Raw genomic sequence first — 72,089 nt, 5'->3', positions numbered from 1 at the left:
GAAGTTCAGCTTGTCGTTGTTTTGGCTTGTTCATAAAAAGATAGTTGTGTTCAAAGTCTACAAACCTTCACTAAAACATGGACTTTCGTCAAGGCTGTTTCCTATGAAGAAAACTGCTCCACTATACGAACTTTTCGATTTACGAACCCTGTTCAAGAACCAATTAGGTTGGTAAATGGAGGTCCCACTGTACATTCCGCTGCTTGAAAGATGTTGAACCTACATTGAAAAAGTTGTGACACCCCTAACCTATGACGACTGTGTTGCGTTTGAGGGCGTCACTCTCAGCTTGGAAAGTGAGACTTCAGATGCTGTTTCAAAGCAGGGATAGTGGCAAGCTGGTGGCGACACAGGTGGCACCTGAGGGGTGCTTTCAACAAGTCACTGGTGCCTTCTCTGACCGTCACCCTTCCATCGCTTTCAAGCATGCCGATCACGTCTGCGGAGGAATCGAACAAAAAAAAAAAAACAAAGAACAGTTTATTCGGACAGGACTTGCTATTTCCGACAAAAGACATTTCTCTCACCCTGGGAATTGATGAAATATTCCGTGGTGAAGGAGTTCCAGTGCTTTTTGTTCTTCAGGCAAGGAGAGTCAAAGTCTTGGCTGATCACGTGGAGGTGCACATGGCTGAGAGAGAAGAGGGGCTTATTTTCTTTCTGACTCAACTCTCATCTTTATCTTTACTTTATTAAGTCTTCGGTCAGTGGTCAACAAAGTAAACAAACAGTTTTACATAAAAAAACAGTTGTACATTCATCATTGTTGATAAATGGCTTTCGCTTTGCATAGTAGAGCTTTAACTTGCACTTACAGATGTAGCGACCAACTTTAGTTACTGACAGTGGTTTTCTGAAGTGTTCCTGAGCCCATGTGGTGATATCCTTTAGAGATTGATGTTGGTTTCCGGCCATGCCGCTTACGTGGAGTGATTTCTCCAGATTCTCTGAACCTTTTGGTGATATTATGGAGCGTAGAGGTTGAAATCCCTACATTTCTTGCAATTGCACTTTGAGAAATGTTGTTCTTAAACTGTCTGACTATTTGCTCCCGCAGTTGAGGATAAAGGGGTGTACCTCGCCCCATCCTTTCTTGTGAAAGACTGAGCATTTTTTGGGAAGCTGTTTTTATACCCAATCATGGCACCCACCTGTTCCCAATTAGCCTGCACACCTGTGGGATGTTCCAAATAAGTGTTTGATGAGCATTCCTCAACTTTATCAGTATTTATTGCCACCTTTCCCAACTTCTTTGTCACGAGTTGCTGGCATCAGTTCCTAAAGTTAATGATTATTTGCAAAATGAAAAACATTTATCAGTTTGAACATCAAATATGTTGTCTTTGTAGCATATTCAACTGAATATAGGTTGAAAAGGATTTGCAAATCATTGTATTCTGTTTATATTTACATCTAACACAATATCCCAACTCATATGGAAACGGGGTTTGTACTTCCATTATTATTTATATCCCACATTTAGTTTGTAATTAACATTGATCATAGTTTTAACTACTGTGTTGATTCAGGTTGAAAGTGTTTCAAGTGTGAATCTTTGCCTGCCACACGAATCGATTCCTGAGGGTAACGATTCTATTCAAAAATAGATTTAAAACCATTCTCGATTTTAATTTAATTTCAATACAGGTTTATGATGAACTACATTCTTCCTTTAAATGGATAAACAGCTCTAATCAATTTCTATATTTCCTAAAAGAAAAATGGTTTTGTTGAATACAATTCTACCCAAACATCAAATAAGACAACAAGAGAAGTATCCCACACTTCTGTTTTTCTAAAGTAATGAGGTGGCGACTTGTCCAGGGTGTACCCCGCCTTCCGCCCGATTGTAGCTGAGATAGGCGCCAGCGCCCTCCGCGACCCCAAAAGGGAATAAACGGTAGAAAATGGATGGGATGGATATATACAGCAGCTATAGATACCATACCAACGTTATTTATAAAGCCCTTTAAAAACAACCACTATTGAAGAACAAAGGGCTGTACGCCACAAAGAAATAGAGGCAAAGGACAAACTAAAAAATAACATTTAAAACAGAAGTAAAATACACATTGAAAAAGCATATACAAATTATCCTAGGAACAATTTGTTAGATAAAAAACAATTAAAAAGTTAAAAACAGTTTAAAGTCTCATTCTGGGTTAAAAGCCAGTGAATAAAAAGGGGCATAAAAATAAATCATCTGCATCTGGGATGGCCGCACTTTTTTCTGCAGGCCAGCTACTTTTCAATGTACCAAGTGGAGGGCATCTACCTCATTCGGGGCGGCATGGCGTAGTGGGTAGAGCGGCCGTGCAAGAAACCTGAGGGTTGCAAGTTCGCATCCCACCTATTGACATCCAAAATCACTGCTGTTGTGTCCTTGGGCAGGACACTTCACCCTTGCCCCCAGTGCCGCTCACACTGGTGAATGAATGATGAATGAATGATTGGTGGTGGTCGGAGGGGCCGTAGGCGCAAACTGGCAGCCACGCTTCCATCAGTCTACCCCAGGGCAGCCGTGGCTACAGATGTAGCTTACCACCACCAGGTGTGAATGAATGATGGGATCCCACTTCTCTGTGAGCGCTTTGAGTATATAACAATAGAAAAGCGCGATATAAATCTAATCCATTATTATTATTATTATTATTCATATATATCATCTATATTCATTTATTTATGAAAGAGAGGTGAACAAGTGAAATGTGTTTGATGATAATACAAGCATGTTAAACATTCCTTTCTTTCATGAAGACAAGAATATAAGTTGGTATGATTGTGATGACTTGCATTGATTGGAATCAGACAGTAGTGATGATAACCTCCACTTTTTCACATGGAGGAGACAAAAAGTCCTTATTTCTTTCCAATACCACATGAAAGTGCTTGCTTTTTGTTTGTCCAGCTTTCACACTCCTTTTTATGCACTTTACAAGAAGTACATTGGCGGCAAACAGGAGCTTGCGAGCGCTAGCTTCCTGAAACCCTTGTTCTGTTAGCGCAGGCTAGAGGAGGCAGAGCTTTTATTGTGAAGACAGGAACCGTGCGGTCAGTCTTTAGGCTTTTGACGGGAGGTATGGTTGAAATAAAAAGAGTTTCTCGCCTTCCTGTCGGTCATTTTTTAAAATATTGATCTAGCAGCCTAACCTAACGTACTCTTTAGGCTTTTGACGGGAGGTACGGTTGAAATAAAAAGTGTTTCTCGCCTTCCTGTCGGTCATTTTTTAAAATATTGATCTAGCAGCCTAACCTAACGTAGTCTTTAGGCTTTTGACGGGAGGTACGGTTGAAATAAAAAGTGTTTCTCGCCTTCCTGTCGGTCATATTTTCTTAACAATCTGGCAGCAGCCAGTGTCATCCCTCAAGACCCTCGGGCGCCGTGAATGACAATCAAGTGACCAAAGTCACGTTTTGGTGAAGATTGATGATTGCTCATTTTTAGGTCGATTTTTTTTAATACCTGACACCCATGCCATTGACTGGTAGCTCGCCATGAAAGTAATGGGCACCCCTGATCTACATCAACAATATTATTTTCCTGAGTGGCTAGACAGGACGGATTATAAAAAAATATATATTTTTGAGTTTTTTCAATAATCGTTACAAATAAGAATCGGGATTATTCTGAATATCAATTTTTTTTCCCCCCACAACTCCAAACCTTACTTCATACTGGGAATGGCGTGGTAGCCACTGCGGAAGTCCAAGGACCTGGCCTGTGGGCACTGTCGCACCATCTGCTCAGCCACGCTGTGCATGTGGCGCAGCAGGCCGCAGTGCTCCTTGCGCAGGGCCTTCAGGCTGACAATGGACACCCACGGCAGGACCAGCCAATGGTAACGCGCCTTGGGGTATTTGTCTTTGATGACCACCACTTGATCGTCCTTGTACACCTACATGAACAATTCAGAGATGATGATGTCACCGTGCCATCAATGGAGTCCTCAAATTGATACATTTCAAAGCGAAAAAAGCACCTGCATGTTGGGGTCCTGCATTGAAGCTTTCAAGCCTTGGCTCCAATGGCCAACACTTTCCTGCAACACATGTACTTGTTTTATGTCTGAGGCACGTAAATAAGACCGCCAGCAAAACGGCGCATCCTGAAAAGACTGTCAGAAAGCAGCCTGAAAACTGTCTGTAAATAATTACCTATGCAACATTTTGAATGAATGAAATAAGTTTATTTGTGTCATAAAATCAACAATCGACCATTTTGTGTGAGCAGTTTAACAGTACAGATGAACATATTTAAAAATCATACACATATACACAGAAAAAGAATGACTGAAAAAGGAGTAGGCTGAAGCCAAACTTATATTTGCCTATCCGATACCATCACTGAAAATTAGATTGCCTGGAACATCGTTAAAAAATTCAATGGGATGAAAGTAATCATTACTATATTTTATATTTTCAATTATTTCACCTTTCAAGGTTTTCTTAAAGCTTAACAAAGAACTACATGTCTTCAGCTCATCACTGAGCTTGTTCCACCATTTAACTCCTAAAACTGAAATACATTTGTATTTTATATTCCTTCTTACTTTACCTATTTGTGGGTTCTTCCGAGGATGTCGTAGTCGTAATTGTTTGTACAGTCCTTTGAGACATTTGTGATTTAGGGCTATATAAATAAACATTGATTGATTGATTGATTGATTGATTTATTTATTTAAAAAAATCAATATCCCCCATAAATGATAGTTTTCTCCTCTTAATTAAAAAGAAGCTAAGAATAAAAGCTGGAAGGCTGTTGTTCTTTACTCCAAACACAATTTCTATTGTTTTTAAAAACAAAATATCTGAAAATTCGAACACATTAGAACTTATAAATAATGGATTGGTATGTTCACAGTAGCACGCTTTGTGTATTATTCTAATGACTCTTATTTTTAAGTTTAACTATCGGCTTTAGGTTTGTCTTATAAACATTCCCCTAAACTTCAACATAATATGTTAAATATGGAAAAATAAAAGAATATAACATATGCAGACATGTCTTATTCAGCATGTATCTTACTGTATACAGAATAGCAATGGATTTTGACCCCACAACCGCCATTACATGTTTTGTAGACCACAAGGAAGTCTTTTAAATGCAGAAAACAAATCGTAATATGACCCCTTTATCGGAAAAAATAGTATTATTCCCAAATAGACACCTGCTACTCTCTGCAGTTGAGGCCACTATACTTAATACAGAATTAATTAGGCATACTTGCCCTTGAACTTGCCATAGTGATTAGGTTGTAACTAATTACCAAAAATAACTGGTAAAATAAGGCACTTGTAAGTATAATTAAAGCGGCAAGCAGCGATGGACGGGACCGAGTATTTATAGCCATCTTTTGTATTTAAGAGGGAATTGCAAACTTCCTGTTGATTTTTGCTGGGGGTTGTCACTATATGAAATACAGGTCTAAGTGAGACCTACATATAGGTTTGTGTTTCATGTTTCTTTGACTTTCCTACTGGGAGTCAGAGGTAGTTTTGTCTGAGCAGGGTGCTGCCCTCTTGAGACTCTAATGTATTGCGAATGGAGAGAAGCTTTTGTATTGAATGGGGAATGGCAAACTTCCTGTTGATTTTAGCTGAGGGTTGTCAGTGTATATAATATACTGAAGATCTAAGTGAGACCTACATAGAGGTTTTGGTTTCATGTGTCTCTGACATTCCTACTCCAAGTTAGAGACAGTTTTGTCTGAGCAGGGTGCCGCCATCTTGAGACGGCAGCAGCGCACCAGCAGCAGAGCTCATAAAATCCAAACCGGAGCAGTAATCAACTTTTAATCAGGAGGGTTCAATCTCTCTCCTGTGCTTATTTGAAGCCGACACGAGAAACGCGCTCAGAGGAGATAATGTTTGAAAAAAGCTGACTGTTTTTACACAACTTTTGTTTTGAAGGGGGAATTGCAAACTTTTTGTTGATTTTTGCTGGGGGTTGTCAGTACATGAAATATAGGTCTAAGTGAGACCTACATAGAGGTTTTTGTTTCATGTGTCTACGACATTCCTACTGCGAGTTAGAGGCAGTTTTGTGTCTGTGTTTTCTTCCTAGGGGGGCGCTAGAGCGCAGTTTTGAGTTTTGGGGTTTGGTTTTTGATTAGATCGCAATTTTCGCCAGTCCTGATGTGTGTGGCCAATTGGTGAGTTTTGAAGCATGTTAAGGGGGTCAAATTACAGCTCAAAGAGGCGGCGGTATAATAATAAAGAATAAAGAATAATAATAAAATGCTAGAAATTCAATAGGGTCCTTTGTCCCAAAGGGACATCGGTCCCTAGTAATAGTTTCTTACACTTCTCACACTGGATAATTCTTCTGTCTGTTTGGCCGCCTTCACACTCGCAGCCTCTTTGTGGGTTTCTTTCTCCGCTGGAGACATCTCTCGTGGTCTTTTGCGGCTTCCGAAAAGCCCCCCGCTGTCTTCCTTGAACTGTACGGTGTAGGGGTGCAGCTCATTGACAATGTAAAGCAACTCTCCGGCCTTCATTTCCCCCTCCTTCCCGCGACCCAACACCTGGGAGCCTATGCAGGTGGGGTTGACGCCCAGCTTTGTTAAAACAATGAGAAGAAAGAAATCCGTGTGAGTTGATTTAGTGATATGCAAACAGCCATTGTCTAGGCCGTACGTTGTTGTCGTCTTACCTGCTTAACACTGACCAGGCATTTGTTGCAGTCGGCTTTCAATTCGACTGGGTGCAAAGGGACAACATTTAAAATGATTACTTCACATGTGAATTTCATTGACATCATGTACAAACCCTGTTTCCATATGAGTTGGGAAATTGTGTTAGATGGGAGACAGGTCTGGACTGCAGGCGGGCCAGGAAAGTACCCGCACTCTTTTTTTACAAAGTCACGCTGTTGTAACACGTGCTGAATGTGGCTTGGCATTGTCTTGCTGAAATAAGCAGGGGCGTCCATGAAAAAGACGGCGCGTAGATGGCAGCATATGTTGTTCAAAAATCTGTATGTACCTTTCAGCATTAATGGTGCCTTCACAGCTGTGTAAGTTACCCATGCCTTGGGCACTAATGCACCCCCATACCATCACAGATGCTGGCTTTTCAACTTTGTGTCGTTAACAATCTGGATGGTTCGCTTCCCCTTTGGTCCGGATGACACCATGTCGAATATTTCCAAAAACAATTTGAAATGTGGACTCGTCAGACCACAGAACACTTTTCCACTTTGCATCAGTCCATCTTAGATGATCTCGGGCCCAGAGAAGCCGGCGGCGCTTCCGGATGTTGTTGATAAATTGCTATCGCTTTGCATAGTAGCGCTTTAACTTGCACTCACAGATGTAGCGACAAACTATATTTAGTGACAGTGGTTTTCTGAAGTGTTCCTGAGCCCATGTGGTGATATCCTTTAGAGATTGATGTCGGTGTTTGATACAGTGCCGTCTGAGGGATCGAAGGTCACGGTCATTCAATGTTGGTTTCCGACAATGCCGCGTACGTGGAGTGAGTTCTCCAGATTCTCTGAACCTTTTGATGATATTATGGAGCGTAGATGTTGAAATCCCTAAATTTCTTGCAATTGCACTTTGAGAAACGTTGTTCTTAAACTGTTTGACTATTTGCTCACGCAGTTGTGGACAAAGGGGTGTACCTCGCCCCATCCTTTCTTGTGAAAGACTGAGCATTTTTGGGAAGCTGTTTTTATACCCAATCATGGCACCCACCTGTTCCCAATTAGCCTTCACGCCTGTGGGATGTTCCAAATAAGTGTTTGATGAGCATTCCACAACTTTATCAGTATTTATTGCCACCTTTTCCAACTTCTTTGTCACGTGTTGCTGGCATCAAATTCTAAAGTTAATTCCGCCCGATTGTAGCTGAGATAGGCGCCAGCGCCCCCCGCGACCCCGAAAGGGAATAAGCGGTAGAAAATGGATGGATGGATGGATGATTGTTTGCAAAAAAGAAAAAATGTTTATCAGTTTGAACATCAAATATGTTGTCTCTGTAGCATATTCAACTGAATATGGGTTGAAAAGGATTTGTAAGTCATTGTATTCCGTTTATATTTACATCTAACACAATTTCCCAACTCATATGGAAACAGGGTTTGTACATTAGGAACTAATACCTATAGTGGTATGCTTCACTCACTAACCGTGTAGCAAAATAAGTCAGTTCAAGTAATACATAATGTTGGATAGAGAGAAACCACAAACCCTTTATGTATTAAATGCAAAATATTGAAATTCAATGATTTTGGAATGTACTACAATTATTCTCAACACAAAAGAAATAAGAGAAAAATCTAATTTAAAACATGTGTATGCATGTACAAAAATTAAGACCTTGAGCATATCAGTATAAGGAATTCAATTATGGAATGGTTTAATAAACAATCTAATAACATGATCCACTTTAAGAGGCTCTTTGGACAAAGTGTTTGCACAAGTACCATAAAGAAGAGTTTAATCAACGTTTCAAACCTTATAGAATTTGAGATATTATTCATCTCAGTATGGGAATTATAACGGACTTAAAGGGGAACATTATCACCAGACCTATGTAAGCGTCGATATATACCTTGATGGTGCAGAAAAAAGACCATATATTTTTTTAACCGATTTTCGAACTCTAAATGGGTGAATTTTGGCGAATTAAACACCTTTCTGTTTACCGCCATTTTCAGTTTCAACACATTACAAACACCGGATCTCAGCTCTGTTATTTTCCGTTTTTTCGACTATTTTTTGGAACCTTGGAGACATCATGCCTCGTTGGTGTGTTGTCGGAGGGTGTAACAACACTAACAGGGAGGGATTCAAGTTGCACCACTGGCCCGAAGATGCGAAAGTGTCTGCCGCCAGACTCCAATTGAATGTGCCAGAGTGTCTCCACATTTTACCGGCGATGACAGAAATGACACAGAGATGTATGGATAACCTGCAGATGCATTTGCAACGATAAATTGTACGAAATCAAAAAGGTGAGTTTTGTTGATGTTGACTTATGTGCTAATCAGACATATTTGGTTGCGGTGTGACTGCCAGCTAATCGATGCTAACATGCTATTTCCCGGCGGTGCTAAAGCAGACATGACACAGAGATGTATGAAAAACCTGCAGATGCATTTGCAACAATAAATTCAACGAAATCACAAAGGTGAGTTTTGTTGATGTTGACTTATGTGCTAATCAGACATATTTGGTTGCGGTGTGACTGCCAGCTAATCGATGGTAAAATACTATGCTAATGGATGCTAACATACTATTTACCGGCGGTGCTAAAGCAGACATGACACAGAGATGTATGAAAAACCTGCAGATGCATTTGCAACAATAAAGTCAACGTGATCACAAAGCTGAGTTTTGTTGATGTTGACTGCGAGCTAATCGATGCTAACATGCTATGCTAATCGATGCTAACATGCTATTTACCGGCGGTGCTAAAGCAGACATGGCACAGAGATGTATGGATAACCTGCAGATGCATTTGCAACTATATTATGTTTCCTTCCACTCACATTTAATGCGAAAAAAACACCAATCGAAGGATTTAAGTTGCTCCAGTGTCACGAGATGCGAAAGTCCTGATCGTTTGGTCCGCACATTTTACCGGCGATGCTAACGCAGCTATTCGGCCATGCTATGGCTATGAATAGCGTCAATAGCTATTCGCTCAATAGCTTCAGTTTCTTCTTCAATACTTTCGTACTCCAACCATCCATTTCAATACATGCGTAATCTGTTAAATCGCTTAAGTCGCTGAAATCCAAGTCTGAATCCGAGCTAATGTCGCTATATCTTGCTGTGGTATTCGCCGTTGTTTGTTTACATTGGCAGCACTGTATGACGTCACAGGGAAATGGATAGTTGCATCGCAAATAGCGAAAATCAAGCACTTTAAAGCTTTTTTTAGGGATATTCGGGGACCGGTAAAATTTAGAAAAAAAATTCCAAAAATACAACAAGCCACTGGGAACTGATTTTTATTGTTTTTAACCCTTTTGAAATTGTGATATGTTCCCCTTTAACGGTTTATTAAGAGAACTGTTGTATGTCATTGATGTAAATTGTGTTACAAAATGAGAAGCGGAAGTGGTCGTGTGTGTCAGTATTTTGGAACCTTGAACCTTGAACCCCCTGGACCACATCTATCAGGCCGGAGTCACCCAGAAGGCAAAGACCATTCTGGTCAACCCTCAGCACCCTCTCTTCTCAGAGTTGACACTCCTGCCCTCAGGATGCAGGTACGCCCCTAATAACAGGAAGATACACAAGATCCTTTGTTCCCTCAGCTGTTGACTTTACAAAAGAGCTTCTTAAACAAGCTTAACTGCTACGCACGCTCACTTTAGTGGGAAGCCACGTGTGATGGTTAGTTTTTATTGTATTACGAATGTTTTTTGTACTTATTAGCTTAATACCTTCAACAGTGACGTGCTGTCAGGGGAGGCAAGTGAGACAGTGCCTCACCTGCCACGAGGTGGCTTAACCATGAGATGTTCCAAAACGAAGTAATAAAATACGATTTAATGTTTCTCTTTTAGTTTATGCTTTCTACGTGATTTTGGTGTGGTTCCTGTATATTTTGATAATTTTCATGGTCAAAATCGCGGAAATTCCATGTTTCCTGATCAAAACAATGCAGCAGATGAGAAGTGAGGCAGACACAGCCGGTGCCTCCACGGCTGCACACAGTGTGTATTGGGCGTGTGCGTGCGAGGGGGCGCATGCTTGTTGCCATGTGGAAGAGGCAGGTTTTGAGACAGCAAGTACCTCTGCCTCCAGGTAGGGGGCGATATATTGTCAACTTGCAGTTGAATGCCTCAGCAGTACTCTGACTCGCCACACTGGGAGAAGTGGGGGTGCTCAAGCTAGCAAGACACAGGTCTCTACAGCGGAAGCCAGCATTTTTTTATTTTCTTTTCTTTTAAACTGTATTTATAACAAACATTGCATTTTTATTAGAGTAAACCAGCGTTTATGGGTGTTTTTTTGTCAGATGTAAAAATATTGTTTAATTTATTGGAATAAAATTGAATGAAAGAATGTTTCTGCCAATATGGAGGATTATATACTGTATCCAAGATGAAATACTTCTCTAAACTGGACTTGAACACAAAATGAATGCGGTCATACAAAGTACGTTTTCATGGAGGATACCTATTGCTGCTTCAGATACAAATACAGAAATGTAATATACACTCACAATACTTGATTTATTTTGTTAAAAGTAAATGGGACCAAAAAGTATTTACTAACAACTTTATCAAATAGTTTTTGGACCCATTTATCATACCATAATATCATTATGATAATGTTTGTATGAAAGCAAAAAAACTCCTTTTTTTCCCCCTGTAACTCTAACGTGCAACCTAAATCAACAACATATGAATTTAAGTAAAAAAAAAAAAAAGTTGAAAAAAAAGTATGTATGACTCACCTGGTGTTTAGTCCACCGAACCTCACTGGCCTTCATGATGGTTTGTATGTTGTATGTATTTGTACCTTGTTTTTAGACTTAGATGTTTTATTGTCATTCAAATGTGAACTTTACAGTACGGATAACAACGAAATGCTGTTCCCTTAGCTCAGGGGTAGGGAACCTGTGGCTCGCGAGCCAGATGTGGCTCTTTTGATGACTGCATCCGGCTCTCGGATAAATCTGAGTTGACATTGCTTAACACGATAAGCAATGAATAATTCCACTTGTAATCACAGTGTTAAAATTAACATTCAAAATATAAATCATGCTTATGCATTTTTGAATCCGTCCATCCGTTTTCTACCGCACCTGTTCAAGAAGTTGCGTTAATGGTAAGATGTTATTTATTTATTATTGGTTAGTGTGGGGCTTGCCCTCCTGGGGGTTCTTCAGACCACCAAGCACCGACATGAGAGCCTGTTTCAGGGTTACAATATTGTTTTATTTTTCAATAAGTTTATCAGTTGCTTTCCGGCAATTGTCTTTTTCTCTTTGGTTCTCGCTCGCGCTCTGGCTACAGCCCCAACCCCATCTCTCCTCCTGGCTGCTGCTTATAACAGAGCGACGGTAAAAAGGCCCAGGTGTGCCGTCTATGCACCTGTCGCTGATTTCAAGGCCAATCCTGGCAAAACCCTGCTTCGCTGTAGGCCCGCAGGCCACACCCCCTCCACAGTCAGCTTTAGAATAACAATGTTATTACAAAGAATAAGAGACCTATTATACTTTAGAAATGTTGGTGTTACTTAAAAATGCACGTGTTTAGTTGTGTTCAGTGTTAAAAAAAAATATTATATGGCTCTTACGGGAATACATTTTAAAATGTTTGGCTTCTTGGCTCTCTCAGCCAAAAAGGTTCCCGACCCCTGCCTTAGCTCATGGTAGTGCAGGATAAAAGAGCAATAAGCTGCAGATATAAATAGATTACTGTACGGATAAATATATTGCACTTTTGCATATGCAGCCAGGTTTATGGATGTATGTTATATTATCTTTATATTCCAGCCACGTAATTCATTTTTGGGGGGAAACTGAGGGGATTAATATGATGCGTTCAAGAATCTTATGGCCTTAGGGAAGAAGCTGTTACAGAACCTGGAGGTTCTGCTACGGAACATTTTACCAAAGTCCAGCAGTGACCGTGAGTGAAGTGAAGTATATTTATATAGCGCTTTTCTCTAGTGACTCAAAACACTTTACATAGTTAAACCCAATATCTAAATTGCATTTAAAGCAGTGCGGCTGGCACTGGGAGCAGGTGGGTAAAGTGTCTTGCCCAATGACACAACGGCAGTGACTAGGATGGCAGAAGTGGGAATCGAACCTGGAACCCTCAAGTTGCTGGCACGGCCACTCCATCAACCGAGCTATGTTGTACTTAGCTTTTAATGACTACTGCTGCAAACCAAATTGATAAACTGGACAATGAATTGGAAAAGGGTCAGGATTAAATACCCTTTGCTTATTCCTACTCCTTTTCAGAGAAGTTGATGTGTCATATGTGACTGCATGCGTGTTCCGGGTTAACTTAAACCTTAGCCATGTTTGTCAACTACTACAACTAGGTTTTAGCAATGAATGACAGGATTTATTTACCTTGCTCCCTGGAGCACTTCTTGTCTTTAATGGTGGTCTCTGGCCCTCGACCCAGGACAACTGGCTGAAGATGGGGCAACATAATTGGTTTGTGCGTGTCCTCCTGACTGACAAGCCAACAAACGGACATGTTATCAATGTATGTAGCCCAAAACTATTTAGCATTGTAATGTAGCCCAAAACTATTTAGCAACGAGCAAGCACATTTGCTGCGTTGTTCCTGATTCCTGACTTGTACTTAGATCGCATGTTGATGACGTCTATGTTGGGGACTCCATAGACACGTTGTAAGGGTAGGCAGTCGAGACGCGGGGCCGCCATCTTGGAGTGGTGATCTGCTCCACTCAGTGCAATTCATTTGTCAGGAGCAATGAACTGTCAGCACATTTCATTCATCTTTCCTCACTGAATACCACTCATTTTCACTCATTTGTCATACGTGTAACTATGATAAAGGACATGAGTTTGATCATTTATATTTTGATTAACAGTAATAGAATATTGTTGAATGCTATAAGTCAGTGGTTCTGAAATGGGGGTACGCGTACCCCTGGGGGTACTTGAAGGTATGCCAAGGGGTACGTGAGATTTTTTTTAAATATTCTAAAAATAGCAATAATTCTAAAATCCTTTATAAATATATTTATTGAATAATACTTCAACAAAATATGAATGTAAGTTCATAAACTATGAAAAAAAGTGCAACAATGCAATATTCAGTGTTGACAGCTAGATTTTTTGTGGACATGTTCCATAAATATTGATGTTAAAGATTTATTTTTTTGTGAATCCCCAAAGAGGGCACTTTAAATTGATGATTACTTCTATGTGTAAAAATCTCTATTTATAATTGAATCACTTGTTTATTTTTCAACAAGTTTTTAGTTATTTTTATATCTTTTTTTCCAAATAGTTCAAGAAAGACATCTACAAATGAGCAACATTTTGCACTGTTAAACAATTGAATAAATCAGAAACTGATGACAGAGTGCTGTATTTTACTTCTTTATCTCTTTTTTTCAACCCAAAATGTACTTGAATTAAAACATGTTCACAGGGGGTACATCACTAAAAAAAGGTGAGAACCATTGGCATAAGTGACCAGACGTCCAAGATCAAAACTGGGAATATAATCCCAGAGAAGGGGAAGGATCATCTTTTTTTAAATTGAAGAAACAATATGATTAGGTTAAATATACATGCGTATATCCTACATAAGCAATGTATGAATATATTAGATATCTATATATTTTATAGCCTGTATCTCTGTTGCTGCAGTTATTCTGTCTTGACACTTTGTATTGATATTTTCTATTACATTCTTCCCTTAAATGATCATGTTTACAGTGATTGTTTATACGTATTTTTTATGTATGTTGCTTTGGATAAAAGCGTCTGCCAAATACTTCAACATAAACATATATAAACACCTGATAGTCTTTATATCAGCTAAAACCACCAATCTGTTTCACTGGATTCAGAATAAAACCAAATTCTGTCTTACCCAACAATGTTAGTATTTGAACTGTATGTTATTCAAGTATGACATTTTTAAATGTAATTAATCTCATTGACAATCAATTATATTATGGTCATACACTTGTTTGCCAGCGACTCCGATTTCAGTACATATGGGACGGCGTGGCGCAGTGGAAGAGTGGCTGTGTGCAACCCGAGGGTCCCTGGTTCAAATCCCACCTAGTACCAACATCGTCACGTCCGTTGTGTCCTGAGCAAGACACTTCACCCTTGCTCCTGATGGGTGCTGGTTGGCGCCTTGCATGGCAGCTCCCTCCATTAGTGTGTGAATGTGTGTGTGAATGGGTGAAATTGGAAGTAGTGTCAAAGCGCTTTGAGTACCTTGAAGGTAGAAAAGCGCTATACAAGTACAACCCATTTATTATATACTATTGAAGATCTTTGCTCATTCTCAACTCTGTGCTAATATTCTTTTCACAAAATACAACCAATAGTACGTTAATGTTAAATCTTACTTATGAAAAGTAATCCCCCCATTCCTATTTTCAACAGTCCGCTCATTTGAGCAGGAAAACGCTGAACACCATCTTTGTTTCCTACCTGTCGAATGTCACTTTAGCGTCTTTGTTTTCTACCTGTCAACTGTCAGTTTAGCATCTTTGTTTTCTACCTGTCAACTGTCAGTTTAGCATCTTTGTTTTCTACCTGTCAACTGTCACTTTAGCATCTTTGTTTTCTACCTGTCAACTGTCAGTTTAGCATATTTGTTTTCTACCTGTCAACTGTCAGTTTAGCATCTTTTTTTCTACCTGTCAACTGTCAGTTTAGCACCTTTGTTTTCTACCTGTCAACTGTCACTTTAGCATATTGGTTTTCTACCTGTCAACTGTCAGTTTAGCATCTTTGTTTTCTACCTGTCAACTGTCAGTTTAGCATCTTTGTTTTCTACCTGTCAACTGTCAGTTTAGCATCTTTGTTTTCTACCTGTCAACTGTCAGTTTAGCATCTTTGTTTTCTACCTGTCAACTGTCACTTTAGCATCTTTGTTTTCTACCTGTCAACTGTCTCTTTAGCATCTTTGTTTTCTACCTGTCAACTGTCACTTTAGCATCTTTGTTTTTTACCTGTCAACAGTCAGTTTAGCATCTTTGTTTTCTACCTGTCAACTGTCAGTTTAGCATATTTGTTTTCTACCTGTCAACTGTCAGTTTAGCATCTTTGTTTTCTACCTGTCAACTGTCACTTTAGCATCTTTGTTTTCTACCTGTCAACTGTCAGTTTAGCATCTTTGTTTTCTACCTGTCAACTGTCACTTTAGCATATTTGTTTTCTACCTGTCAACTCTCAGTTTAGCATCTTTGTTTTCTACCTGTCAACTCTCAGTTTAGCATCTTTGTTTTCTACCTGTCAACTGTCAGTTTAGCATCTTTGTTTTCTACCTGTCAACTGTCGGTTTAGCATCTTTGTTTTCTACCTATCAACTGTCACTTTAGGCTGCTCGCTGGCGCCTCATCACCACTTCAAGATGGCGGCCCAATTTCTTGCGTCACAGCAGCCAATGCTGCGTCTACGGCGTGGCGCATTGGGAGAGTGGCCGTGCGCAACCCGAGGGTCCCTGGTTCAAATCCCACCTAGTACCAACTTCGTCACGTCCGTTGTGTCCTGAGCAAGACACTTCACCCTTGCTCCTGATGGGTGCTGGTTGGCGCCTTGCATGGCAGCTCCCTCCATCAGTGTGTGAATGTGTGTGTGAATGGGTAAATGTGGAAGTAGTGTCAAAGCACTTTGAGTACTTTGAAGGTAGAAAAGCGCTATACAAGTACAACCCATTATTTATTTACTTATAACATGTCTATGCTGCTGACCTGTACCAAAGTCGCATGCATTTGTACTCATTTAGATTATTATTATTTTTCGATTCTTTGTAAATGTTGCAGTTTATAAATAAAGGTTTATAAAATTAAGAACATTTAAAAAAAATAAAAATAATAATAAAACAAATATTACACCTAATCAACATAGATGTGCTATTTGGACTTACACTGTATGAAAAAAATATATAAATGCAATTTTACCTTTGCAACCTTATTATACAATTGGCTAAGTTTTATATTCATAAATGTAAGTTTCTCAATACCCATGAATTGAATTACAATGAATTGATTAACGTGAACCCCGACTTAAAAACGTTGAAAAACGTATTGAGGTGTTACCATGTAGTGGTCAATAGTACGAAATATGTTCTGTACTGTGCAACGATCTACTAATAGAAGTTTCAATCAATTAATTAAAAACCCGACTTGTGTTTTGTGCCTTTAAAAAAGAATTATAACTCTAGCTTAAAACACTCTTTACCTCTAACAAACAAAAAGCTGTGAAAACAATGATTTTCTGTTCCAAATTTTAATTATTAACTGAACTTGTGTGAGCATATGGCTTTACTTTTTGTTACATATATATATTTTGCATTCTATTTTAGTTACTTCATTGAGTTTACAACCCCCTGGCACTGATTTGTACTGTTTTTGTACTTGTTTTATTATAATTTCTCTTTTGTTTGCCCCTGCTCTTCCACATGGAGAGGAGCCAAATGAGGTGGTTCGGGCATCTGGTCAGGATGCCACCCGAACACCTCTGTAGCGACGTGTTTCGGGCACGTCCAACCAGTAGGAGGCCACGGGGAAGACCCAGGACATGTTGGGAAGACTATGTCTCCCGGCTTGCCTCGGGATCCCCTGGGAAGAGCTGGACGAAATGGCTGGTGAGAGGGAAGTCTGGGCTTCTTTGCTTTGGCTGCTGCCCCCGTGAACCAACCTCGGATAAGCAGAAGAAGATGGATGGATGGATGGATGGATGGATGGATGGATGGGCTCTTTTGTTTGTAAATGTTGCAGATTATAAATAAAGGTTTATAAAAAATAGAAAAAATGTGACACACAGTTCTGAATGTCCTAAGTTACCAGAGAAATGTTAGGTAAGGAGGAAGCGGTAGAAAAAGCGATGGATGGATGGATGGAAAACTAATAAAAACCTAGGTCGCATGTTGATGACGTCCTTGTTGTTTACTCCCGAGCTGCCCTCAAATCGCATGTTGAAGACGTCAATGTCGGTCCTTAGGTCGCATGTTGATGACGTCAATGCGGAGCTATGCCCATGTCTGGGTGAACATTCTGGAATTTTGACCGGCGCTCGACCTTTTAGCCGTTTGAAAATTGTTTTTTCTGTTAAGGTTGGTGCCTGTTGTTACAATCCTACGTGTTTTGTGAATGTGTTGTGTCTCAATTTAGTCGCTGTTAAAAACCTTGGAAATGTTAGCACATGTAGCTTGGTTAGCGTGTTAGCATTAGCCGCGCAGGGCCGTGCAGACCAGACACTCTTATTATCCTAATATTATATCTACATACTATATCACTCCTAATATTATATCTACATACTATATCACTCCTAATATTATATCTACATACTATATCACTCCTAATATTATATCTACATACTACATCACTCCTAATATTATATCTACATACTATATCACTCCTAATATTATATCTACATACTATATCACTCCTAATATTATATCTACATACTACATCACTCCTAATATTATATCTACATCACTCCTAATATTGTATCTACATACTATATCACTCCTAATATTATATAAATGGGTTGTACTTGTATAGTGCTTTTCTACCTTCAAGGTACTCAAAGCGCTTTGACACTACTTCCACATTTACCCATTCACACACACATTCACACACTGATGGAGGGAGCTGCCATGCAAGGCGCCAACCAGCACCCATCAGGAGCAAGGGTGAAGTGTCTTGCTCAGGACACAACAGACGTGACGAGGTTGGTTCTAGGTGGGATTTGAACCAGTGACCCTCGGGTTGCGCACGGCCACTCTCCCACTGCGCCGCGCCGTCCCTAATATTATATCTACATACTATATCACTCCTAATATTATATCTACATACTATATCACTCCTAATATTATATCTACATACTATATCACTCCTAATATATCTACATACTATATCACTCCTAATATTATATCTACATACTACATCACTCCTAATATTATATCTACATACTATATCACTCCTAATATTATATCTACATACTATATCATTCCTAATATTATATCTACATACTATATCACTTCTAATATTATATCTACATACTACATCACTCCTAATATTATATCTACATACTACATCACTCATAATATTATATCTACATACTATATCACTCCTAATATTATATCTACATACTATATCACTCCTAATATTATATCTACATACTATATCACTCATAATATTATATCTACATACTATATCACTCCTAATATTATATCTACATACTACATCACTCCTAATATTATATCTACATACTATATCACTCCTAATATTATATCTACATACTATAACACTCCTAATATTATATCTACATACTATATCACTCCTAATATTATATTTACATACTATATCACTCCTAATATTATATCTACATACTATATCACTCCTAATATTATATCTACATACTATATCACTCCTAATATTATATCTACATACTATAGCACTCTTTATATTATATCTACATACTATATCACTCGTTTTATTATATCTACATACTATATCACTCCTAATATTATATCTACATACTATATCACTCCTAATATTATATTTACATACTATATCACTCTTAATATTATATTGACATACTATATCACTCCTAATATTATATCTACATGCTATATCACTCCTAATATTATATCTACATACTATATCACTCCTAATATTATATCTACATACTATATCACTCCTAATATTATATCTACATACTATATCACTCCTAATATTATATCTACATACTGTATCACTCCCAAGATTATACCTACATACTATATCACTCTTAATATTATATCGACATACTATATCACTCCTTATATTATATCTACATACTGTATCACTCCTAATATTATATCTACATACTGTATCACTCTTAATATTATAGCTACATACTATATCACTCCTAATATTATATCTACATACTATATCACTCTTAATATTATATCGACATACTATATTACTCCTAATATTATATCTACACACTGTATCACTCCTAATATTATATTTACATACTGTATCACTCCTAATATTATATCTACATACTATATCACTCCTAATATTATATCTACATACTATATCACTCTTAATATTGTATTGACATACTATATCACTCCTAATATTATATCTACATACTGAATCACTCCTAATATTATATTTACATACTGTATCACTCCTAATATTATATCTACATACTATATCCATCCATCCATCCATCATCTTCCGCTTATCCGAGGTCGGGTCGCGGGGGCAGCAGCCTAAGCAGGGAAGCCCAGACTTCCCTATCTCCAGCCACTTCGTCTAGCTCTTCCCGGGGGATCCCGAGGCGTTCCCAGGCCAGCCGGGAGACATAGTCTTCCCAACGTGTCCTGGGTCTTCCCCGTGGCCTCCTACCAGCTGGACGTGCCCTAAACACCTCCCTAGGGAGGCGTTCGGGTGGCATCCTGACCAGATGCCCGAACCACCTCATCTGGCTCCTCTCGATGTGAAGGAGCAGCGGCTTTACTTTGAGTTCCTCCCGGATGGCAGAGCTTCTCACCCTATCTCTAAGGGAGAGCCCCGCCACCCGGCGGAGGAAACTCATTTCGGCCGCTTGTACCCGTGATCTTATCCTTTCGGTCATGACCCAAAGCTCATGACCATAGGTGAGGATGGGAACGTAGATCGACCGGTAAATTGAAAGCTTTGCCTTCCGGCTCAGCTCCTTCTTCACCACAACGGATCGATACAACGTCCGCATTACTGAAGACGCCGCACCGATCCGCCTGTCGATCTCATGATCCACTCTTACCCCACTCGTGAACAAGACTCCTAGGTACTTGAACTCCTCCACTTAGGGGAGGGTCTCCTCCCCAACCCGGAGATGGCACTCCACCCTTTTCCAGGCGAGAACCATGGACTCGGACTTGGAGGTGCTGATTCCCATTCCGGTCGCTTCACACCGATCCAGTGAGAGCTGAAGATCCCGGTCAGATGAAGCCATCAGGACTACATCATCTGCAAAAAGCAGAGACCTAATCCCGTGGCCACCAAACCGGATCCCCTCAACGCCTTGGCTGCGCCTAGAAATTCTGTCCATAAAAGTTATGAACAGAATCGGTGACAAAGGACAGCCTTGGCGGAGTCCAACCCTCACTGGAAATGTGTCCGACTTACTGCCAGCAATGCGGACCAAGCTCTGACACTGATCGTACAGGGAGCGGACTGCCACAATAAGACAGTCCGGTACCCCATATTCTCTGAGCACTCCCCACAGGACTCCCCGAGGGACACGGTCGAATGCCTTCTCCAAGTCCACAAAGCACATGTAGACTGGTTGGGCAAACTCCCATGCACCCTCAAGAACCCTGCCGAGAGTATAGAGCTGGTCCACAGTTCCACGACCAGGACGAAAACCACACTGTTCCTCCTGAATCCGAGGTTCGACTATCCAGTGAAGCCTCCTCTCCAGTACACCTGAATAAACCTTACCGGGAAGGCTGAAGAGTGTGATCCCACGATAGTTGGAACACACCCTCCGGTCCCCCTTCTTAAAGAGAGGGACCACCACCCCGGTCTGCCAATCCAGAGGTACCGCCCCCGGTGTCCACGCGATGCTGCAGAGTCTTGTCAACCAAGACAGCCCCACAGCATCCAGAGCCTTAAGGAACTCCGGGCGGGTCTCATCCACCCCCGGGGCCTTGCCGCCGAGGAGCTTTTTAACTACCTCAGCGACCTCAGCCCCAGAAATAGGAGAGTCCACTGCAGCTTCCCCAGGCACCGCTTCCTCAAAGGAAGACGTGTTGGTGGGATTGAGGAGGTCTTCGAAGTATTCCCTCCACCGATCCACAACATCCACAGTCGAAGTCAGCAGAACACCATCCGCACCATACACGGTGTTGATAGTGCACTGCTTCCCCTTCCTGTGGCGCCGTATGGTGGTCCAGAATCGCTTCGAAGCCGTCCGGAAGTCGTTTTCCATGGCTTCCCCGAACTCTTCCCATGTCCGAGTTTTTGCCTCCGCGACCGCTAAAGCTGCACACCGCTTGGCCCGTCGGTACCCGTCCACTGCCTCCGGAGTCCTATGAGCCAAAAGAACCCGATAGGACTCCTTCTTCAGCTTGACGGCATACCTCACTGCTGGTGTCCACCAACGGGTTCTGGGATTACCGCCACGACAGGCACCAACAACCTTGCGGCCACAGCTCCAATCAGCCGCCTCGACAATAGAGGTTCGGATCATGGTCCACTCGGACTCAATGTCCCGCACCTCCCTCGTGACATGTTCAAAGTTCTCCCGGAGGTGTGAATTGAAACTCTCTCTGACAGGAGCCTCTGCCAGACGTTCCCAGCAGACCCTCACAATGCGTTTGGGCCTGCCAGGTCTGTCCGGCATCCTCCCCCACCATCGCAGCCAACTCACCACCAGGTGGTGATCGGTAGAAAGCTCGGCCCCTCTCTTCACCCGAGTGTCCAAAACATAAGGCCGCAAATCCGATGACACAACTACAAAGTCGATCATGGAACTGCGGCCTAGGGTGTCCTGGTGCCAAGTGCACATATGGACACCCTTATGTTTGAACATGGTGTTTGTTATGGACAATCCGTGACGAGCACAAAAGTCCAATAACAAAACACCACTCGGGTTTAGATCCGGGCGACCATTCTTCCCAATCACGCCTCTCCAGGTTTCACTGTCGTTGCCAACATGAGCGTTGAAGTCCCCCAGTAGGACAAGGGAATCACCTGGGGGAGCACTTTCCAGTACGCCCTCGAGTGTGCCCAAAAAGGGTGGGTATTCTGAACTGCTGTTTGGTGCGTAAGCACAAACAACAGTCAGGACCCGTCCCCCCACCCGAAGGCGAAGGGAAGCTACCCTCTCGTCCACTGGGTTGAACTCAAACGTGCAGGCTTTGAGCCAGGGGGCAATGAGAATTGCCACCCCAGCCCGTCGCCTCTCACTGCCGGCAACGCCAGAGTGGAAGAAGGTCCAGTCCCTCTCGAGAGAACTGGTTCCAGAGCCCTTGCTGTGCGTCGAGGTGAGTCCGACTATATCCAGCCGGAACTTCTCCACCTCGCGGACTAGCTCAGGCTCCTTCCCCCCCACTGAGGTGACGTTCCACGTCCCAAGAGCTAGCTTCTGTAGCCGAGGATCGGACCGCCAAGTGCCCTGCCTTCGGCTGCCGCCCAGCTCACAATGCACCCGACCTCTATGGCCCCTCCTATGAGTGGTGAGCCCATTGGAGGGATGACCCACGTTGCCTCTTCGGGCTGTGCCCAGCCGGGCCCCATGGGGACAGGCCCGGCCACCAGGCGCTCGCCATCGTGCCCCAACTCCGGGCCTGGCTCCAGAGCGGGGCCCCGGTGACCCGCGTTCGGGCGAGGGAAATCTGAGTTCATTTTGTTGTAATTCCATAGAAGTCTTTGAGCTGCTCTTTGTCTGATCACTCACCTAGGACCTGTTTGTCTTGGGAGACCCTACCAGGGGGCATGAAAGCCCCCAGATAATATAGCTCCTAGGATCATTGGGACACGCAAACTCCTCTACCACGGTAAGGTAGCAGCTCAGAGAACTCTACATACTATATCACTCCTAATATTATATCTACATACTATATCACTCTTAATATTATATCGACATACTATATCACTCCTAATTTTATATCTACATACTGTATCACTCCTAATATTATATCTACATACTGTATCACTCCTAATATATCTACATACTATATCACTCTTAATATTATATCGACATACTATATCACTCCTAATATATCTACATACTGTATCATTCCTAATATTATATCTACATACTATATCACTCTTAATATTATATCGACATACTATATCACTCCTAATATATCTACATACTATATCACTCGTAATATTATATCCACTTACTATATCACTCCTAATATTATATCTACATACTATATCACTCCTAATATTGTATTGACATACTATATAACTCCTAATATTATATCGTCATACTATATCACTCCTAATATTATATCTACATTCTATTCAATATGAGTGGGAAAAATCATTTTTGGCTTTTGTCTGAAGTGTACATGCGTTTATGGGCTTCTTTGGGATTCTCCAGATGAATGGGAATTAAAGGAGTAACTGTGCGAGTATAAGAATTTCATTGCACATGAAATCCTACATTGTTTATTTTGGACATATACTTAAATAAGCCCGTTTTTTTGATGTGATAAATGTAAATGTGCAATCATGTCAATTATTTTAGAGGTGCCAAAAGTGTTTGGCAAGTTGTTGCATGTAATTGTGTGGGTTTCAGTTTCATTTCCGTATAAACACAATCCTTTTCATTTTTATTTTTTTTTTTAATTAATCCATCCATCCATCCATTATCTACCGCTTATTCCCTTTTTGGGATCACGGGGGGCGCTGGCGCCTATCTCAGCTACAATCGGGCAGAAGGCGGCGTACACCCTGGACAAGTCGCCATCTCATCGCAGGGCCAACACGGATAGACAGACAACATCCACACTCACACACTAGGGACCATTTAGTGTTGCCAATCAACCTGTCCCCAGGTGCATGTCTTTGGAGGTGGGAGGAAGCCTGAGTACCCGGAGAGAACCCACGCATTCACGAAGAGAACATGCAAACTCCACACAGAAAGATCCCGAGCCTGGGATTGAACCCAGGACTGCAGGACCTTCGTATTGTGAGGCAGACGCACTAACTCCTCTGCCACCGTGAATATTTTTATTAATTGTTTTCCAAAAATAACACCAGCCAAAACATATAATAAACACGGGAAAACAAAACACAAAAGATAAAGCAAATAAAAGAAAACAATCCACCCTCACTCACACACACATTCACACATCCATTGAGAGAAGCTTACGTGAACTAGAGAAAATCCGAAATGAAAAGAATAACAACAAAAAAATAGCTACTAATTCATACATCAACCCAGTGTTTTTCAACCTTTTTTGAGCCAAGGCACATTTTCTGCGTCTTAAAAATGCGGAGGCACACCACCAGCAGAAATCATTAAAAAAACGAAACTCAGTTGACAGTAAAAAGTTGTTGTCGCAATTGTTGGATATGACTTTAATGCATAACAAGCATGCATGACTATAGCTCTTGTCTCAAAGTAGTTGTACTGTCACCACCTGTAACATCACACCCTGACTTATTTGGACTTGTCTGCTCTTTTCCTGTGTGTAGTCTTACTTCTTGTCTTGCGGTCCTATTTTGGTGGCTTTCTCTCTTTTTTTGGTATTTTCCTGTAGCAGTTTCATGTCTTCCTTTGAGCGATATGTCCCACATCTGCTTTGTTTTAGCAATCAAGAATATTTAAGTTGTTTTTATCCTTTTTCGTGGGGAAATTGTCGATTGTCATGTCATGTTCGGATGTACATTGTGCACGCCGTCTTTGCTCCACAGTAAGTGTTTGCTGTCGTCCAGCATTCTGTTTTCGTTTACTTTGTAGCCAGTTCAGTTTTAGTTTGGTTTTTGCATAGCCTTCCCTAAGCTTCAATGCCTTTTCTTAGGGGCACTCACCTTTGGTTTATTTTTGGTTTAAGCATTATATACCTTTTTACCTTCACGCTGCCACCCGCATTATATACCTTTTTACCTTCACGCTGCCACCCGCTGTTTCCGACATCTACAAAGCAATTAGCTACCTGCTGCCACCTACTGATGTGGAAGAGTATTAGAGGGTTATTTTTCCGAGCTGTAGACAGCACCGACACTCAACAACACATCATTTGCAGACTATAATTACTGGTTTGCAAAAAATATTTTTAACCCAAATAGGTGGAATTAGATCATCTCCCATGGCACACCAGACTTTATCTCATGGCACAATGGTTGAAAAACACTGCATAACCATCTGACCAAACCAGCCTATTAACTTTTGCAGTCAAGATATTTCATCACAGGAGTCCTACCGTTTTTTTTGAGTGGATTGTCCGCTGTATCGCAATTTGTCCATATGTATAACTGAAACAAGTTCATGCAACCAATTTTGAAAGGATGGAGGAGTTGGTGGTCATCACAATCTTTGATAAGAAATAAATCCTGATTTTAATCACTGTCACATTGAAATATAATGTTTCCTCTACCTCTGCTTCTTCTAAGGTTATCATCTCAAAGTAAACATGGTGAAGGAAACGGGTTTCTATGATATATTGGGTGTGAAAGCCAACGCCACTCCGGATGAACTCAAAAGGGCTTATCGCAAACTTGCTCTCAAATATCATCCTGACAAAAATCCTACAGAAGGAGAGAAGGTAAGACGTTGACTGCTGTTTTGTTGCTATATATTCTGTGTGGTAGGGCTGGGCGATATGGCTGAAAACTTTATCTCAATATATTTTATCGGTCGATTTCCGTAGTTGATATTTCTATAACCAGAGGTGGGTAGAGTTGCCAGAAATTGTACTCAAGTAAGAGTACTGTTACTTTAGAGATTTATTACTCAAGTAAAAGTAAGGAGTAGTCATCTAAATATTTACTTGAGTAAAAGTAAAAAGTATGTTGTGAAAAAACTACTCAAGTACTAAGTAACTGATGAGTAACCTGGTTGTTTAATGATTACGACAACAAACAATGCACAAAAACATAAAAAGAGCAATGAGCAAATTCATAGCCAGGAATATCTCTTAAGCAACTAAAACAATAATATATATTAAATAATAATACATCAAAATAAAAAAATTAAGGCAAATTGAGCCACAATAACTTAACAGCACCATAGGCTCAGTAGGCATTCATCGATTGATTGATTGATTGATTGAAACTTGTATTAGTAGATTGCACAGTACAGTCCATATTCCGTACAATTGATTAAGGTTTTCAACATTAATCAATTACTTAATAAATGTATATAATTTATAGTTATTTATTTTGCCGTTTTTGTTGACATGCTAAAGGGGTTTTAATGAATCCACATGTATGTTTAACACATAGATTCCTATCTTTCATGAGGACAAGAATATAAGTTGGTGTATTACCTGATTCTGATGACTTGTATTGATTGGAATCAGACAGTATAGTGCTGATAATGTCCACATTTTCAAATGGAGGAGAAAAAAAGTTCCTCTTTTCTGTCTAATACCACATGAAAGTTGTTGGTTTTTGGCATCTTAACTGTCCAGCTTCCATATTCGTTTTTATACACTTTACAAGAAATACATTGGTGGCAAACTCCGTAGCTTGCTCGCTTGTTTGTGCTGGCTTTCGGAGACTCTTATTTTGTTAGCGCAGGCGCGATGGAGCAGCACTTTTATTGTGAAGATAGGAACCGTGCGATCAGTCTTTAGGCTTTTGACGGGAAGTACGGTTGAAATAAAAAGTGTCTTTTTTCCTTTACACTTTTGATTGATTAATTGAAACTTTTATTAGTAGATTGCACAGTACAGTACATACTCCGCACAATTTATCCCAAAAGTTACTCAAGTAGATGAAACGGAGTAAATGTAGCGCGTTACTACCCACCTCTGTCTATAACTCATCTAAAATGAGGACCAAAAGAAAAAAAACAACAACGTATTTTTCGGATTATAAATCGCAATTTTTTTCATAGTTCGGCCGAAAGTGCGATTTATACTCCGGAGCGATTTATGTGTGAAATTATTAACACGTTACCGTAAAATATAAAACAATATTATTTATCTAATTCGCGGAAGAGACAAAGAAAATGTCAGCAATCGTCGCACACACGTCAACCAATAAGAATTCGGCGGGGGAGGGTCATGGCAGAAGTGCATTGTGGGTCATGGGATGCTAACTGCTATATCCTATATGCTACTGCCTTAGCTATTAAAGTAGATTGTTTCATCGTTGGCGGTAACTTATAAAAAGTGAGAAGGGCTGAACAAAAATGGCGTTGAAAAGGAAATCATGTACTGCAGATTACAAGCTGGACGTAGTGAAATATGCAGCAGGAAAGGACAAGAAGAAGCGGCGCATACCTTTGGAGTTGGCATAGTTGTTTAGAAGCGACATCGAGGAAGAAGATTTCATGGGATTTATGGATTAGGAGTGACAGATAGTTTGGTAAAGGTATAGCATGTTCTATATGTTATAGTTATTTGAATGACTCTTACCATAATATGTTAGGTTAACATAGCAGGCACCTTCTCAGTTGGTTATTTATGCCTCATATAACGTACACTTATTCAGCCTGTTGTTCACTATTCTTCATTTATTTTAAATTGCCTTTCAAATGTCTATTTTTGCTGTTGGGTTTTATCAAATAAATTTCCCCCAAAAATGCAACTTATACTCCAGTGTGACGTATGTGTTTTTCCTTCTTTAGTATGCATTTTCGGCGGGTTCGCACCCGGAGCAATTTAAAATCCGAAAAATACGGTATACATTTTTATTTGTAAAATGTAATCCTCCTCTGATTATAATCCCCTCAACCATTAAGGCAGAATGTCAACACCATCCGTCCATCCATTTCTACCGCTTGTTCCTTTTGGGATGACAGGGGGTGCTGGAGCCTACCTCGGCTGCATTTGGGCGGAAGGCGGCGTACACCCTGGATAAGTCGCCACCTCATCACAGGACCAACAGAGATAGACAACACTCACATTCACACACTGGGAACAATTTAGTGTTGCCAATTAATGTCAACACAATCATGAAAAACTCTCAAACTATGTCAACAAAATAAAAAAAAATCCCATTGAACACTTGGCAATACCCTCTTAAAATGAAGGTGCAAAAAAAAGGAATACGTATGAGATGCATAATAAGGTGTAAAAATTTAAACTTGTCTGCAGGTTTGGTTCCAGGAAGTTTTAGTTGTGCTCTAAAGCAGTGGTTTTCAACCTTTTTTTAGTGATGTACACCATGTAAACATTTTTTTTAATTCAAGTACACCTTAATCAGAGCAAAGCATTTTTGGTTGAAAAAAAGAAATAAAGAAGTAAAATACAGCACTATGTCATCAGTTTCTGATTTATTAAATTGTATAACAGTGCAAAATATTGCTCATTTGCAGAGGAGGGTAGTAACGCGCTTTATTTACTCCGTTACATCTACTTGAGTAACTTTTGGGATACATTTTACTTCTAAGAGTAGTTTTAATGCAACTTACTTTTACTTGACTATATTTATAGAGAAGGAAGTAGTTTTTTCACAACATACTTTTTACTTTTACTCAAGTAAATATTTGGGTGACTACTCCTTTTACTTGAGTAATACATCTCTAAAGTAACAGTACTCTTACTTGAGTACCATTTCTGGCTCCTCAACCTACCTCTGCTCATTTGTAGTGGTCTTTCTTGAACTATTTGGAAAAGAAGATATGAAAATAACTAAAAACTTGTTGAAAAATAAACAAGTGATTCAATTCTAAATAAAGATTTTGACACATAGAAGTAATCATCAACTTAAAGTGCACTCTTTGGGGATTGTAATAGAAATCCATCTGGATTCATCAACTCCATTCTAAACATTTCTTCACAAAAAAAGAAATCTTTAACATCAATATTTATGGAAATGTCCACAAAAAATCAAGCTGTCAACACTGAATATTGCATTGTTGCATTTCTTTTCACAGTTTATGAACTTAAATTCATACTTTGTTGAAGTATTATTCAATAAATGTATTTATAAAGGATTTTTGATTGTTGCTATTTTTAGAATATTTTAAAAAAAAATCACGTACCCCTTGGCATACATTCAAGTACCCCCAGGGGTACGCGTACCCCCATTTGAGAACCACTGCTCTAAAGGGTAAGTTGGTGTGGTATTAGCGGTTTGGGTGGGGACGAGCGCCTTGCATCATTTACTGGATCCACTCTGACCACAGTCAGTATTTGAAAAATCCAAAAAAGTGACATACTCTCAGGTGACGTTTACCGTCTTATCGACAATTTCTTTGCTCTCTGCAGCACTCATTTGTAGATTCTCTTCTCACGTCATGTAAAGAATCAACCGCGAGACGACAAGATGGCGTAACCAACGTGACACTGCTAGCTGATCGGCCTATGGCGTGCCTTTTTGTTCATTCGATTGCTTTGCGACTTCCGGTTTCTTACGACAAAGAAAGGGGAAAAAAATACCATATTTCCCGGACTATAAGTCGCATCGGAGTATAAGTCGCACCTGCCAAAAATGCATACTAAAGAAGGAAAAAAACATTTATAAATCGCATTTTTGGGGGAAAGTAATTAGATAAATCCAACAGCAAGAATAGGCATTTGAAAGGCAATTTAAAATATATAAAGAATAGTGAACAACAGGCTGAATAAGTGAAGGTTATATGAGGCATAAATAACCAACTGAGAAGGTGCCTGCTATGTTAACCTAACATATTATGGTAAGAGTCATTCAAATAACTATAACATATAGAACATGCTTTACCTTTACCAAACAATCTGTCACTATTAATCCATAAATCCCATGAAATCTTATGTCTAGTCCAGGGGTGTCCAAACCTTTTCCACAGACGGCCGCACACGGAAAAATTTGAGCATGCGGGAGCCATTTTGATATTTTTCATTTTCAAACCATAACAAAATATATGGATTTTTTTTTTTTTAATCCTTAGTCCTCCTGGGGAGCATAGAGGGTCTCAGTCACTAAAATGTTAAAAATAAGTCAAATTATTATTTTTTATTTAATGCTTACAGTAAATCTCTATATCAACTTGAGGTTGATATAAAGTAAAACAAATAAGGTTTTATGCCTTTTCTGTCAAAGACAACTTTGTTTTTAATAATAAAACTGAAATATGCAGTATTTAGATGGATAGATGGTACTTTATTGATTCCTTCAGGAGAATTCCTTTATTTAGCAATTAAAGCCCTCAAAGATCAATAATGCAAAACACCATTGATTTTAATTACTTAATATTTTTGAGTAATCACAGTGAAAAGTAAAATAAAATCCTACTAAATATATTTGAGATCCGAAAGGTTCCCCTCTCATAAAGTGATGCATTTTTATTAGTTTTTTTGTACTTTTAACACTTAAATTTCAAGATCAACTTCAGATATATCTGTCGATTTTAAGTTTGAACTATTATTTTGTTTGTTTTAGGCTCTTTTGTCAAAACGTTGTTTTTATATGGCTACCACACAACATATGCAATATTTTTTCCACATAAAACATTTTAAAGTGATACATTTTAAGTAATAATTCATAATAACATAGATTTGTTGTCCTTTTTTTTTTTGGGAGCAATTATTTTTTATTTAATGCTTACAGTAAATCTGTATATCAACTTGAAGTTGATATAAAGTAAAACAAATAACATTTTATGCCTTTTCTGTCCAAGACAACTTTGTTTTTTATAGTAAAACTGAAATATGCAGTATTTAGATGGATAGTACTTTATTGATTCCTTCAGGAGAGTTCCTTTTATTTAGTAATTAAAGCCCTCAAAGATCAATAATGCAAAACACCATTGATTTTAATTATTTAATATTTTTGAGTAATCAGTGAAAAGTAAAAAAAAATCCTACTAAATATATTTGAGATCTGAAAGGTTCCCCACTCATAAAGTGATGCATTTTTATTAGTTTTTTTTTGTACTTTTAACACTTAAATTTCAAGATCAGCTTCCGATATATCTGTCGATTTTAAGTTTGAACTATTATTTTGTTTGTTTTATGCTCTTTTTTTCAAAATGTTGTTTTTATATGGCAACCACACAACATATGCAATATTTTTTCCACATAAAACATTTTAAAGTGATAATTTTAAAGTAATAATTCATAATTACATAGATTTTTTTGTCCTTTTTTTTTTTAGCAATGGGAAAAAAAAGAAAATAAAGACAAAAGGGAAAAAAACTGCCTACATGGCACCTTTGTGTCAACATTGCCACTTTTTCTCATTAGATTTCACAACATTCCACTTTTTTTTAATTTTTATTTTTCATTTTTTGCAATACTATCAATTTTGCAATTTTTGCAGAATGTGTGGCGGGCCGGTAAACGATTAGCTGCGGGCCGCAAATGGCTACTGGGCCGCTCTTTGGACATCCCTGGTATAGTCTCTTACGTGAATGAGCTACATAATATTTGATATTTTAAGGTAATGTGTTAATAATTTCACACATAAGTCGCTCCTGAGTATAAGTCGCAAAAAACTGCGACTTATAGTCCGAAAAATACGGTAAAAGGACACATTTTTAGTTAACACTAATTACGTGTCAATGGCGATACAGGTCGGTGCTGTTTTATCAGCCAGTCCTGTTGTGTGCTTCTATATTTACTGCATGTCTCTTTGCGTTTGTGTCTGACATACCCTTTGCAGTTCAAGCAAATCTCACAGGCGTACGAAGTCTTGTCAGATGCGAAGAAAAGAGACATTTATGACCGTGGAGGAGAAAAGGCCATAAAAGAAGGATGTGGTGGCGGTGGAGGAGGAGGAAGCTTTGCATCACCAATGGACATCTTTGACTTGTTTTTTGGAGGCGGGAGTCGGATGCACCGAGAAAGAAAAGGTACTGACAAATACCATGTACATATTGTAAGAATTAAGAAATCTATAAATCCGTTGTTGATTTCTTCCTCCCGCTGCAGGGAAGAACATCGTGCACCAGATTTCAGTGACGCTTGATGATCTTTACAATGGCGCCACCAGGAAATTGTCTGTTCAGAAGAATACCATTTGTGAGAGATGTGAAGGTACATTCTAGCCTATGATTAGCACATGCGTTGAGTGTCTCTAATAATAATAATTAAGTTTATTTTTTGTGCACTTTATATTTTTAAAAAATCTCAAAGTGCAACAATGGGTGCATACCGTATTTCCTTGAATTGCCGCCAGGTATATAGTATGCGCCTGCCTAGAATTACTGCCGAGGCAAACTCATTTTGCAAAATATTATTTTTATTAGCGCATGTCTAGAATTTCCGCCGGGTCAAACTCGTTTCGCTAAATAATTAGCATATGCCTAGAATTTCTGCCAGGTCAAACTCGTCACGTCACGAGTGACACTTCCCCTGTCATCATTTTCCAAATGGAGGAGGCTGATTTCAATCATTTGAAATTGCATAAAGGGAAGAAGATTAAGAGCTATTCAGTAGGATTTAAGGTCCAAGCTGTTGAATATGCTAAAAAGAACAGTAAGCAGCTATATTTTATTAATATACCTTAGCTGCGTGTGTCAAATATGAGTCATTAAATGACTCCCGCCTTCTGGTGATAGAGGGCGCTAGTGATCCTTCTTGCGACTACTGTGCTGCAGAAGAAGTGACAACAAGCAGCAAGAGTGAGCAGCGTGTGTTTATTTTTTCCTGTTGCTTGCACTTTTAACATGGAGGATTACATATCTAAAATAAAACAGTTTTCTAAACTGGACTTTCAATCGAAGCAGGAGGTAATAAAGGAAGATCTCCATCGAGACAGAGAGACTTTTAAAACTGAAGAAAGATAAGGAAGACTTCTATAAACAAGTTATCGATGCTTTTGATCAGAAGGAGCTGCGCATGGACTTTATTTATAAGTAAAGGTAAGACCATAATAACGTTTTTTTTTATTAAATGTGCTTTTCATGATGGTATCCTTACATCACACTCAAATGTATAAGCGCAGGCCTAAATGTACCGCATGCCTTTGGTAAGCGCCGGAGTGAGAAGAGGTCTTAAAATAATTAGCGCATGCTTGCCTTTACAGCATGTCTTGGGTAAACGCCGGAGTGACACAAGGTTTTAAATGAATTAGCGCCCCGGCGGCAATTCAAGGAAATACGGTACTTTTAAAAACAAGTACAAAAACAGGAAGGTGAGCCATAAAAATATTAAAAACAACTTAAAAGTGATTAGGAGGGGAAAGTGATGTTAAAAATAGTTTTTTTTTTAATGATTCCACGGTCTGTGGGGTTTTGTTGTGGTTTGGGAGAATGTTCCAGGCTTGGGTGCAGATGGGCAGAGGGCACGGTCCCCCCTTTGTGCAAAGCTAGGTTCTGGGTGTGAGACAGTTTGATTTGCTGGGCCAGGGGTGTCTAAAAGTTATTTCAGGTGGGATGGGGCGTTGCCATGGATGCAATGGTGGGTAAGGAGAGAGATTTCATTATTGGATTCCGTCTTGTATGGGGAGCCAGTGAAGACCAACCCAAGGATTGCCTGATAGGATGGTATAGCCCAGGGTATCCAAAGTGCGGCCCCGGTGCCGTTTGTGGCCGCAGCACAATTGTTAGCGTTCTAACGTTAGCATCATGGCTTTTTTTGATAATTTTGCAGGTATACGCCTCACCTTCAAATATTTTTGTACTTGATGAATGATACCTTTTTAGTATGCCAGCTTTTTTTTAGTTAATAGTTGACATGATTGAACATTTTGATGCAAGCTAATGTTAGCAGGCTAGCATAAAAAAAATTCAGGTACACACCTCAAAGTAATATATTTCGGTGATTGACGCATGTCACAATTAGTATTTATGCATGCTGACATTAACATGCTAGATTGTTTATTTATAGCTAATTTAGTGGATATAAATCTCAGTGTCATATTTTGGTACTTCACAAATTTTAACTATAAACATTCTATTGTTAGCATCATACTGTTACTCTGCTAGCTTTTTTAACTCAATTTGTGCATATTTTTTTGTAATTTGGTGCTAACTGTTAGCATTTCAGTTTTGGCTGTTCAGCATTCATACAAAAATTCTACTGAAATTGCATTTTGTAGTTAAAAAAAAAAAAATCTGTGTCTTGTACTGGTTTTGAAGGCAAAAACTATCAAAGTGGCCCCCTCATACTTTGATTTTATCAGTTTGTGGCCCCTCAGAGGAAACAGGGGTGGCAGTTAAACCAACCTCTCAGAAAAAGACAAAGCAAATGTGAAAATGTATTCTATATGACCTAATAAAATACAGTAATAATAATAATTTGGACTTTATGAGAAAGTGGAAAGGAAACCCAAGCTCCCTTCGAAATATTCCCAGCACGCATGAGATGGCCTGAAATTTAGGACCTGAGGTCCCAGGTTTAGCTAAAGAGTAGCACAAGAACAATAGTATGACAGGGGCTTCAAAGAGGAATGGGCCAAACTGCCCAGAGATTGGTGTGCCAAGCATGTGGCATCATATTCAAAAAACTTGAGGCCATAGTTTCTGCCAAAGGTGCATCAACAAAGTATTCAGCAAAGAAAAGGGTCTGACTACCTGTGATTTTTTTTATTTTTTTTTTTTTGAATGAATTTGCAAAAAAATCTACATTTCTGTTTGTTTTTTTTTTTTCTGACAAAATGTGGTGCTGAGTGTACATTAATGAGAAATAAAATGTCCTTTTTTTATATATTAGCAAATGGCTGCAAGGAAACAAAGAGTGAACAATGTCAAGGGGTTTGAATACTTTCCGTACTCGCCGTGAATAGAGTATGTAGGTCAGGGGTGTCAAAAGTGCGGCCCGCAGGTAATTTTTTAACGGCCCCACGGCACATTTTAAAAATACGATTGAAAAATGTTTAAAGCGTAAAAAGTGATATATAGGAGCAAACGGGTGAAATGTAACAAGAAAATGTTGTAATGTTTACTCTAATAACACAAAGCTGCCGTGCGGACTGTTTCTTTCTTTAAAAAAATAATAATGAATCAAAATCAATGTCATTATGAATTATTGACCTATTCAGGGCTCCAATTACGTCACGTTAAATTTTCCACTTTGAGATATTTTTTGGGGAAAGTGTTGCATATTTTGTGTTTGCCATATAAAAAACTGAGCCGTTTTTTTAAAGAAAGGCCTAAAATGAACAAACAAAAAACATAAACAACAATAAAACTTATAATTGACGGATAGATCTGAAGTTGATTTTGAGATTAGTGTTAAAAGTAAACAGTAAAAAAAATGTATGATTTATTTTCTAACACTTAAATGAGTAGGACCCTTTTGGACCCCCAACAATTTTGGTGTGATTTGTTTTGTAATTTCATTGCTCAAAAAATAATAATTAATTAAAATCAATGGTGTTAGGAGTTATTGACCTTTTTTAATGCTCCAATTATATAATCTCAAATATTCCACTTAAAAAAAATTATTTGGTGAAAATATTGCATATTTTGTTATTTTATCTTTTAAAAAAAACGTTTTTTTTGTGACAAATAGAGCATACAACTTAAATCTTTAAAATCATTATATTGACAGATAGACCTAATGTTGATCTAGAGATTTAAGTTGTATGCTCTTTCCAGCCTTGGCAGTCAGCAGGCCGGTTCTGGACACAAACACTGATACGAGACGACTCGTTTTGCACAGATAGAAAAGTACAACTTCAGCACAATTGATAATAACTATAACAGCGGCCTTTAAGCATAAGAGTTGTGTAATAACTTACACATAATTATTATAACATCAAGACACTTCACCCTTGCTCCTGATGGATCATGGTTAGGGCTTGCCTGGCAGCTCCTGCCATCAGTGTGTGAAAGGGTGAATGTGGAAATAGTGTCAAAGAGTTTTGAGTACCTTGAAGGTAGAAATGCGCTAGACAAGTATAACCCATTTAAAGCAGCTAGTATTTTCCCATGCGGTGTGTCTTCTTGTGACCTCCTTGCTTTTATCTTATGTATGCTAGTAAACTTTGTTTTGTCCTAAGGACTCCTGTTTGTCGGCTCACAGAGCAGTTTTGGGCAGTTCTTTATCTGTATTTGAAGAATTAGCCGCGCTCCTTTCGGGGCGAGAGGGGCTGTTTTTGCTCTGCATTAGCTGACTCTTTGTTTGGGTTTAGACTTCGCTTGCTGATGCTACTGTCGCATTGTAAGGTACTGGTCTCCAGAAACTTTAGTAAAACGTGGTATTGTAGCATTTGGTCTCTGGGGTCCTTTTTACTCAATGTCATCCAAAAGTATTTGTGTTTTCTTCCCTGAGAGGAAGACTGGTCGTGCGTAACAGCTTATTTCCTGGTCTGTTGTCAGGTCGCGGCAGTCGTAAAGGGGCAGCCCAGATGTGCATGACGTGCCACGGGACGGGCATGCAGGTGCGCGTGCACCAACTCTTGCCAGGTATGGTCCAGCAGGTGTCCACGGTGTGTCACAGCTGCCAGGGCCAAGGCCAGCGAATCAGCCAGAAGGACCGTTGCAAAGCCTGCACGGGTCGGAAGATCTTGCGGCAGAAGAAGATCCTGGAGGTGCACATTGACAAGGGTGAGAAGCCCGTGCTTGGCCAGGAAGAGATGGACACCAACTAAAGCCTCCATGGGATGTGCACAGGAATGAAAGATGGGCAGAAGATACTGTTCAATGGGGAGGGAGACCAGGAGCCAGGACTTGAGCCAGGTGACATCATCATTGTCCTGGACCAGCAGGAACATCCACAATTCACCAGGTAATGGTTTCTCTTCTCACTGAGGGATTTTCTTTTCAATGCTCCGGTGTATTTGTCCTCACTGACAACTGCTGCCCGACATGGAGTAGAATACAATAAAATGCTTTTTTATTGTTGCTATGTTACTCCGATTTACTTTTTACACCAGGGATGCCCATTACGTGGATGGCGAGCTAGCGGTCGATGGCGGAGGGTGTGTCGGTCGACAGCGCAGAGTTTTGTTGGCGGAGGGTATTGTCGTCCGACAACGGAGGGGGTTGTCGGTCGATGGCAATGGGTGGTGTCAGTTGACGGCGGAGGGTGTTGTCAGTCGACGGCGAAGGGTGTGGTCGGTCGATGGCGGAGGGTTTGTCGGCAGAGGGTGTTGTCGGTCGATGGCGGAGGGTTTGCGGCGGAGGGTGTTGTCAGTCGACGGCGGATGGTTTGTCGGCAGAGGGTATTGTCGTCCGACAACGGAGGGGGTTGTCGGTCGATGGCAATGGGTGGTGTCAGTTGACGGCGGAGGGTGTTGTCAGTCGACGGCGAAGGGTGTGGTCGGTCGATGGCGGAGGGTTTGTCGGCAGAGGGTGTTGTCGGTCGATGGCGGAGGGTTTGCGGCGGAGGGTGTTGTCAGTCGACGGCGGATGGTTTGTCGGCAGAGGGTGTTGTCGGTCGACGGCGGAGGGTGTTGTCGGTCGACGGCGGAGGGTGTTGTCGGTCGACGGCGGAGGGTGGTGTCGGTGGACGGCGGAGGGTGTTGTCGGTCGACGGCGGAGGGTGTTGTCGGTCGACGGCGGAGGGTGTTGTCGGTCGACGGCGGAGGGTGTTGTCGGTCGACGGCGGAGGGTGTGTCGGTCGACGGCGGAGGGTGTTGTCGGTCGACGGCGGAGGGTGTTGTCGATCGACGGCGGAGGGTGTTGTCGGTCGACGACGGAGGGTGTTGTCGGTCGACGACGGAGGGTGTTGTCGGTCGACGACGGAGGGTGTTGTCGGTCGACGACGGAGGGTGTTGTCGGTCGACGACGGAGGGTGTTGTCGGTCGACGACGGAGGGTGTTGTCGGTCGACGACGGAGGGTGTTGTCGGTCGACGACGGAGGGTGTTGTCGGTCGACGACGGAGGGTGGTGTCGGTCGACGACGGAGGGTGGTGTCGGTCGACGACGGAGGGTGTGTCGGTCGACGGCGGAGGGAGGTGTCGGTCGACGGCGGAGGGAGGTGTCGGTCGACGGCGGAGGGAGGTGTCGGTCGACGGCGGAGGGTTTGACGGCGGAGGGTGTTGTCGGTCGATGACGGCGCAGGGTTTGTCGGTCGACGGCGGAGGGCGTTGTTGGCGGAAGGCGGTGTCGGTCGAGGGCAGAGGGCGGTGTCGGTCAACGGGGGAGGGTTTGTCGGCGGAGGGTGTGGTCGGTCGACGGCGGAGGGAGGTGTCGGTCGACGGCGGAGGGAGGTGTCGGTCGACGGCGGAGGGAGGTGTCGGTCGACGGCGGAGGGTTTGACGGCGGAGGGTGTTGTCGGTCGATGACGGCGCAGGGTTTGTCGGTCGACGGCGGAGGGCGTTGTTGGCGGAAGGCGGTGTCGGTCGAGGGCAGAGGGCGGTGTCGGTCAACGGGGGAGGGTTTGTCGGCGGAGGGTGTGGTCGGTCGATGGCGGAGGTTTTGTCGGCAGAGGGTGTTGTCGGTCGACGGTGGAGGGTTTGTCGGCGGAGGGTGTTGTCGGTCGACGGCGGAGGGTGTTGTCGGTCGACGACGGAGGGTGGTGTCGGTCGACGACGGAGGGTGGTGTCGGTCGACGGCGGAGGGTGGTGTCGGTCGACGGCGGAGGGTGTTGTCGGTCGACGGCGGAGGGTGTTGTCGGTCGACGGCGGAGGGTGTTGTCGGTCGACGGCGGAGGGTGTTGTCGGTCGACGGCGGAGGGTGTGTCGGTCGACGGCGGAGGGTGTGTCGGTCGACGGCGGAGGGTGTTGTCGGTCGACGACGGAGGGTGTTGTCGGTCGACGACGGAGGGTGTTGTCGGTCGACGACGGAGGGTGTTGTCGGTCGACGACGGAGGGTGTTGTCGGTCGACGACGGAGGGTGTTGTCGGTCGACGACGGAGGGTGTTGTCGGTCGACGACGGAGGGTGTGCCGGTCGACGACGGAGGGTGTGCCGGTCGACGGCGTAGGGTGTGTCGGTCGACGGCGGAGGGTGTGTCGGTCGGCGGCGGAGGGTGTTGTCGGTCGACGGCGGAGGGTGTGGTCGGTCGACGGCGGAGGGTGTGGTCGGTCGACGGCGGAGGGTGTGGTCGGTCGACGGCGGAGGGTGTGGTCGGTCGACGGCGGAGGGTGTCGTCGGTCGACGGCGGAGGGTTTGTCGGTCGACGGCGGAGGGCGTTGTTGGCGGAAGGCGGTGTCGGTCGAGGGCAGAGGGCGGTGTCGGTCAACGGGGGAGGGTTTGTCGGCGGAGGGTGTGGTCAGTCGACGGCGGAGGGTTTGTCGGCGGAGGGTGTTGTCGGTCGACGGCGGAGAGTTTGTCGGCGGAGGGTGTTGTCGGTCGACGGCGGAGGGTGTTGTCGGTCGACGGCGGAGGGTGGTGTCGGTCGACGGCGGAGGGTGTTGTCGGTCGACGGCATAGGGTGTGTCGGTCGACGACGGAGGGTGTTGTCGGTCGACGGCGGAGGGTGTGTCGGTCGACGACGGAGGGTGTTGTCGGTCGACGACGGAGGGTGGTGTCGGTCGACGGCGGAGGGTGTGTCGGTCGACGGCGGAGGGTGTGTCGGTCGACGGCGGAGGGTGTGTCGGTCGACGGCGGAGGGTGTGTCGGTCGGCGGCGGAGGGTGTGGTCGGTCGACGGCGGAGGGTGTGGTCGGTCGACGGCGGAGGGTGTGGTCGGTCGGCGGCGGAGGGTGTGGTCGGTCGGCGGCGGAGGGTGTCGTCGGTCGACGGCGGAGGGTGTCGTCGGTCGATTGCCAGCCAGGCTTTAAAAAAAAAATTAAAATGATGGATCATCAATCTTCACCAAGACGTCACTTGATTGACATTCACAACACCCGAGGGTTTTGTGAGATGACACCGGCTGCTGCCACATTATTATTAGGAAAAAACGACCAACAGGAAGGCGAGAAACACTTTTTATTTCAACAACCCCTCGCGCCGTACCTGCCGTCAAAACTCTTTCGACCGACCACACAATTCCTGTCTTCACAATAAAAGCATTCTGCATGCGGTAACAAAATAAGAGTCTGAAAGCTAGCGTGCACAAGCTAGCAAGCTACGGAGTTTGCCGCCAATGTATTTCTTGTACAGTGCATAAAAAGCGGTATGGAAGCTGGACAAACTTTCATGTGGTATTGGACAGAAAGGAGGACTTTTTGTCTCCTCCATGTGAAAATGTGGAGGTTATCATCACTACTGTCTGATTCCAATCAATGCAAGTCATCACAATCATACCAACTTATATTTTTGTCTTCATGAAAGAAAGGAATGTTAAACATGCTTGTATTATCATCAAACACATTTTTGTTCACCTCTCTTTCATAAATAAATAAATGATAAATGGGTTGTACTTGTATAGCGCTTTTCTACCTTCAAAGTACTTTCACACTACTTCCACATTTTACCCATTCACACACACATTCATACACTGATGGAGGGAGCTGCCATGCAAGGCGCCAACTAGCATCCATCAGGAGCAAGGGTGAAGTGTCTTGCTCAGGACACAACGGACGTGACGAAGTTGGTACTAGGTGGGATTTGAACCAGGGACCCTCGGGTTGCGCACGGCCATTCTCCCACTGCGCCACGCCGTGAAAATGAATATAAGTGATATATATGAATGAGGTAAAAGCCCTCCACTTGCTACATTGAGAAGTAGCTGGCCTGCAGAAAAAAGTGTGGCCACCCCTGACTTACAGCAATAAAAGTGCAAGAAAGTCGACAGATTGCAGGTCATTGCAAAAGCTCGACCAAACCAATAATTGCAACCAATATTTGGCATTTTGAGGTATCAGCTTTTCTTTTTTTTCTTTTTACAGCTACAACAAAAGTACATCGGCAGATTCAATATATACACATGATACTAGTATTTAGTACTTCAAAATAAGAATGAAGTAGTAGTAATAACCACTGCTCAAGTACCAGTGCCCTTTATGCCCTGCATGAGAAATGTTCCACTTTTTGTGGCAGTTACAAGTCAGTAACTTGTACAGAACGTCTCTTGCTCACATTTTTTTGGCAGGGAAATCTAGTTTTTGTCCTTCTTTCCCGGCGTCTTCCCGGTTCTGGTTTGTTTTTGCTACTGCAGCGATGGCGTCCGCTCGACAAGCCTCGGCGACACTCAATCAAGGAGCACGCATAGTTTCATTTCAATGAAATGGATGGCCTTGAAGACAGGAAATATCTGTTTGTGTGTAAATATTTTGACAAATAGGAGACATCTTATGTAAGTAAAGCTCACACATTCTCATACTTTCTCTAACATCCGCTTTGAAAAATGTCTCAACTATAATCTACGTGAAGAAGCCCAGAAAATGTTATTTGGACAATGAGAGTAATGATACTGCACAGTATCTCTATAGCAGGGTGTCCAAAGTGCGGCCCGCAGCTAATTGTTTACCGGCCCGCCACACATTCTGCAAAAATTGCAAAATTGAAAGCATTGCAAAAATTAAAAAACATTTTAAAAAAAGTGGAATGAGGTGAAATCTAATGAGAAAAAGTGGCAATGTTGACACAAAGCTGCCATACTGGCAGTTTTTTTTGTTCCTTTTGTCTTTATATTCTTTTTTTTCCATTGCTAAAAAAAAAGACACAAAATTTTGTTATAATGAATTATTACCTTAAAATTATCACTTTATAATGTTTTTTGTGGAAAAAATATTGCATATGTTGTGTGGTTGCCATAAAAAAACATAAAATTTTTGACAAAAGAGCATAAAACAAACAAAATGATAGTTCGAACTTAAAATCGACAGATATATCGGAAGTTGATCTTGAAATTTAAGTGTTAAAAATTTTTAAAAAAAAATTAAAAAATTGCGTCACTTTATGAGTGGGGAACCTTTCAGATCTCAAATATATTTAGTAGGATTTTATATAACTTTTCACTGTGATTACTCAAAAATATTAAATAAAATCAATGGTGATCTTTGAGGGCTTTAATTGCTAAATAAATGAACTCTCCTGAAGGAATCAATAATGTACTATCTATCTATCTAAATACTGCATATTTCAGTTTTTCTATAAAAAGCAAAGTTGTTTTGGACAGAAAAGGCATAAAATCTTGTTTTACTTTATATCAACTTCAAGTTGATATACAGATTTACTGTAAGCATTAAATAAAATAAAAAAATAATAATTTTACTTATTTTTAACATTTTAGTGACTGAGACCCTCTATGCTCCCCAGGAGCCCTAATGATTAAAAAGAAAAATCCATATATTTTGTTATGGTTTGAAAATTAAAAATATCAAATTGGCTCCTGCATGCTTAAATTTTTCCGTGTGCGGCCTTTTGTGGAAAAAGTTTGGACACCCCTGCTCTACAGAGAAAATTCCGGCCACCAGCAATGATCCATGTAAGCTGCTTGTAGGAGGCACAAAAAAGCACAACAATAGGAATGTCAGCCCCACTACTTTGTACTACTCAGCGCACGAAAACCACGATTGCTAATATTTGTATTGAAAGTGGGCCATATAACTAAATGTTGATCTGTGGCCTCCAGGAGAGGAGAGGACTTGACCATGTCGATGGAGTTACAGCTGGTAGAAGCCCTGTGCGGCTTCCAGAAGCCCGTCCAGACACTTGACAAGCGCACCCTCCTCATCACATCCCATCCAGGTGAGTCCGGCGACTCCCAACGTCTTTTAAAAGGGAACATTATCACAATTTCAAAAGGGTTAAAAACAATAAAAATCAGTTCCCAGTGGCTTGTTTTTTTCAAAATTTTACACCTCACGTAATATCCCTAAAAAAAGCTGTAAAGTTCTTGATTTTCCCTATTTGCGGTGCGACTGTCCATTTCCCTCTGACATCATACAGGGCTGCCAACACAAACAACATGGCGGTTACCACAGCAAGATATAGCGACATTAGCTCGGATTCAGACTCAGATTTCGGCGGCTTAAGCGATTCAACAGATTACGCATGTATTGAAACAGATGGTCGGAGTATGGCGGCAGATAGCGAAAAAGAAATTGAAGCTATTGAGCGACCAGCTATTGGCGCTATTCGGCCATAGCATGGGTGTACCTAATGAAGTGGCCCATAGCATGGCTGCCTTTTTAGCATCGCCGGTAAAATGTGCAGACCAAACGATCAGGACTTTCGCATCTTGTGACACTGGAGCAACTTAAATCCGTCGATTGGTAAGTGTTTGTTTCGCATTAAATGTGGGTATCTAGTTTCAAATGTACATACAGCTAGCGTAAATAGCATGTTAGTATCGATTAGCTGGCAGTCATGCCGTGACCAAATATGTCTGATTAGCACATAAGTCAACAACATCAACAAAACTCACCTTTGTGATTTCGTTGACTTAATCGTTGCAAATGCATCTGCAGGTTATCCATACATCTCTGTGCCATGTCTCTCTTAGCATCGCCGGTAAAATGTGAAGACACTCTGGCACATTCAATGGGGGTCTGGCGGCAGATTTCTTGCCAGTGGTGCAACTTGAATAAATAAATAAATGATAAATGGGTTGTACTTGTATAGCGCTTTTCTACCTTCAAAGTACTCAAAGCGCTTTGACACTATTTCCACATTCACCCGTTCACACACACATTCACACACTGATGGAGGGAGCTGCCATGCAAGGCGCTAACCAGCACCCATCAGGAGCAAGGGTGAAGGGTCTTGCTCAGGACACAACAGACGTGAGGAGGTTGGTACTAGGTGGGGATTGAACCAGGAACCCTCGGGTTGCGCACAGTCACTCTTCTACCGCGCCACGCCGTCCCTATAGTATAATTGTAAAAAAAAAAAAAAACCCTGCCTTTTTTTTAATCAATACTTAGGTCTACTATGCTACTGTACTTTAATGTTTGTGACTTAAGTTCTAGAACTGACCAAATTAATGTTCAGTTTCACATTTAAGTGCTAACGACAGTTGTGATAGTTCTTCAAATTAATTAATTCATAAGTCAGCATTATTTTACTTCTTAATTAACTAAACTTTGTTTATATTGAAGTATGTTTTATTCTTATTTTGAGAACCTGTAATATTTTAAAGCAGGACTTTTGCCCCCCAGGGCCACATACTGACAAGTCGTGAATTGAAGGCCATTTTGAGGGTTTGGAAAAATGCTACAACAGATATTTATATTCAAAGACACAACTTTGTGTTTTAGATTCCAGCTTTTATCTAAATACATTTAGTTTTCTTACATTTTTACTGTTTTTTTCCCCCTTCTTATTGTGATAGTAGCGCCTATTAACACATTTTTTAATGCTTTATTTTACATATTTCCTTTTTTAGGGTTTGAAGCATCCTTGATTTTGTATTTTGTTATTCACGCCACGTCCTCACTATACCTCAGTTCAAAAGTAAATAACTTTGTCGTATTTAAAATACACTACTTTTTACATTTTAGCAGACACATTAGGTATATTTGCACAAAGTGTCGGTATTGGACCGGTATCGCTCATACCAGCCTGAATTTGACTGGTATCGTACAGAAAATGAGTTAGGGACTATCATAACTTTGTTAAAATTGTAACATTACTTAGAGACAGTCCAGCGGAGTGCTTGTTTCCCAGCCAAGTGTTTATATTTGTGAGCGTTAGCAATGCTGGACTTGGACCAGATCCCTACTGATGTGTTTCACGTGTTCATTGCTTACTCCCTCCCTGTTAATGCCTTGGTTGTCACACCCTCTGACAACACACCAACGAGGCATGATTTCTCCAAGGTTCCAAAAAATAGTCGGAAAAACGGAAAATAACAGAGCTGAGACCCGGTGTTTGTAATGTGTTGAAAATGAAAATGACGGCTGTGTTACCTCGGCGACGTCACGTTCTGACGTCATCGCTAAAAGTACGATAAACAGAAAGGCGTTTAATTTGCCAAAATTCACCCATTTAGAGTTCGGAAATCGGTTAAAAAATACATGGTCTTTTTTCTGCAACATCAATCAATCAAACAATGTTTATTTATATAGCCCCAAATCACAAATGTCTCAAAGGACTGCACAAGTCATTACGACTACGACATCCTCGGAAGAACCCACAAAAAGGGCAAGGAAAACTCACACCCAGTGGGCAGGGAGAATTCACATCCAGTGGGACGCCAGTGACAATGCTGACTATGAGAAACCTTGGAGAGGACCTCAGATGTGGGCAACCCCCCCCCTCTAGGAGACCGAAAGCAATGGATGTCGAGCGGGTCTAACATGATACTGTGAAAGTTCAATCCATAGTGGCTCCAACACAGCCGTGAGAATTCAGTTCAAAGCGGATCCAAGACAGCAGCGAGAGTCCCGTCCACAGGAAACCATCCCAAGCGGAGGCGGATCAGCAGCGTAGAAATGTCCCCAACCGATACACAGGCGAGCGGTCCATCCTGGGTCCCGACGAGCGGTCCATCCTGGGTCTCGACTCTGGACAGCCAGTACTTCATCCATGGTCATCGGACCGGACCCCCTCCACAAGGGAGGGGGGGACATAGGAGGAAAAAGAAAAGAAGCGGCAGATCAACTGGTCTAAAAAGGAGGTCTATTTAAAGGCTAGAGTATACAGATGAGTTTTAAGGTCAGACTTAAATGCTTCTACTGAGGTAGCATCTCGAACTGTTACCGGGAGGGCATTCCAGAGTACTGAAGCCCGAACCGAAAACGCTCTATAGCCCGCAGACTTTTTTTTTTTTTTTTGACGCTTGCATAGGTTTGGTGATAATGTTCCCCTTTTAAGGCAAAACGTAACACAGGCAAGGAACCTTCTCCTCCACAGGGGAACTGATCAAACCCGGCGACACCAAGTGCGTCTGCAACGAGGGGATGCCAATGCTCCGCCGGCCCTTTGAGAAAGGCAAACTCATAATTCACTTTTCCGTAAGCCACGTTTCTTTACTACACCTGTGCTTGAAAAGATCGCACAGCGTTTGTAGAAATCCTGGAGTCCTCCCCTTTTTTTTCTCTCTCTCTCTCTTTAAAGGTGGTGTTCCCAAAAGCCAACTTCCTCCCAAAGAACAAGCTGAAGGAGCTGGAGCGCTACCTCCCGGTCAAGGTGGACGAGGAGCAGCCGGAGAGCATGGATGACGACCTGTACATCTACGCCGACCTGGAGGACTGTGACGTGGAGAACCGGAAGCGACACCGGCATCAACACTACTACATGGACGAAGAAGATTACGCCAGCACAGGAGGTGTTCAGTGCCAGACGTCCTAAACCACGACACAATTTCATGTTACAAAAAGCCCAACCCTTCATCTTCTTAAATGAAGCGCCTTTTTTTTGTTGCACTTTTATCGTTTTTTGGGTTTTGCATTTGTCAGTCGTCCAGCTCAACCACAAAGTTGTCCCTGGTAATTGTTTTCTTCAAAGGCGATCGCCAGTGGACTTTCTTGTGGCTGCAAAGACACTGTGACACAATGTGAGGGCCAACAACACGGTCTTCTTACGTGTGTGTGAGTGAACAAGGCAGCTGGAGGCAGAAGCAGTCAAACACGATGCCAATACCAGTATGGAAGAACTCTTTTGTAGTGTTTCTAAAGCCCTCGCAGTTCAACACAACGTGTGTGAAGGCAAACCTGATTTTAATGCATTTTATGCTATTTTACCCTTTTTAAAAGGGCTGTGTTCTAAACATTAACCCAGGGGTCGGGAACCTTTTTGGTTGAGAGAGCCATGAAAGCCAAATATTTCAAAATGTATTTCCATGAGAGCCATATAATAATTTTTAAACACTGAATACAACTAAATGCGTGCATTTTTAAATAAGACCTGTCATGTCTTTGTGATCATGTTCTGTTTAGTTATGTTCTGTCTTGTTTTTGACTCCATTAGTTCCTGTTTTTGTGCACCCTGGTTTGTTTTTGTTTCCATAAATACCAATCAGTTCACCTGTTTTCACGACTCACGCACCTGATTCACTTGAACTCATGTACCAGTTGTCAATCACCACGTCACGATTTAAGCCTCCAGTTGCCAGGCAGTCAGCCTGGCAACATCACCTTCTACTCACCCTCTATCACCTCTTATACACCTATGTTATCCATGCCGATGATCCATGCTCTTTCTCGGTCCAAGTAAGTTTTTCTTGCCATAGTTTATAAGTTTTATTTTATGTTCATAGTTCTCCCATTGTGCGAGTTTTAGTTTTCTTAGCCAAGTTTTTAACCTCCTCTGAGAGCGCCATTTGTTTATACCCTTTGTTTTTTTAATATTTTTGAGTTAAGATTAAAGATGTCATTACCTTCATGCCATGTCCGTTCCAATCGCTTTGCACCACGGGAAAACAAATACCACACCATAGTCCAGGTCTTGACAAGACCAACATTTTTAGAGTATAATAGGTCTCTTATTCTTTTTAATAACATTGTTATTCTAAACTTAACCAATAATAAATATAATACTTCTTACTATTAATGCGACATCTTGGACAGGTGCGATAGAAAACGGATGGTTGGAATAAAATGCATGAGAATGTTTTATAATTTGAACTTAATTTTTAACACTGTGATTACCAGCGTAATTATTAATTACTTATCCTGTTAAGCAACCTCAGCTAAGATTTATCTGAGAGCCAGATGTAGTCATCAAAAGAGCCACATCTGGCTCGAGAGCCATAGGTTCCCTACCCCTGCATTAACCGATCTTAACACAGTGACCTACAAACCCAGGCAATGGTACATTTAAAAAAAAAAAAACTAATTTATAAGAGTGTTGATATTGGTTCATATGCAATGTGAGATGCCATCAGTGTGTTAAAAATGACTGCTGTTTAAGGTGCGAGTGACACCTCAAACATTATAGCCACCTTTTTAAAAACAGCATTTTATTTACTTTAGGGACCAACATCTTTGGGTTTTAATCATTAAGGAGTTAAAGGCCTAAAAGTTATGTGAACTGACTGACTTGGTAGGTGGCTGCGGGGTGCACACCTCATACCTCAATAAAGTGATTGTCTTAAGACACTTTGTTGTGGGCTTTCTTCTTCATTTTCATGTTTCAATCTGTTCTCCATCGTTTCGAAGAAAACATTGCTTTGTTTCCATTCTTCTAAATCAGGGGTCACCAACGCGGTCCCCGCGGGCACCAGGTCGCCCGTAAGGACCAGATGAGTCGCCCGCTGGCCTGTTCTAAAAATAGCTCAAATAGCAGCACTTACCAGTGAGCTGCCTCTATTTTTGAAATTGTATTTACTTACTAGCAAGCTGGTCTCGCTTTGCTCGGCATTTTTAATTCTAAGAGATACAAAACTCGTAGAATTTGAAAATCCAAGAAAATATTTTGAAGACTCATTTATTTTTTTACTTTGCTTCTTCTATTAACTTTCAGAAAGACAATAAAATAAAAAAAATACAATCTTAAAAATGATTTTAGGATATTTAAACACACCTTTTTACCTTTTAAATTCCTCTTCTTTCCTGACAATTTAAAAAAATATATTTTTTGTATTGTAAAGAATAATAAATACATTTTCATTTCTTCATTTTAGCTTATGTTTTTTCGACGAAGAATATTTTTGAAATATTTCTTCAAATTTATGATTAAAATTCAAAGAAATTATTCTGGCAAATCTAGAAAATCTTTAGAATCAAATTTAAATCTTATTTCAAAATCTTTTGAATTTGTTTTAAAAAAATTTGTTCTGGAAAATCTAGAAGAAATAATGATTTGTCTTTGTTAGAAATATAGCTTGGTCCAATTTGTTATATATTCTAACAAAGTGCGAATTGGATTTTAACCTATTTAAAACATGTTATTAAAATTCTGAAATTAATCTTAATCAGGAAAAATTACTAATGACGTTACATAAATATATTTTTTTATTTTTTCAAAATGATTCGAATTAGCTAGTTTTTCTCTTCTTTTTTTGGGTACATTTGAATTTTAAAGAGTCGAAATTGAAGATTAACTATGTTTCAAAATTAAATGTTCATTTTTTTCCTCTTTTCTCCTCTTTTAAACCGTTCAATTAAGTGTTTTTTTCATCATTTATTCTCTACAAAAAACCTTCCGTAAAAGGAAAAAAAATGTACGACGGAATGACGGACAGAAATACCCATTTATATATATATATATATATATAAATCTGTATATATAATATATATCTGTAAATATATATATATATTGGGCATCTGGTCAGGATGCCACCCGAACGCCTCCCTAGGGAGGTGTTTAGGGCACGTCGAACTGGTAGGAGGCCACGGGGAAGACCCAGGACACGTTGGGAAGACTATGTCTCCCGGCTGGCCTGGGAACGCCTCGGGATCCCCCGGGAAGAGCTAGACCAAGTGGCTGGGGAAAGGGAAGTCTGGGTTTCCCAGCTTAGGCTGTTGCCCCCGCGACCCGACCTCGGATAAGCGGAAGAAGATGGATGCATGGATATATATATATATATACATATATATATTAAAGGTAAATTGAGCAAATTGGATATTTCTGGCAATTTATTTAAGTGTGTATCAAACTGGTAGCCCTTGGCATTAATCAGTACCCAAGAAGTAGCTCTTGGTTTCAAAAAGGTTGGTGACCCCTGGTCTAAGGGCTGAAGTGAAGCTTTTGGCGACACCAAGTGACAAAGTTGTAAATTACAACCAATTTAACCCTCCAATCTGTTGGCTTCCATCCATCAATTTTCTACCGCTTGTTCCTTTTAAACATACTCGCCAACCCTCCCGGATTTTCCGGGAGACTCCTGAAATTCAGCGCCTCTCCCGAAAACCTCCCGGGACAAACTTTGTCGCGAAATTCAGGTAGACCTGAGTGAGGACAGCCTGTTTTCACATCCGCTTTCCCACAATATAAACAGCGTGTCTGCCCGATGACGTTACAACTGTAGAATGATCGAGGGCGAGTTCTTGGTTTCTTATGTGGGTTTATTGTTAGGCAGTTTCATTAACGTCCTCCCAGCGCGGTAACAACACACAACAACAGCAGTCACGTTTTTGTCTACCGTAAACAGCAATGTTGTGACACTCTTAAACAGGGCAATACTGCCATCTACTCTACATGCATATGTGACAATAACATCTAGGGTCGGCATTTGATTATTCCCCCATTGTGGTTATCTGCGATCGTGTAAATACAGAGATTTTTTTAATACATAGTCTACTTCTATTCGGGGGTTTTACGGCAGTGAATGTTTTTATGATTGGACATTTTAAAACAACTGGTTTGTTTGAATGTTATTTTGAATGAAAAAAAGCGTTGTTTTTGAGTGTCGAAGAGCCTAGAAAAAAAAAATGTTTATATTTCTTTCATCTAACACAAATGAAAACGATCTGTTTTTTTCATATTCCAACACTGGAACCGGAAGCTGATATTTAAAGACAAGTGCACAGAAATAAACAGTGCAGCATGCAATTTGTGTTTGATTTACATTGTAGTTTTAATCAAAAGTTTGAGAGAGAAAGTAACACAACTTTTACGTCCATCCAGCCATCCATTTCTACCGCTTATGTCTTTTAGGTCAATTTTATATTCATGAATCCAGAATGTTAGCACGCAATCCAAATGTGTTTTTGTTTTATTCTGAATTTAAACATTTGTATAACTCAATAATTACAAATGAAAAAAAAATGACCATGATAACCTCCCACTTTTTAAAAAAATATTTATAAAAACAATCACCAACAAAGAAAATATAATTGTATTGTCTCATACTTTTATTTGTTTGTATTTTATCTTAGTGCCGTCCCTCGCACATGGTGTGTTTATTATTGTATTTATTTGTATTTAATTTATTTTGTAAAGGTATTTGTTACTCCTTTATATATATATATATATATATATATATATATATATATATATATATATATATATATATATATATATATATATATATATATATATATATATATATATATATATATATATATATATATATATATATATATATATATATATACTGGATTATCGTTGTTGGAATTGTTGGATGTCTGTATTATACTGTTATTAAAAATATAGATGAAAAAAGTAGCATTAGGTCAACAACAACAACAAAAAACATCTTTATGACGGAGGCTATAACGCCATCTTTAAACAGCAACTTCCAGTTCCAGTAGCGAAAAATTAAAAATATATGTTGATGTGGTTGATTTGAATGTTTGTTCTATGAAATATGAAATAAAAAATAAAACTGTTTTTTGATGTAACACCGAAGAAAAAACATCCTTTTTCCAATCGTTTTAGCGATTCAAAATAAATGTCAAGGTGTTTATAATATATTTTTAAATGCAAATCAAAAAACACATTTCGGAAAAAAATTATATTTGCATTTCTGAAACAAACTATTTAATTACACTTTTTTTTAAAGGACAATCGGACTCCTGCTGAACTAAAATGTTAGTCTTATGTTGAACGCAGAGGAAAAGCGAAAATACTGCTTCCGGTTCAATTTGTCATCACACAGATAAACACGCATTTTTGCGTTTTGGATGAACGTGTATTCGATTTTGGTGTTTACCTTGAAAAATAAAAATCCATGAAAGGAAAACAGCGCAAAATCCAATTTTATGGCAATAGTTTAATGAAAATCCACCTTTTTTTGTTTATTTTAAAATCTGCCATATGTATAAAAAAAATCGAAAAACGGCCTTATTTTTTTTTCAAGTTCCGATAGCGAAAAATGAAAAACATATGTTGATGTGGTTGATTTGAATGTTTGTTCTATGAAATATGAAATAAAAAATAAAACCGTTTTTGATGTAACACCGAAGAAAGAACATCGTTTTTCCAATCGTTTTAGCGTTTCAAAATAAATGTCGAGGTGTTTATAATATATTTCCAATTCTTAAATGCAAATCAAAAAACCCATTTCGGAAAAAAATTCTATTTGCATTTCTGAAACAAACTATTTAATTACACTTTTTTTAAAAGGACAATCGGACTCCTGCTGAACAAAGATGTTAGTCTTATGCTGAACGCAGAGGAAAAGCTAAAATACTGCTTCAGGTTCAATTTGTCATCACACAGATAAACACGCATTTTTTCGTTTTGGATGAATTTATCTTAGATTTTTGTGTTTATCTTGAAAAATAAAAATCCATGAAAGGAAAACAGCGCAAAATCCAATTTTATGGCGATAGTTTAATGAAAATCCACCTTTTTTTGTTTATTTTAAAATCTGCCATATGTATAAAAACATCGAAAAACGGCCTTTTTTTGCGTTTAAGAATTCGAATAGAATTACTCTTAACAACTTAGTTTTTTGTGTATTCTAAAAGTAAAACAAACCAATCGGTTTTTGTTATCCCTTTTCCGTCCATGAATGACCAAAACACCGAAGGCGGTGCGTCAAAGCCACTCGGAAATATCCCCTTGCAAGTTGAAATTAAAGAGAAAACATGACGTTTTGCACCCTCCGCTGGCGCTGCCATTAATCATTGTTAACGTCAGGGTATCCGCCCCTTTCTTCTGAGACTGAGGCGTACGAGAGACGTGTTTTAACGCCACTTGGGGAAGACGTTTACACTTAGTTTGGCGTTGCTATGGGAGATTTGGACTAAGAAGGAGCAATGGCAGGCTGCAGCAACAAAAAGACTCCAGATATGCGAAGAGAGCTGAACCCCAAGGACTTTTCTGAGCATCTCGACGAGGCGGATGAAGTTTGGGAGGACAAGGGCTGCAAAGGTGTGGCGCAAAGGAACAAGATGATGGAGAGCTCACAGGAGATGGCGTGTCTGATCACAAAGGCCAAGCGTGAACTCTGGAAGGACATGGAGAGGGAAAGCAGGGAGCACAGGAGCGCGGTGATGGAGGAGATGTCGGGGGAGATTTCCTATCTCATCAAGAAGGCCAAGCGGGAACTGTGGATGGACACCAGGCGAGAGAGAAGCGAGCTGAAGGAGACCACCTCGGAGCTCATCGCCGATCAGATGCAGGACTTGTGGCAGGACGTGTGGGCCGAGTTCCAGAAGCAAAGGAGCGAGATGAGGAAGACGTCGGAAGACATCTCGGACATGGTGAAGAAGGCCATCCAGGAGTTACGGAGGGAGACCTCCAAGCAGCACAAGGAGCTGCAAGACATCATCGACGAGCAAGACGAGCTCTTCGACACCTTGGAAAAGTCTGCCGAGGAGCAGGCGGAGGCCACCAAAAGCCTCCGCAGTCTCGCCGAGAACCTCAGCGACGACGTCGCCGAGATCCGGGCCGACGTCGCCGAGATCCGGGCCGACGTCGCCGAGATCCGGGCCGACGTGGAGGAAGTGAAGAAAGAAGTAAGTGAGGGCTCGGACGCTCCCAAGACGGAGAAGGACGAGATAGAGCGCTTGAGGCGCAGGGTAGACGCCTTGCAGCAAGGCATGCGCATGAATGACGTGACCTTTACTGGCCTTCAACTCAGGTCCTGCACCCGCAGAGGAGCCAATGACGCCTCGGCCGAGCAACAGGTGCTGGACTTCCTGCGCTCCAAGAAGGTGGAGGTGGACGCCGACCACATCGACTCCTGCGTGCCGGTGTACGGGAGGTGTCGTCGGCGCGGCGCGGCAGCGGCGGCCGTGGTGGTGGTGGTGGTCAAGTTGACAGCCAACAAACACAAAGTGGCGCTGCTGAAGCAGAGGAGCAAGCTGAAAGGCACGGGCGTCTACATCAACGAGCATCTGACCAAACGCAACGCCGACATCGCCAGGAGAGCGCGGCAGCTGAGGAGGACGGGCTGGATCCACAACACCTGGACCTCCAACTGCAAGGTCTACATCCAGCTCAACGCAGTGGCGGGAGAAGCCCGCAGGGTGGTCGCTGTCAAGGACATCAGGGAACTGGACCAAGTCCATTAAAACAGTGGTCCCCAACCGCCGGGCTGCATCTCGATTGGTACCGGGCGGCAGAAGAATTTTTTATAATTGTATTTTTTAAAAATCAACTTAAAAAGTGAAGTGAATTATATTTATATAGCGCATGGGTGTCAAACTCTGGCCCGCGGGCCAAAAATGGCCCGCCGTTTAATTTCATTTGGCCCTTGAGGCAATATCAAATTCAATCAATCAATCAATGTTTATTTATATAGCCCCAAATCACAAATGTCTCAAAAGACTGTACAAATCATTACGACTACAACATCCTCGGAAGAACCCACAAAAGGGCAAGGAAAACTCACACCCAGTGGGCAGGGAGAATTCACATCCAGTGGGACGCCAGTGACAATGCTGACTATGAGAAACCTTGGTGAGGACCTCAGATGTGGGCAACCCCCCCCTCTAGGAGACCGAAAGCAATGGATGTCGAGCGGGTCTAACATGATACTGTGAAAGTTCAATTCATAGTGGCTCCAACACAGCCGCGAGAGTTCAGTTCAAAGCGGATCCAAGACAGCAGCGAGAGTCCCGTCCACAGGAAACCATCTCAAGCGGAGACGGATCAGCAGCGTAGAGATGTCCCCAACCGATACACAGGCGAGCGGTCCATCTTGGGTCCCGACAAGCGGTCCATCCTGGGTCTCGACTCTGGACAGCCAGTACTTCATCCATGGTCATCGGACCGGACCCCCTCCACAAGGGAGGGGGGGACATAGGAGAAAAAAGAAAAGAAGCAGCAGATCAACTGGTCTAAAAAGGAGGTCTATTTAAAGGCTAGACTATACAGATGAGTTTTAAGGTGAGACTTAAATGCTTCTATTGAGGTAGCATCTCGAACTGTTACCGGGAGGGCATTCCAGAGTACTGGAGCCCGAACGGTAACATTAGAGCTGGCCCGCCGGTAACACCAAATTCACCACTAATACTCATACTTGCCAACCCTCCCAATTTTCCCGGGAGACTCCCGAAGTTTAGTGCCCTTCCCGAAAATCTCCCTGGGCAACCATTCTCCCGATTTCCACCCGGACAACAATATTGGGAGCGTGCCTTAAAGGTACTGCTTTTAGCGTCCTTTACAACATGTCGTCGCGTCCTCTTTTCCTCCATATAAACAGCGTACTGGCCAAGTCACATAATATATGCGGCTTTCACACACACACATACTTGGTCAACAGCCATACAGGTCACACTGAGGGTGGCCGTATAAACGACTTTAACATTGTTACAAATATGCGCCACACTGTGAACCCACACCAAACAAGAATGACAAAACACATTTCAGGAGAACACCCGCACCGTAACACAACATAAACACAACAGAACAAATACACAGAATCCCTTGCAGCACTAACTCTTCTGGAACGCTACAATATACACCACCAAACCCCGCCCACCTCATTTTTTATTTTATTTCGGAATTTATTAGCCTGTGGAAAAAGTTAATGTTGATATTTACCTTAGAAGGCTGCAAACAGACAAGAGGCAGTATTTTTTTTTAAATTAAATTGTATTTAATATACCACTGATGTTTTTTCGTTTGTTTTTTGAAAGTTGATGTTGCACTATTACGTTATATAAGCTCTGTCTGTTCCGTGGGAGGAAGCCCGAGTACCCGGAGGGAACATGCATACTCCACACAGAGAGATCCCGAGCCCGGGATTGAGCCAGGATCACTCAGGACCTTCGTGTTGTGAGGCAGATGCACTAAACCCTGTTCCACCGTGCTGCCCTATTTAAGCCTTGCTTGTTCAATATTCATTGCAAAACTTGTTTGGGTCCCTATTAAAAGGTTAATTTGTTCAACCTTGGCCCGCGGCTTTGTTCCGTTTTAAATTTTGGCCCACTCTGTATTTGAGTTTGACACCCCTTATATAGCGCTTTTCTCAAGTGACTCAAAGCGCTTTACATAGTGAAACCCAATATCAATCAATCAATCAATCAATGTTTATTTATATAGCCCCAAATCACAAATGTCTCAAAGGACTGCACAAATCATTACGACTACAACATCCTCGGAAGAACCCACAAAAGGGCAAGGAAAACTCACACCCAGTGGGCAGGGAGAATTCACATTCAGTGGGACGCCAGTGACAATGCTGACTATGAGAAACCTTGGAGAGGACCTCAGATGTGGGCAACCCCCCCCCTCTAGGGGACCGAAAGCAATGGATGTCGAGCGGGTCTAACATGATACTGTGAAAGTTCAATCCATAGTGGCTCCAAGACAGCAGTGAGAGTCCCGTCCACAGGAAACCATCTCAAGCGGATCAGCAGCGTAGAGATGTCCCCAACCGATACAGGCGAGCGGTCCATCCTGGGTCCCGACGAGCGGTCCATCCTGGGTCTCGACTCTGGACAGCCAGTACTTCATCCATGGTCATCGGACCGGACCCCCTCCACAAGGGAGGGGGGGACATAGGAGAAAGAAAAGAAGCGGCAGATCAACTGGTCTAAAAAGGAGGTCTATTTAAAGGCTAGAGTATACAGATGAGTTTTAAGATGAGACTTAAATGCTTCTACTGAGGTAGCATCTCGAACTGTTACCGGGAGGGCATTCCAGAGTACTGGAGCCCGAACGGAAAACGCTCTATAGCCCGCAGACTTTTTTTGAGCTCTAGGAATCACTAATAAGCCGGAGTCTTTTGAACGCAGATTTCTTGCCGGGACATACGGTACAATACAATCGCCAAGATAGGCTGGAGCTAGACCGTGTAGTATTTTATACGTAAGTAGTAAAACCTTAAAGTCACATCTTAAGTGCACAGGAAGCCAGTGCAGGTGAGCCAGTACAGGCGTAATATGATCAAACTTTCTTGTTCTTGTCAAAAGTCTAGCAGCCGCATTTTGTACCAACTGTAATCTTTTAATGCTAGACATGGGGAGACCCGAAAATAATATGTTACAGTAATCGAGACGAGACGTAACAAACGCATGGATAATGATCTCGGCGTTTTTAGTGGACAAAATGGAGCGAATTTTAGCGATATTACGGAGATGAAAGAAGGCCGTTTTAGTAACGCTTTTAATGTGTGACTCAAAGGAGAGAGTTGGGTCGAAGATAATACCCAGATTTTTTACAGAGTCACCTTGTTTTATTATTTGGTTGTCAAATGTTAAAGTTGTATTATTAAATAGAGGTCGGTGTCTAGCAGGACCGATAATCAGCATTTCCGTTTTTTTGGCATTAAGTTGCAAAAAGTTAGCGGACATCCATTGTTTAATTTCATTAAGACACGCTTCCAACTGACTACAGTCCGGCGTGTTGGTCAGCTTTAGGGGCATGTAAAGTTGGGTGTCATCAGCATAACAGTGAAAGCTAATACCGTATTTGCGTATGACGTCACCTAGCGGCAGCATGTAGATGCTGAAGAGTACAGGGCCAAGGACCGAACCCTGGGGAACTCCACACGTTACCTTAACATAGTCCGAGGTCACACTGTTATAGGAGACGCACTGCATCCTATCAGTAAGATAAGAGTTAAACCATGACAGGGCTGAGTCTGACATACCAATTCGTATTTTGATACGCTCTAATAAAATATTATGATCGACGGTATCGAAAGCAGCGCTAAGATCGAGGAGCAGCAACATCGATGACGCATCAGAGTCCATCGTTAGCAATAGATCATTAGTCATTTTTGCGATGGCTGTCTCAGTCGAGTGATTTGCCCTGAAACCGGATTGAAAGGTTTCACATAGATTGTTAAACGCTAAGTGCTCATTTAGCTGCTCTGCAACAATTTTTTCGAGGATTTTCGAAATAAAGGGAAGGTGAGACACCGGTCGGTAGTTTACCATGAGGTCAGGATCGAGGTTAGGTCTTTTAAGGAGAGGATGAATAACCGCTTTTTTGAATGCAACGGGAACAGTGCCCGAGGAAAGTGATAAGTTTATAATATTTAGCACTGATGGACCTAATAATACAAAAAGCTCCTTGATAAGTTTCCCAGGAAGTGGGTCAAGTAAACATGTTGTTTGTTTTATTCCATTTACACGTTGTAACAATCCTTCTAATGTTATTTCATCAAAACGAGAGAAACTATTTTGGATATTTGCAGTATCCGCCGTATATACAATCGTATCTGTGTTACTATAACCCCGTTGTAGCTGGGACACATTGTCTTTAATCTCCTTTCTAATAAGTTCAATTTTCTTATTAAAGAACTTCATAAAGTCATCTGCCGAATGGGTGGAGCTACTGGAAGGAGTCCCTTGTTGGGTTAGCGATGCTACTGTACTAAACAAAAATTTTGGATCGTTTTTATTAATGCGGATGAGATTTGAGTAATAATTAGTTTTAGCTAAGGTAAGCATGCGTTTATAAGTTATTAAACTATCACTCCATGCTTGATGGTGCACCTCAAGTTTAGTCGTGCGCCATTTGCGTTCCAGCTTTCTACATAATAATTTCTGAGCTCTAGTTTCTTCAGTAAACCATGGCGTACGCCTTTTTGGAGCCTTTTTTAACTTCAGCGGTGCTATACTATCAATGGTTTCGCGCAGGGCGTTGTTAAAGTTGTTAGTGAGGTTATCAATAGAGCCCACATACTTTGGGAACGGTGCCATTACCGAGGGCAGTAGGTCCGCAAGAGTCGTCGTTGTAGCAGCATTAATGTTGCGGCTGCTATAGCAGTTATTATTATTATTAGCTTGCCGAACATGAGTCTGAACTTCGAATTTTATAAGGTAATGATCGGACATTACTTTAGTATACGGGAGTATCATAACTTTGGAGACGGTGATACCTCTGACAAGCACTAGGTCTATCGTATTACCGCTGCGATACGTCGGTTCATTTATTATTTGTGTAAGACCACAGCTATCAATTATAGTCTGGAGCGCCACGCACGGTGGGTCCAATGGGGTATTCATATGGATATTAAAGTCCCCCATTATAATTATATTATCGGCGTGCGTCACTAGATCAGCAACAAACTCTGAGAATTCACTAATAAAGTCCAAATAGGGCCCTGGGGGGCGGTAGATAACGGCCAGGCACAGAGGCAGAGGTGTGGCAGGCTTCATAGAAAGCACCTCAAACGATTTATATTTATTATTTAAGTTAGGACTAAAGTTAAAGTTTTCGTTGTATATTAGTGCGACACCCCCTCCCCTTTTGAGGTGACGGGCAATATGCGCATTCGTATAGTTAGGAGGGGATGCCTCATTTATCGCAAAAAAGTCGTCTGGTTTAAGCCAGGTTTCGCTAAGACCGATGACGTTAAGGTTGTTGTCTCTAATGACCTCATTGACTAATAACGTTTTGGGAGACAAAGATCTGATGTTTAGAAAGCCCATATTGTAGGTAGTGGGCTGTTTTAAGGAGTTGTTGATAAAATTATCCGTAGTAGCAATATTAATAATGTTGCGTTTATTATGCGCAGTGTACTTAAAATAATTACGACCATATCTAGGAATTGATATGACGGGAATTTTCAGATTGTCTACTTGGCGCTGCGATAAACTGAACGCATCATAATTTGCCACCTCAGTAGAACGCATGTCTAACTCTGACGTAGTCATAGACACAGTAGAAAAAACATTTTGTGAGTTGTGTATTATTCTACGAAAATTGCTATGTGTACAGGGATCATCCAGCCTGGCGCTGGCTAGTTCTAACTTAACTGACTCCATACCCAGGCTAGCAGGCTCTGTAATTGCCTGTGACCGGGCTTGCTCTAGTGCAGTTAGTCAAATGTGGCTCAATGCGAAGTCTATGTTCCGAGACAAGAGGATAGCGCCTTCCTGGTTAGGGTGAGGGCCGTCTCTCCTCAGCAAGCCAGGTTTGCCCCAGAAAGAGGGCCAATTATCAATAAGCGTAAATCCCTGTTGTCTGCAGAAGCTATCCAGCCACCTGTTAAGAGAGACTAATCTGCTATATCTCTCATCATTGCCTCTCACAGGCAGGGGGCCAGAGACAATTACTCGATGCCTGGACATCTTTCTGGCGAGATTACAAGCCCTGGCTATGTTTCTCTTTGTAATCTCTGATTGTCTCATCCTAACGTCATTGGAGCCAAACTGTATTACTATATTCGCATAACTAGTGGTACGGTTAGCCTGCCGTACGTGTTTACTAGACCTGTTGCGAGTTAGCTCCCTAAGATTAGCTTCAATGTCAGGTGCTCTGCCCCCGGGAATACACTTAATTGTGGCTGGTTTGCGAAGCTTTATGTTTCGGGTGATGGAGTCCCCTATGACTAAAGTGTGGTGCCCGGTAGACTGGGGTGTAGGACTAGCTAAAGGGCTAAATCTATTATGCGTCTCAACCGGTACACCATAGCTTGTAGGTCGATTAGGGCTGCTACAAGCTGGGCTAGTTAGCTCGCTACAGCTAACGCTAGCAGATGTGTCCGCAACATCTAAAGTTACGAAATTACACTGCTCTAAGTGACATATCTAAGTTACATTTAATCCAGTGTGGGTGGCACTGGGAGCAGGTGGGTAAAGTGTCTTGCCCTAGGACACAACGGCAGTGACTAAGATGGCGGAAAAGGGAATCGAACCTGCAACCCTCGAGTTGCTGGCACGGCCGCGCTACCAACCGAGCTATGCCGCCCACAAGATACACTTACAATTAGTGCACCAACCCAAAAAAACTCCCTTTTTCATGACCGAAAAAAAATAATACCGCCCCCCTAAAAATGAAACCAAATGTCTAGTTCAGGGGTCGGCAACCCGACAAAAATATAGGAAATATAAATATAAGGAAATGATGGGGGAAAAAAACATATTTTTTGTTTTAATTTGGTTTCTGTAGGAGGACAAACATGACACAAACCTCCCTAATTGTTATAAAGCAAACTGTTTATATTAAACATGCTCTACTGATTCGAATATTTGGCAAGCGCCGTTTTGTCCTACTCATTTTGGCGGTCCTTGAACTCACCGTGGTTTGTTTACATGTACAACTTTCTCCGACTTTCTAGGACGTGTTTTATGCCACTTCTTTTTCTGTCTCATTTTGTCCACCAAACTTTTAACGTTGTGCGTGAATGCACAAAGGTGAGTTTTGTTGATGTTATTGACTTCCTTTTTCATGACCATAAAAAAGAATACCGCCCCCTCCCCCCACAATGTAAATGAAACCAAATGTCTAGGTCAGGGGTCGGCAACCCGACAAAAACATATTTTTTGTTTTAATTTGGTTTTTGTAGGAGGACAAACATGACACAAACCTCCCTAATTGTTATGTTTGTTTGTATTAAACATGCTTCACTGATTCCAGTATTTGGCTTATCCAAGCACCGTTTTGTCCTACTCATTTTGGCGGTCCTTGAACTCACCATGGTTTGTTTACATGTACAACTTTCTCCGACTTTCTAGGACGTGTTTTATGCCACTTCTTTTTCTGTCTCATTTTGTCCACCAAACTTTTAATGTTGTGCGTGAATGCACAAAGGTGAGTTTTGTGGATGTTATTGACTTGTGTGGAGTGCTAATCAGACATATTTGGTCACTGCATGACTGCAAGCTAATCGATGCTAACATGCTATTTAGGCTAGCTGTATGTACATATTGCATCATTATGCCTCATTTGTTGCTATTTTTGAGCTCATTTAGTTTCCTTTAAGTCCTCTTAATTCAATTTATATCTCATGACACTATCTGTATGTAATATGGATATTAATTTTTTGCGTCTCCAGACAGATTTGTTTTTGTATTTTTGGTCCAATATGGCTCTTTTAACATTTTGGGTTGCTGACCCCTGGTCTGGGTATAATGATTGATGATAAATTGAACTGGAAATCTCACATAAAAAATATACAACTTAAAGTAGCAAGAAACATGTAAATAATGAATAGAGCAAAGCATGTTCTAGACCAAAAATCACTTCATATTGTCTACTGCTCAGTAGTCCTACATGACTTATTGTGTAGAAATGTGTGAAATAACTGCAAAAGTACACTTCACTCATTAAATGTGTTACAAAAAAAAACAGTTATAATAATACATCATGTGGCTATAGACAATTATTTGTTCAATCAAAAATACTGAAATTCACATAGTGAATTTGCAAACAGCTAAAATGATACACAAAGCAAACTCTAACCTGCTGGCCAAGAATATACAACAATTATTCTCAAAAAAAGAGGAGAAATATAATCTTAGAGAAAAATGTAATTTAAAATGTACGCACGTACAACACTTAAGACCTTCAGTATATCAGGATGTGGAATTAAATGATGGAATGGATGAAGCAAAGCAATCAATGTACTAATATCATCCACTTCTACAAACTCTTCGCACTTAAAGTGTTTACAAAGTACAAAGCAGAAGATAAACATTATGAATTTATTTCATCATCCATCCATCCATCCATCCATTTTCTACCGCTTCCATTTTCAAAATAATCTTACTCATCTCACCATATGAAATATAACTTACTTTGCCAATTATTTTAATTGTGATTACTTATGGAGTATATTGTGAATCAATTGTGAACAGGAAGTGAACAGAAGTTTTAGCAACTGTTATGTAAAGGAAAAGGGGTAGGATTAAATAAGATCTGCTTCTTCTTACTCCTTTTCCAACATGTTGAATAGAGAAACTGGAAATTGTGATGCATCATGTTGTATGCATGCATGTGTGATGTATCATGTTGTATGCATGCATGTGTGATGTATCATGTTGTATGCGTGCATGTGTGATGTATCATGTTGTATGCCTGCATTTGTGATGTACCATGTATGCATGCATGTGTGATGCATCATGTTGTATGCATGCATGTGTGATGCATCATGCTGTATGCATGCATGTGTGATGTATCATGTTGTATGAATGCATGTGCGATGCATCATGCCGTATGCATGCATGTGTGATGCATCATGCTGTATGCATGCATGTGTGATGTATCATGTTGTATGCATGCATGTGTGATGCATCATGTTGTATGCATGTATGTGTGATGTATCATGTTGTATACATGCATGTGTGATGTATCATTTTGTATGCATGCATGTGTGATGTATCATGTTGTATGCGTGCATGTGTGATGTATCATCTTGTATGCCTGCATTTGGGATGTATCATGTATGCATGCATGTGTGATGCATCATGTATGCATGCATGTGTGATGCATCATGTTGTATGCATGCATGTGTGATGTATCATGTTGTATGCATGCATGCATGTGTGATGCATCATGTTGTGTGTATCAATCTGTATGCATGCATGTGTGGTGTATCATTGTGTATGCATACATGTGTGCTGCATCATGTTGTGTGCATGTAAGTGTGATGTATCATGTTGTATGCATGCATGTGTGATGTATCATGTTGTATGCATGCATGCATGTGTGATGCATCATGTTGTGTGTATCATGCTGTATGCATGCATGTGTGATGTATCATTGTGTATGCATGCATGTGTGATGTATCATGTTGTGTGCATGCAAGTGTGATGTATCATGTTGTATGCATGCATGTGTGATGTATCATGTTGTGTGCATGCATGTGTAATGTATCATGTTGTATGCATGCATGTGTGATGCATCATATTGTATGCATGCATGTGTGATGCATCATGTTGTATGCGTGCATGTGTGATGTAGCATGTCATATGTGTGCATGTGTGATGTATCGTGTTGTATGCATGCATGTGTGATGTATCGTGTTGTACGCATGCATGTGTGATGTATCATGTTGTATGCATGTATGTGTGACGTATCATGTTGTATACATGCATGTGTGATGTATCATGTTGTATGCATGCATGTGCGATGTATCATTGTGTATGCATGCATGTGTGATGTATCATGTTGTGTACATGCAAGTGTGATGTATCATGTTGTATGCATGCATGTGTGATGTATCATGTTGTGTGCATGCATGTGTAATGTATCATGTTGTATGCGTGCATGTGTGATGCATCATATTGTATGCATGCATGTGTGATGCATCATGTTGTATGCATGCATGTGTGATGTAGCATGTCGTATGCGTGCATGTGTGATGTATCGTGTTGTATGCATGCATGTGTGATGTATCATGTTGTATGCATGCATGTGTGATGCATTGTGTTGTATGCATGTATGTGTGACGTATCATGTTGTATACATGCATGTGTGATGTATCATGTTGTATGCATGCATGTGCGATGTAGCATGTCGTATGCGTGCATGTGTGATGTATCGTGTTGTATACCTGCATTTGTGATGTATCATGTATGCATGCATGTGTGAAGCATCATGTTGTATGCATGCATGTGTGATGTATCATGTTGTATGCATGCATGCATGTGTGATGCATGCATGTTGTGTGTATCATGCTGTATGCATGCATGTGTGATGTATCATTGTGTATGCATACATGTGTGCTGTATCATGTTGTGTGCATACATGTGTGCTGTATCATGTTGTGTGCATGCATGTGTGATGCATCATGTTGTATGCATGCATGTGTGATGCATTATGTTGTATGCATGCATGTGTGATGCATCATGTTGTATGCATGCATGTGTGATGCATCATGTTGTATCCATGCACGTGTGATGTATCATGTTGTATCCATGCATGCATGTGTGATGCATCATGTTGTGTGTATCATGCTATATGCATGCATGTGTGATGTATCATGTTGTATGCATGCATGTGTGATGTGCCATGTTGTGTGCATGCAAGTGTGATGTACCATGTTGTATGCATGCATGTGTGATGTACCATGTTGTATGCATGCATGTGTGATGCATCATGTTGTATGCATGCATGTGTGATGCATCATGTTGTATGCATGTATGTGTGACATATCATGTTGTATACATGCATGTGTGATGTATCATGTCGTATTTGTGCATGTGTGATGTATCATGTTGTATGCATGCATGTGTGATGTATCATGTTGTATGCATGCATGCATGTGTGATGCATCATGTTGTATGCATGTATGTGTGAAGTATCATGTTGTATACATGCATGTGTGATGTATCATGTTGTATGCATGCATGTGTGATGTATAATGTTGTATGCGTGCATGTGTGATGTATCATGTTGTATGCATGCATGCATGTGTGATGCATCATGTTGTGTGTATCATGCTGTATGCATGCATGTGTGATGTATCATTGTGTATGCATGCATGTGTGATGTGCCATGTTGTGTGCATGCAAGTGTGATGTATCATGTTGCATGCATGCATGTGTGATGTACCATGTTGTATGCATGCATGTGTGATGTACCATGTTGTATGCATGCATGTGTGATGCATCATGTTGTATGCATTTATGTGTGACGTATCATGTTGTATACATGCATGTGTGATGTATCGTGTTGTATGCATGTATGTGTCACGTATCATGTTGTATACATGCATGTGTGATGTATCGTGTTGTATGCCTGCATTTGTGATGTATCATGTATGCATGCATGTGTGATGCATCATGTTGTATGCATGCATGTGTGATGCATCATGTTGTATGCATGCATGTGTGATGTATCATGTAGTATGCATGCATGCATGTGTGATGCATCATGTTGTGTGTATCATGCTGTATACATGCATGTGTGATGTATCATGTTGTATGCATGCATGTGTGATGTATCATGTCGTATGCGTGCATGTGTGATGTATCATTTTGTATGCGTGCATGTGTGATGTATCATGTTGTATGCATGCATGTGTGATGCATCATGTTGTATGCATGTATGTGTGAAGTATCATGTTGTATACATGCATGTGTGGTGTATCATGTTGTATGCATGCATGTGTGATGTATCATGTTGTATGCGTGCATGTGTGATGTATCATGTTGTATGCCTGCATTTGTGATGTATCATGTATGCATGCATGTGTGATGCATCATGTTTTATGCATGCATGTGTGATGCATCATGTTGTATGCACTCATGTGTGATGTTTCATGTTGTATGCATGCATGCATGTGTGATGCATCATGTTGTGTGTATCATGCTGTATGCATGCATGTGTGATGTATCATTGTGTATGCATGCATGTGTGATGTATCATGTTGTGTGCATGCAAGTGTGATGTATCATGTTGTATGCATGTGTGATGCATCATGTTTTATGCATGCATGTGTGATGCATCATGTTGTATGCACTCATGTGTGATGTTTCATGTTGTATGCATGCATGTGTGATGTATCATTGTGTATGCATGCATGTGTGATGTATCATGTTGTGTGCATACATGTGTGCTGTATCATGTTGTATGCATGCATGTGTGATGCATCATTTTGTATGCATGCATGTGTGATGCATCACAATGTATGCATGCATGCATGTGTGATGCATCGTGTTGTGTGTATCATGCTGTATGCATGCATGTGTGATGTATCATTGTGTATGCATGCATGTGTGATGTATCATGTTGTGTGCATGCAAGTGTGATGTATCATGTTGTATGCATGCATGTGTGATGTACCATGTTGTATGCATGCATGATGCATCATGTTGTATGCATGCGTGATGCATCATGTTGTATGCATGTATGTGTGACGTATCATGTTGTATACATGCATGTGTGATGTGTCATGTTGTATGCATGCATGTGTTATGTATCTTGTTGTATGCGTGCATGTGTGATGCATCATGTTGTATGCACGCATGTGTGATGCATCATGTTGTGTGCGTGCATGTGTGATGTACCATGTTGTATGCATGCATGTGCGATGTATCGTGTTGTATGCATGCATGTGATGTATCATGTTGTATGCATGCATGTGTGATACATCATGTATGCATGCATGTGTGGTGTATCATGTTGTATGCGTGCATGTGCGATGTATAATGTTGTATGCGTGTATGTGCGATGTATCATGTTGTATGCGTGCATGTGTGATGTATCATGTTGTAAGCATGCATGTGTGATGTATCATGTTGTATGCATGCATGTGCGATGTATCATGTTGTATGCATGCATGTGTGATGTATCATGTTGTATGCATGCATGTGTGATGTATCATGTTGTATGCATGCATGTGTGATGTATCATGTTGTATGCATGCATGTGTGATGCATCATGTTGTATGCATGTATGTGTGATATATCATGTTGTATGCATGCACGTGTGATGTATCATGTTGTATGCATGCATGTGTGATACATCATGTTGTATGCGTGCATGTGTGATGTATCATGTTGTATGCGTGCATGTGCGATGTATCATGTTGTATGCGTGCATGTGCGATGTATCATGTATGCGTGCATGTGTGATGTATCATGTATGCATGCATGTGTGATGTATCATGTTGTATGCATGCATGTGTGAGGTATCATGTTGTATGCGTCCATGTGTGATGTATCATGTTGTATGCTTGCATGTGTGATGCATCATGTTGTATGCATGCACGTGTGATGTATCATGTTGTATGCATGCACGTGTGATGTATCATGTTGTATGCTTGCATGTGTGATGCATCATGTTGTATGCATGCATGTGTGATGCATCATGTTGTATGCATGCATGTGTGATGCATCATGTTGTATGCATGTATGTGTGACATATCATGTTGTATACATGCATGGGTGATGTATCATGTTGTATGCATGCATGTGTGATGTATCATGTCGTATTTGTGCATGTGTGATGTATCATGTTGTATGCATGCATGTGTGATGTATCATGTTGTATGCATGCATGCATGTGTGATGCATCATGTTGTATGCATGTATGTGTGAAGTATCATGTTGTATGCATGCATGTGTGATGTATAATGTTGTATGCGTGCATGTGTGATGTATCATGTTGTATGCATGCATGCATGTGTGATGCATCATGTTGTGTGTATCATGCTGTATGCATGCATGTGTGATGTATCATTGTGTATGCATGCATGTGTAATGTGCCATGTTGTGTGCATGCAAGTGTGATGTATCATGTTGCATGCATGCATGTGTGATGTACCATGTTGTATGCATGCATGTGTGATGTACCATGTTGTATGCATGCATGTGTGATGCATCATGTTGTATGCATGTATGTGTGACGTATCATGTTGTATACATGCATGTGTGATGTATCGTGCTGTATGCATGTATGTGTCACGTATCATGTTGTATACATGCATGTGCGATGTATCGTGTTTTATGCCTGCATTTGTGATGTATCATGTATGCATGCATGTGTGATGCATCATGTTGTATGCATGCATGTGTGATGCATCATGTTGTATGCATGCATGTGTGATGTATCATGTAGTATGCATGCATGCATGTGTGATGCATCATGTTGTGTGTATCCTGCTGTATACATGCATGTGTGATGTATCATGTTGTATGCATGCATGTGTGATGTATCATGTCGTATGCGTGCATGTGTGATGTATCATTTTGTATGCGTGCATGTGTGATGTATCATGTTGTATGCATGCATGTGTGATGCATCATGTTGTATGCATGTATGTGTGAAGTATCATGTTGTATGCATGCATGTGTGATGTATCATGTTGTATGCGTGCATGTGTGATGTATCATGTTGTATGCCTGCATTTGTGATGTATCATGTATGCATGCATGTGTGATGCATCATGTTTTATGCATGCATGTGTGATGCATCATGTTGTATGCACTCATGTGTGATGTTTCATGTTGTATGCATGCATGCATGTGTGATGCATCATGTTGTGTGTATCATGCTGTATGCATGCATGTGTGATGTATCATTGTGTATGCATACATGTGTGCTGTATCATGTTGTATGCATGCATGTGTGATGCATCATTTTGTATGCATGCATGTGTGATGCATCACAATGTATGCATGCATGCATGTGTGATGCATCGTGTTGTGTGTATCATGCTGTATGCATGCATGTGTGATGTATCATTGTGTATGCATGCATGTGTGATGTATCATGTTGTGTGCATGCAAGTGTGATGTATCATGTTGTATGCATGCATGTGTGATGTACCATTTTGTATGCATGCATGATGCATCATGTTGTATGCATGCGTGATGCATCATGTTGTATGCATGTATGTGTGACGTATCATGTTGTATACATGCTTGTGTGATGTGTCATGTTGTATGCATGCATGTGTTATGTATCTTGTTGTATGCGTGCATGTGTGATGCATCATGTTGTATGCACGCATGTGTGATGCATCATGTTGTGTGCGTGCATGTGTGATGTACCATGTTGTATGCATGCGTGTGCGATGTATCGTGTTGTATGCATGCATGTGATGTATCATGTTGTATGCATGCATGTGTGATACATCATGTATGCATGCATGTGTGGTGTATCATGTTGTATGCGTGCATGTGCGATGTATCATGTTGTATGCACGTATGTGCGATGTATCATGTTGTATGCGTGCATGTGTGATGTATCATGTTGTATGCAGGCATGTGCGATGTATCATGTTGTATGCATGCATGTGTGATGTATCATGTTGTATGCATGCATGTGTGATGTATCATGTTGTATGCATGCATGTGTGATGTATCATGTTGTATGCATGCATGTGTGATGCATCATGTTGTATGCATGTATGTGTGATATATCATGTTGTATGCATGCACGTGTGATGTATCATGTTGTATGCATGCATTTGTGATACATCATGTTGTATGCGTGCATGTGTGATGTATCATGTTGTATGCGTGCATGTGCGATGTATCATGTTGTATGCGTGCATGTGCGATGTATCATGTATGCGTGCATGTGTGATGTATCATGTATGCATGCATGTGTGATGTATCATGTTGTATGCATGCATGTGTGAGGTATCATGTTGTATGCGTCCATGTGTGATGTATCATGTTGTATGCTTGCATGTGTGATGCATCATGTTGTATGCATGCACGTGTGATGTATCATGTTGTATGCATGCACGTGTGATGTATCATGTTGTATGCATGCATGTGTGATGTATCATGTTGTATGCGTGCATGTGTGATGTATCATGTTGTATGCATACACGTGTGATGCATCATGTTGTATGCATGCATGTGTTATGCATCATGCTGTATGCACGCATGTGTGATGTATCATGTTGCATGCATGCATGTGTGATGTATCATGTTGTATGCATGCATGTGTGATGCATCATGTTGTATGCATGTATGTGTGACGTATCATGTTGTATACATGCATGTGTGATGTATCATGTTGTATGCATGCATGTGTGATGTATCATGTCGTATGCGTGCATGTGTGATGTATCATGTTGTATGCATGCATGTGTTTGGTGCATCATGTTGTATGCATGTATGTGTGACGTATCATGTTGTATACATGCATGTGTGATGTATCATGTCGTATGCGTGCATGTGTGATGTATCATGTTGTATGCATGCATGTGTGATGTATCATGTTGTATGCATGCATGTGTGATGCATCATGTTGTATGCATGTATGTGTGAAGTATCATGTTGTATACATGCATGTGTGATGTATCATGTTGTATGCATGCATGTGTGATGTATCATGTTGTATGCGTGCATGTGTGATATATCATGTTGTATGCCTGCATTTGTGATGTATCATGTATGCATGCATGTGTAATGCATCATGTTGTATGCATGCATGTGTGATGCATCATGTTGTATGCACTCATGTGTGATGTATCATGCTGTATGCATGCATGTGTGATGTATCATTGTGTATGCATGCATGTGTGATGTATCATGTTGTGTGCATGCAAGTGTGGTGTATCATGTTGTATGCATGCATGTGTGATGTATCATGTTGTATACATGCATGTGTGATGTGTCATGTTGTATGCATGCATGTGTGATGTATCTTGTTGCATGTGTGCATTTGTGATGCATCATGTTGTATGCACGCATGTGTGATGCATCATGCTGTGTGCGTGCATGTGTGATGTATCATGTTGTATGCATGCATGTGAGATGTATCGTGTTGTATGCATGCATGTGATGTATCATGTTGTATGCATGCATGCGTGATACATCATGTTGTATGCGTGCATGTGCGATGTATCATGTTGTATGCGTGTATGTGCGATATATCATGTTGTATGCGTGCATGTGTGATGTATCATGTTGTAAGCATGTATGTGTGATATATCATGTTGTATGCATGCATGTATGATGTATCATGTTGTATGCATGCATGTGTGATGTATCATGTTGTATGCATGCATGTGTGATGTATCATGTTGTATGCATGCATGTGCGATGTATCATGTTGTATGCATGCATGTGTGATGCATCATGTTGTATGCATGTATGTGTGATGTATCATGTTGTATGCATGCACGTGTGATGTATCATGTTGTATGCATGCATGTGTGATACATCATGTTGTATGCGTGCATGTGTGATGTATCATGTTGTATGCGTGCATGTGCGATATATCATGTTGTATGCGTGCATGTGCGATGTATCATGTTGTATGCGTGCATGTGTGATGTATCATGTTGTATGCTTGCATGTGTGATGCATCATGTTGTATGCATGCACGTGTGATGTATCATGTTGTATGCATGCACGTGTGATGTATCATGTTGTATGCGTGCATGTGTGATGTATCATGTTGTATGCGTGCATGTGTGATGTATCATGTTGTATGCATGCATGTGTAATGTATCATGTTGTATGCATACACGTGTGATGTATCATGTTGTATGCGTGCATGTGTGATGTATCATGTTGTATGCGTGCATGTGTGATGTATCATGTTGTATGCATGCATGTGTGATGTATCATGTTGTATGCATACACGTGTGATGCATCATGTTGTATGCATGCATGTGTTATGCATCATGCTGTATGCACGCATGTGTGATGTATCATGTTGCATGCATGCATGTGTGATGTATCATGTTGTATGCGTGCATGTGTGATGCATCATTTTGTATGCATGCATGTGTGATGCATCGTGTTGTATGCATGCATGTGTGATGTATCATGTTGTATGCATGCATGTTTGATGTATCATGTTGTATGTGTGCATGTGTGATGTATCATGTTGTATGTGTGCATGTGTGATGTATCATGTTGTATGCATGCATGTGTGATGCATCATGTTGTATGCATGCATGTGTGATGTATCATGTTGTATGCATGCATGTGTGATGCAGCATGCTGCATGCACGCACGCATGTGTGATCCATCATGCTGTGTGCATCGTGCTGCATGCATGCATGTGCGGTGCATCATGCTGCATGCACGCATGTGTGATGCGTCACACATGCGTGCATGGATGTATGATGCATCATGTTGCATGCATGTATATATCATGGAGAGAATGCCAAGAGTGTGCAAAGCAGTAATCGGAGCAAAGGGTGGCTATTTTGAAGAAACTAGAATATAAAATATGTTTTTACTTATGTTACCTTTTTT

The 72,089-nt window shown here is 41.1% G+C and overlaps 2 protein-coding genes across 3 annotated transcripts in view; one reads left to right on the top strand and one right to left on the bottom strand.

Annotated features, from left to right (window-relative positions):
• The window catches only part of aptx (aprataxin), a 17,141-nt gene extending 3,817 nt beyond the window's left edge, over positions 1-13,324 (bottom strand). Inside the window, exons 1-7 of one of the 2 annotated variants that reach the window (XM_061880801.1) lie at positions 13,054-13,322; positions 6,653-6,699; positions 6,303-6,557; positions 3,981-4,040; positions 3,670-3,896; positions 528-631; positions 1-439 (exon numbers count right to left, since the gene is read on the bottom strand). The exon at positions 1-439 is cut by the window's left edge and continues 3,817 nt beyond it. In XM_061880801.1, coding sequence (XP_061736785.1) covers positions 285-439; positions 528-631; positions 3,670-3,896; positions 3,981-4,040; positions 6,303-6,557; positions 6,653-6,699; positions 13,054-13,183 — 978 coding nt within the window. In that variant the 5' untranslated portion in view covers positions 13,184-13,322 and the 3' untranslated portion in view covers positions 1-284. Of the gene's footprint in view, positions 440-527; positions 632-3,669; positions 3,897-3,980; positions 4,041-6,302; positions 6,558-6,652; positions 6,700-13,053 lie in introns of both variants that reach the window. The other variant, XM_061880802.1, reaches the window with a different exon arrangement.
• Positions 13,325-17,615: 4,291 nt separating this feature from the next.
• Positions 17,616-47,996, top strand: dnaja1 (DnaJ heat shock protein family (Hsp40) member A1). The gene is made up of 9 exons (XM_061880800.1): positions 17,616-17,761; positions 25,761-25,912; positions 31,899-32,088; positions 32,168-32,272; positions 36,502-36,729; positions 36,796-36,910; positions 42,587-42,702; positions 45,811-45,911; positions 46,015-47,996. The coding sequence occupies exons 2-9, from the start codon at positions 25,781-25,783 to the stop codon at positions 46,246-46,248; spliced, it is 1,221 nt and encodes a 406-aa protein (XP_061736784.1). The 5' UTR covers positions 17,616-17,761; positions 25,761-25,780; the 3' UTR covers positions 46,249-47,996.
• The last annotated feature ends 24,093 nt before the right edge of the window (positions 47,997-72,089 follow it).

The sequence above is a fragment of the Nerophis ophidion genome, linkage group LG20 (assembly GCF_033978795.1).
Source record: "Nerophis ophidion isolate RoL-2023_Sa linkage group LG20, RoL_Noph_v1.0, whole genome shotgun sequence".
NCBI classification, from domain to species: Eukaryota; Metazoa; Chordata; class Actinopteri; order Syngnathiformes; family Syngnathidae; genus Nerophis; species Nerophis ophidion.
The sequence above is the reverse complement of the archived record's forward strand: the minus strand, read 5'-3'. Positions and strand labels throughout refer to the sequence as shown.

What these genes read in the sequence shown, in the direction of transcription:
- dnaja1 (XM_061880800.1), top strand. Translation starts at nt 25,781, where the DNA reads ATGGTGAAGGAAACGGGTTTCTATGATATATTGGGTGTGAAAGCCAAC. An exon ending in GATGCACCGAGAAAGAAAAG is followed by an intron (nt 32,089 to 32,167) that starts GTACTGACAAAT and finishes CTCCCGCTGCAG; the next exon opens with GGAAGAACATCGTGCACCAG. An exon ending in GAACATCCACAATTCACCAG is followed by an intron (nt 36,911 to 42,586) that starts GTAATGGTTTCT and finishes TGTGGCCTCCAG; the next exon opens with GAGAGGAGAGGACTTGACCA.